Source organism: Amblyomma mixtum, chromosome 3, assembly GCF_055824585.1.
Source record: "Amblyomma mixtum isolate Tamu chromosome 3, ASM5582458v1, whole genome shotgun sequence".
NCBI classification, from domain to species: domain Eukaryota; kingdom Metazoa; phylum Arthropoda; class Arachnida; order Ixodida; family Ixodidae; genus Amblyomma; species Amblyomma mixtum.
The window spans coordinates 48,699,665-48,769,417 of NC_143014.1; the positions used below are offsets into that span (position 1 = coordinate 48,699,665).

Consider the following 69,753-nt stretch of genomic DNA (forward strand, 5'->3'; position numbering starts at 1 on the left):
CAGCAGCACTGAGAACGCCCGGGGCACCGTCAGAAATTGTCGGCTGAGCGTGCCTCCACACACACACACACACACACACACACACACACACACACACACACACACACACACACACACACACACACACACACACACACACACACTCACACACACACACACACACACACACACACACACACACACACAACATACACACACGCACGCACGCAAGCACGCACACACACACACACAGTTACTAGAACCAACTCAGTTTCACAGCTCCCCATACCGCCCAGCGGAGGAGAGTGTCCCAAGCGGCGGTCACGAGAACTAACGGCGGTGTAGTCGAGCCTTGCTCCCTGCCGGGCGCGTCGTCGGCTACAGGCAGCGCTGAAGCGAGGAGCGGCCGGCACTTATGAGGTTTTGGCGAGCTGCGTTTGCGCTCTACATGGCTGCAGTAAAATAATACTTCAATTGCGGCAGCTTTTCCTTCGAAGTTGCGTGTTATCTTGGAGAACACGTTTGTGTGATGCGAAATTAGGCTTTTAATATTGTGAAAAAAGTCCAAAAATGCTGGCAACACGCTCGCGAGCCTTGTTTCTTGCTTTGCTCAATGGCTTGTGTTTTCTAGCGCGTACCCGAGTGCATAGTTCCTATAATGTAAAGAGGTCAGACAAAGTTTCAGTGCGTGGGTGCACTCTACTTTAGGAGGGAACGTAGTGAATATTCGAATATCCACTGCGTTGTCGGTAACGCTGCGGACTCCAGACTGTCACTTTGTGCAGCGCAGCTGGGCATTTCGGAATGCACTTTTGCGATCTCAGAATTCTCTAAGTTACCTCGTGGCACTGCTGTCGCGACACACTGGGCACCGCGATCCATTGGAGGCTTTCTCTTCGGCGTAGTGCATTTTGCCTTTGAAATATGCGCCTGGAATAAAGGAAACAGCTTCGGAAGAGAGCCTGGTGCCAGCATCCATTTCCCTGTCTCCAAAAGCACTTCCGTACCTTGCACTACATGGGGATAGTCCTTTAGAAGGTCTTCTTCTTCGAAATGGAGATCACAAACTTTGCATTTCGAAGTCAGTTTGCGATCCTTTCTGTGAAGTGCACGCTACCATCCTTTAAACTCGATGTGCTCTTTTGGCGGCCCGAAGCAATGACGGTCCGTTGAGTCATCGTTGCGATACCCGCTATTGCACCCCGGTGAAAAGCAGGTCGGCATGAACAAGTCCGATGTCAAAAAAATACAAACAAAAATTAACTAAGAAGCAGACGACACAAAGCGGCTGTCGCAAGCGCGCTTTACAAAGGGCGCAGCAGGGCCAGCAACCAGCGTCTCCGCTTCGGCCAACGTTTCTAGATAAAGACAGTTGGAAAACATGCTCCGGGTATGCGGCCCCTTTCTGTCGCCGATTTCATCTCAAAGAGATACGAGCGCCATCTTTCGGCTGGTAGGAGTACCGCGTTTGTTCTTCCATGGCCTCCGTGCCTCCGTAACCAGCTCAAGCATCGGTACTTTAACACCGCGCTTGATCTCAGAGGCCACGATTTCTCTTCACCGCCGCGGCGCCCATTGGCTCCGCTTGGTCACAGTTTGCTGCGCGAATGATTACTGTTAGCTCGCGCCTCGCATCGTCTGCGCAGGGGGCGGCTGCTTCTAGCCGCGCTCATCTACGAATTGCGAAGTCCGCGTGCGCTCTACGTCTGGGGTACGTCAGGGCAGGATGCTCGAGGTTGAGCCTCTGGCTGTAAATATCGGGAAAAACTGGAAGCCCTTCTTTCCGCGGTTTAGAGAAACATGACGTACCGCTTGCCTCCTCGTGGTTTATGTTGATAATATTATATAAAAACGTTGAGCTGGGAGTAGCAGACGACGCGCTCATCCTAAAGCGACCGCAGCGCCACCGCCTAGACGGTGATCGCGTGGGGCCGCTCTGCTCTCTGGCTCGCCGGCGCAGTTTGCCAACTGTCTTTACTAGAAACGTTGGCTTCGGCGGACGCGGTTACTGCGACGCGCGTCCTTTCAAGGGCGTAGCAGGACCAGCAACCAGCGTCTCCGCTTCGGCGGACGCGGTTACTGCGACGCGCGTCTTTTCTATCTCTGTTGCTGTGACGTTAATATGTAAATAGTTTTATTACCATTGTACCTCTTCCCCTGTCCTTTCTACAATCCTCTCACCTCTTTCCTTTCACTCTTACACACTGCCTGCTATCCTTTATTTCTGTTGAACCAGCTGAGGTGCTTTCAGCAGCGATGGCAGATGCCGGAGCTAGCAACAATCTTTTTCCTTTCATTTACCATGTATTGCTTTCAACTCTCTTCTGTCTGCACGTGGCAGCGGTGGTGGCTCAGCTGTATATCGGTGGCCCGAAGAAATGACTGTCCGTCGTGTCATCGTTGCGATACCCGCTATTGCACCCCGGTGCAAAACAGGTCAGCATGAAGAGGCCCGATGTTACAACATACAAACAAAAAATTCAGGCGCCGCTTTGAGGATCTAAAGTGCGCGAGACGAAAGCCTTTCCACGCAACTTTGGCCGCACGGCTGTTGGCACACACGAGGCGGCAGAACCAACGTTATTTTGCGAGGAGGCAATGGGGTGACTTGGTTTGGCTAGCCATGACTAATTGGGTCATGACCCATGCCTTACTAGTCATGATTGGTTACTAACTAGTCATGATTGGTTAATGACTAACTAGCCATGACTAGTTAATTGATGGCTGGTTAATGACTAGCTAGTCATGACTAATTAGTTGATGACTAACTAGTCATGATTCGTTAATGATGAACTAGTCATGTCTGGTTAATGACTATCTAGTCGTGACTAACCAGCAATGACAAACCAGTCATGACTAGTCATGACTAAGCAGTCATTAAGCAATAATAACTAGTCATGTCTGCTTAATGACTGACTACTCATGACTAACCATTCATTGACCAATATAACTAGTCATGACTACTTAATGACTAATTTATCATGACTGCTTAATGACTAACCAGTCATGACTAATCAGTAATTAGTCATGGTTAGTAATGACTAACCAGTCATGACTAACCATGAGTGGTTAGTGGCTAGCTAGTCATGACTTACTAGTCATGATTGGTTATTGACTTACTAGTCATGATTGATTATTGACTAACTTGTCATGATTAGTTAATGACTAACTAGTCATGATTGGTTAATGACTAACTAGCCATGATTGGTTAATGACTAACTAGCCATGAATAGTTAATTGATGACTGGTTAATGACTAGCTAATTTGACTTAGTTAATGACTAACTAGACATGATTGGTTAATGACTAACTAGCCATAACTAGTTAATTGATGACTGGTCAATGAACTAGGTAGTCATCATTAATTGGTTGATGACTAACTAGTCATGATCGGTTAATGACTAATTAGTCATGGCTATTTAAGTCATGACTAATTTGTTGATGACTAACTAGTCATGATTGCTTAATGACTAAATAGTCATGACTAGTTAATTGATCACTAGTTAATGACTAGCTAGTTTGACTTATTAGTTGATGACTAACTAGTCATCATTGGTTAATGATGAACTAGACATGTCTGGTTAATGACTAGCTAGTCACGACTAACCAATCATGACTAACTACTGATGAGTGATTAATGACTAACGAATGACTAACCAGTCATGACTGGTTAATCATCACTAGTTAGTCATTAAACAATCATGACTAACTAGCCATGAGTTAATGACTGGTTCAAATGCCAAATGAGTAGTTAATGACTTCAAATGCCAAAGGCCCTGGTTCGATGCTCAGCCTCGACACAGCTTTTTAAGTAGTGACGCCGAAACACGGACACATCTGCCGACACGGCTGCAAACGACAGTATGAGGCATTAAAGGCTTTCGCCTTAAAATTAACTGAGAAGCGGACAACACAAAGCGGCTGTCGCGAGTGCACCTTAAAAAGGGCGCAGCAGGGCAGCGAGCCGCACAGAGCGGCGACGAGGGTACGAGGGAGCAAGACTCGATCGCAGCGCCACTAGTTCGCGCGACCGCCACTTGGGACAGCTCTCTGGGCACCGCTGTGAAAGTGACTTGGTTCTAGTAACGTTGCGCACACACACATACGCCGCCGCGGTGGCTCAGTGGTTATGGTGCTCGGCTGCTGACCCGAAAGACGCGGGTTCGATCCCGGCCGCGGCGGTTGAATTTCTTTGGAGGAGAAATTCCAGATGCCCGTGCGCTGAGCGATATCATTGCACGTTAAAGAACCCCAGGTGGTCGAAATTTCCGGAGCCCTTCACTACGGCGTCCCTCATAGCCTGAGTTGCTTAGGGACGGTAAACACACACACACGAGCGCACACACGATCACGCATACACACACACGCAGGTGGAACCAATGGTTAAAACAACCTGGTTTTGCTGCTGCTGGCCGCAAGACCAGTTGCGATAGCCGCCATAGAAGGAGGAGTCACAGTAGCGACGCGGAGCGTAAGTAATAATACCCCTGTCAAGCGGGCAAGTTAAGTGCACTTACGGAAAGTGTACTTTGCTGTAAGTACACTTTGCCGCATCTAAACGACGCAAGTGGAGTGTCACTCGCGGAAAGTGCGCTCCACCAGGAGTGCGTTCACGGACCATACTTTGCTGGCCGAGTGCGTAGCCTCGACGCCAGCGGTTCCAATGGTACAAAATTTATAATGCATAAAAAGTAATTACAACTTTATTTTACGTGTTATAAACTGTTTTCAGAAAAAAGTTCGTTGGTTATAGCTACAACCGAAGCAACAAAACAAGTAAACGTGATCAGATGCAACATCGCTGCCCGCCGCCATCTTGTTTGTTGTCGAAATTCTGGATAGCCTTGGCTGGTCTTGGCTTTTCTGCTATTTAAATTTTTTTTTCATCGTTAAAAACTGTTGAGCCTTGCTTTATTTCCACTATCACGTTAAGCAATCAAATATTATTAGTCCTTTTTCTTTTCCATCGGCCTGTTCAGAAATTCCGCTCATTTTCTGTAGCAATTATTTTTTTACTATGAGTGCACTTTGCTTTCCCGTTTAGCACCGCTTAGCCCAAAGTGTCACTCGGGATGCCAAAGCGCACTCCCCGTAAGTGCACTTAACTTGCCCGCTTGACAGGGGTATAGAGAGAAATAGGTAGAAACTAATTTAATAAAAATAAACACGTCTTTCCATGAGGGCATAAATATTTAGTTTCTATTTTCACTTCAGGGGAGCACATTCCAGTGTGCCAGTAAGAGTCAAATCCCCAGCAGCTTGAAAGTGAAGTATTTCCTGGTAATATGGGAATATCACCATCAAATACTTCTGAACACAAGCACCTGGTCATGAATTAAAAGCTGACAAAGTGAACATTTTGCTTTGTTAGTGTTTCGCAGAAGAGCCACCGTCCTATGCAGCTGCACGGAGCTGTTTTTTAATATCAGTCTAACAATAGGTTTCAACTTCATCTACACGCACTCGGCGAAACCACACTGTATTGACAAAAATGCCTCTTTTACCCTCTTTCATTGAGAGCACGGTGTTAAGTGCTATTGTCCCAGCAAAAGTGACAGTCACTGAGACAAACCAGCGCTAAACAGCTCTGCACCCGGGTAGTCTATGAGCGCATTTTCGAATCCATGCATACTGCTTCGAACTAAAAACAGCTCCGAATGCGCATCATGCGTTGAATATACTTCAAAAATTTTACAAAAAAATTATTGTGGCAAAAGAAGCAATATTACGTTTATTTGAAAAATAGCATATTGTTGCCAGACACTCGTGAAAAACACTGTGGCCAGATTTCGAAAGTAAATTAGTAATTTATTTCAAAACAATATTCTTTAAGAACCACATATTACTTCACGGCAATAAAAATGATGACTTAAAATTGGCAACGCGTACGTTATAATTTTGAGTTTATGTAATACGCACATTGTGTCTAGATTTTCGAGCTTTAAAAGTGCATAGTGGCCAGACTTCTATGCTAAATGACTTTTTTTTAACACCTTTTACGAGTAAATTATTACTTAACGTCATTTAAAATGATGACGCAAATTTGGCGACGCGTAGATTATGATTCTATATGTGTGTGTGTGTGTGTGTGTGTGAGGCACATTGTGTGCAGATTTTCGAAGTTAGAAGAGTGGTGGCCAGAGTTATATGCTGACAAAGAAAAACAACTTTTTCTTTTTTGAAACAAGGTTTGCGTTATAGTATACGACGTGTTTTTATATGTGTGGTAAAAAGTTATGATTTCCTTGAAAGGTTCAATTTGCTTTACAATCTCCAAAATCGACTGCAGTCGACATCGATGCCTGGGCAGGTAAAGCTTCGAATAAAACTAATGTTAGTATAATGTAAAACCATAGCGATAAAAGAACGTTGCATTATTTCTAAGGTTTGACGTATCTCGGAATATTTCTGTGTTTGGCACCTAGTGAGGTTTTCCTATTAGCAGAACTTTTCTGTTTCATGAGACGGTATTCAAGTAGAACTTTTTGCTGGGATAGATGGTCCATTCTGACGTAAGTTCGGCAGCGCGAATGAAGGTGCCCGAAGGCGTCCCTTCTTCGTTTCTACTTCGAGCTTCTTCATTCGCCCTGCTTTACTTATGCCTTAGAGATTGTGATTGCCATAGAGCGCATGTACAGTCCCGAATTGTCACGAGAAAACTCTAAATGTCACCCATCCGCCGTGATCAATTATGGCACCCTTCACGGTAGGCTGTTTAATCTTGGAGTCGATGCTGTCCGTTTCAAGGGGAATTTTTATGTAGCACGTATTAATTGTGCTCTGTTGTATTTCGTGTCGCTTTGTAGCCCCAGGCTGCAACGTCTTATTAACTGCGTGGTTAAACGTTTCAAAGTTTAAATGTTTACTGAAGGTCAGGAAAAGTTATTCCAGCGTTTATTTCCAACGTTTATAAAACAACAACAAACGAACATATAGAACAACACACTGACAAAAAAAAGGAACGTGGTAGTTAATCTTTGGTTACACTCTTCCCCTGTATTAATAAATAAAATAGATGAACCCGGAGGTCACTGTGGGCCTGTGGCGCAACGGATAACGCGTCTGACTTCGGATCAGAAGATTCCAGGTTCGAGTCCTGGCAGGCTCTTTTTTAATTTTTCCCTTCTTGGCCACCATATTGCGAACGGTTTAACATACAAGATATATCGTTCCTGCGGCAACCAAAATGTAACCTAGATGGCCAGGTGGTCGAAGTTATTCCGGAACCCTCCACAACTGCACCTCTTTTTTTCCTTTACGGCGTGGTTGGGTTGTCCAACGAGAAGTGAGACAATTCCTGCGCCATTTCCTTTCCTCAAAAACCAATCTTTCCACTGTGTGCAACGCGACAGCGGCCAACATACCATCTTATTTGTGTGGGCACGTGAACCATCATTGCTGCTTTGGAAGTATTGCTGTCTTACAGTATTTCTGTCGGACACGAACCCTTGACAGTGAATACCCGGCCTTCGCCGTGGCTATACCATACTGCAGACTCATCCTGGAGAGAGAGAGAGAGATTACTTTTATTTTTCAGCTCAAGTCCGAGCCTTCCTCATCCTGGAATCCAAGCAGGATTGGGAAAGGAAACACAAACCAAAACAGAAACAAAAGGCAAATAATGAAATTTATGCAGTCACACATTTCAAAGAGGCAATAAAATCCACTGCATCTTTACAGACAACGACACTCTCGGGCGTTCAAAACGCTACGGCTTCCAGTTACTTCTCGGCCACGCGGTAGCCACTGTTGCATTGCAGGTCACACTGGACGCGACTGTGTTGCGCATCAAAGCGGCACGCGCGAGCAGGCAACGCATCAGAACACTGAAGAGCATAGAGGTACTTGACGTACTTGAGTGACGTACTTGAGTGTAAACATTCACGCTTTTAAACCCAAAAACCCTACTGAGGGGCATGATGTGGGCAGCCTTCGTGGAGAATGCAGCAGCACTGAGAACGCCCGGGGCACCGTCAGAAATTGTCGGCTGAGCGTGCCTCCACACACACACACACACACACACACACACACACACACACACACACACACACACACACACACACACACACACACACACACACACACACACACACACACACACACACACACACACACACTCACACACACACACACACACACACACACACACACACACAACATACACACACGCACGCACGCAAGCACGCACACACACACACACAGTTACTAGAACCAACTCAGTTTCACAGCTCCCCATACCGCCCAGCGGAGGAGAGTGTCCCAAGCGGCGGTCACGAGAACTAACGGCGGTGTAGTCGAGCCTTGCTCCCTGCCGGGCGCGTCGTCGGCTACAGGCAGCGCTGAAGCGAGGAGCGGCCGGCACTTATGAGGTTTTGGCGAGCTGCGTTTGCGCTCTACATGGCTGCAGTAAAATAATACTTCAATTGCGGCAGCTTTTCCTTCGAAGTTGCGTGTTATCTTGGAGAACACGTTTGTGTGATGCGAAATTAGGCTTTTAATATTGTGAAAAAAGTCCAAAAATGCTGGCAACACGCTCGCGAGCCTTGTTTCTTGCTTTGCTCAATGGCTTGTGTTTTCTAGCGCGTACCCGAGTGCATAGTTCCTATAATGTAAAGAGGTCAGACAAAGTTTCAGTGCGTGGGTGCACTCTACTTTAGGAGGGAACGTAGTGAATATTCGAATATCCACTGCGTTGTCGGTAACGCTGCGGACTCCAGACTGTCACTTTGTGCAGCGCAGCTGGGCATTTCGGAATGCACTTTTGCGATCTCAGAATTCTCTAAGTTACCTCGTGGCACTGCTGTCGCGACACACTGGGCACCGCGATCCATTGGAGGCTTTCTCTTCGGCGTAGTGCATTTTGCCTTTGAAATATGCGCCTGGAATAAAGGAAACAGCTTCGGAAGAGAGCCTGGTGCCAGCATCCATTTCCCTGTCTCCAAAAGCACTTCCGTACCTTGCACTACATGGGGATAGTCCTTTAGAAGGTCTTCTTCTTCGAAATGGAGATCACAAACTTTGCATTTCGAAGTCAGTTTGCGATCCTTTCTGTGAAGTGCACGCTACCATCCTTTAAACTCGATGTGCTCTTTTGGCGGCCCGAAGCAATGACGGTCCGTTGAGTCATCGTTGCGATACCCGCTATTGCACCCCGGTGAAAAGCAGGTCGGCATGAACAAGTCCGATGTCAAAAAAATACAAACAAAAATTAACTAAGAAGCAGACGACACAAAGCGGCTGTCGCAAGCGCGCTTTACAAAGGGCGCAGCAGGGCCAGCAACCAGCGTCTCCGCTTCGGCCAACGTTTCTAGATAAAGACAGTTGGAAAACATGCTCCGGGTATGCGGCCCCTTTCTGTCGCCGATTTCATCTCAAAGAGATACGAGCGCCATCTTTCGGCTGGTAGGAGTACCGCGTTTGTTCTTCCATGGCCTCCGTGCCTCCGTAACCAGCTCAAGCATCGGTACTTTAACACCGCGCTTGATTTCAGAGGCCACGATTTCTCTTCACCGCCGCGGCGCCCATTGGCTCCGCTTGGTCACAGTTTGCTGCGCGAATGATTACTGTTAGCTCGCGCCTCGCATCGTCTGCGCAGGGGGCGGCTGCTTCTAGCCGCGCTCATCTACGAATTGCGAAGTCCGCGTGCGCTCTACGTCTGGGGTACGTCAGGGCAGGATGCTCGAGGTTGAGCCTCTGGCTGTAAATATCGGGAAAAACTGGAAGCCCTTCTTTCCGCGGTTTAGAGAAACATGACGTACCGCTTGCCTCCTCGTGGTTTATGTTGATAATATTATATAAAAACGTTGAGCTGGGAGTAGCAGACGACGCGCTCATCCTAAAGCGACCGCAGCGCCACCGCCTAGACGGTGATCGCGTGGGGCCGCTCTGCTCTCTGGCTCGCCGGCGCAGTTTGCCAACTGTCTTTACTAGAAACGTTGGCTTCGGCGGACGCGGTTACTGCGACGCGCGTCCTTTCAAGGGCGTAGCAGGACCAGCAACCAGCGTCTCCGCTTCGGCGGACGCGGTTACTGCGACGCGCGTCTTTTCTATCTCTGTTGCTGTGACGTTAATATGTAAATAGTTTTATTACCATTGTACCTCTTCCCCTGTCCTTTCTACAATCCTCTCACCTCTTTCCTTTCACTCTTACACACTGCCTGCTATCCTTTATTTCTGTTGAACCAGCTGAGGTGCTTTCAGCAGCGATGGCAGATGCCGGAGCTAGCAACAATCTTTTTCCTTTCATTTACCATGTATTGCTTTCAACTCTCTTCTGTCTGCACGTGGCAGCGGTGGTGGCTCAGCTGTATATCGGTGGCCCGAAGAAATGACTGTCCGTCGTGTCATCGTTGCGATACCCGCTATTGCACCCCGGTGCAAAACAGGTCAGCATGAAGAGGCCCGATGTTACAACATACAAACAAAAAATTCAGGCGCCGCTTTGAGGATCTAAAGTGCGCGAGACGAAAGCCTTTCCACGCAACTTTGGCCGCACGGCTGTTGGCACACACGAGGCGGCAGAACCAACGTTATTTTGCGAGGAGGCAATGGGGTGACTTGGTTTGGCTAGCCATGACTAATTGGGTCATGACCCATGCCTTACTAGTCATGATTGGTTACTAACTAGTCATGATTGGTTAATGACTAACTAGCCATGACTAGTTAATTGATGGCTGGTTAATGACTAGCTAGTCATGACTAATTAGTTGATGACTAACTAGTCATGATTCGTTAATGATGAACTAGTCATGTCTGGTTAATGACTATCTAGTCGTGACTAACCAGCAATGACAAACCAGTCATGACTAGTCATGACTAAGCAGTCATTAAGCAATAATAACTAGTCATGTCTGCTTAATGACTGTCTACTCATGACTAACCATTCATTGACCAATATAACTAGTCATGACTACTTAATGACTAATTTATCATGACTGCTTAATGACTAACCAGTCATGACTAATCAGTAATTAGTCATGGTTAGTAATGACTAACCAGTCATGACTAACCATGAGTGGTTAGTGGCTAGCTAGTCATGACTTACTAGTCATGATTGGTTATTGACTTACTAGTCATGATTGATTATTGACTAACTTGTCATGATTAGTTAATGACTAACTAGTCATGATTGGTTAATGACTAACTAGCCATGATTGGTTAATGACTAACTAGCCATGAATAGTTAATTGATGACTGGTTAATGACTAGCTAATTTGACTTAGTTAATGACTAACTAGACATGATTGGTTAATGACTAACTAGCCATGACTAGTTAATTGCTGACTGGTCAATGAACTAGGTAGTCATCATTAATTGGTTGATGACTAACTAGTCATGATCGGTTAATGACTAATTAGTCATGGCTATTTAAGTCATGACTAATTTGTTGATGACTAACTAGTCATGATTGCTTAATGACTAAATAGTCATGACTAGTTAATTGATCACTAGTTAATGACTAGCTAGTTTGACTTATTAGTTGATGACTAACTAGTCATCATTGGTTAATGATGAACTAGACATGTCTGGTTAATGACTAGCTAGTCACGACTAACCAATCATGACTAACTACTGATGAGTGATTAATGACTAACGAATGACTAACCAGTCATGACTGGTTAACCATCACTAGTTAGTCATTAAACAATCATGACTAACTAGCCATGAGTTAATGACTGGTTCAAATGCCAAATGAGTAGTTAATGACTTCAAATGCCAAAGGCCCTGGTTCGATGCTCAGCCTCGACACAGCTTTTTAAGTAGTGACGCCGAAACACGGACACATCTGCCGACACGGCTGCAAACGACAGTATGAGGCATTAAAGGCTTTCGCCTTAAAATTAACTGAGAAGCGGACAACACAAAGCGGCTGTCGCGAGTGCACCTTAAAAAGGGCGCAGCAGGGCAGCGAGCCGCACAGAGCGGCGACGAGGGTACGAGGGAGCAAGACTCGATCGCAGCGCCACTAGTTCGCGCGACCGCCACTTGGGACAGCTCTCTGGGCACCGCTGTGAAAGTGACTTGGTTCTAGTAACGTTGCGCACACACACATACGCCGCCGCGGTGGCTCAGTGGTTATGGTGCTCGGCTGCTGACCCGAAAGACGCGGGTTCGATCCCGGCCGCGGCGGTTGAATTTCTTTGGAGGAGAAATTCCAGATGCCCGTGCGCTGAGCGATATCATTGCACGTTAAAGAACCCCAGGTGGTCGAAATTTCCGGAGCCCTTCACTACGGCGTCCCTCATAGCCTGAGTTGCTTAGGGACGGTAAACACACACACACGAGCGCACACACGATCACGCATACACACACACGCAGGTGGAACCAATGGTTAAAACAACCTGGTTTTGCTGCTGCTGGCCGCAAGACCAGTTGCGATAGCCGCCATAGAAGGAGGAGTCACAGTAGCGACGCGGAGCGTAAGTAATAATACCCCTGTCAAGCGGGCAAGTTAAGTGCACTTACGGAAAGTGTACTTTGCTGTAAGTACACTTTGCCGCATCTAAACGACGCAAGTGGAGTGTCACTCGCGGAAAGTGCGCTCCACCAGGAGTGCGTTCACGGACCATACTTTGCTGGCCGAGTGCGTAGCCTCGACGCCAGCGGTTCCAATGGTACAAAATTTATAATGCATAAAAAGTAATTACAACTTTATTTTACGTGTTATAAACTGTTTTCAGAAAAAAGTTTGTTGGTTATAGCTACAACCGAAGCAACAAAACAAGTAAACGTGATCAGATGCAACATCGCTGCCCGCCGCCATCTTGTTTGTTGTCGAAATTCTGGATAGCCTTGGCTGGTCTTGGCTTTTCTGCTATTTAAATTTTTTTTTCATCGTTAAAAACTGTTGAGCCTTGCTTTATTTCCACTATCACGTTAAGCAATCAAATATTATTAGTCCTTTTTCTTTTCCATCGGCCTGTTCAGAAATTCCGCTCATTTTCTGTAGCAATTATTTTTTTACTATGAGTGCACTTTGCTTTCCCGTTTAGCACCGCTTAGCCCAAAGTGTCACTCGGGATGCCAAAGCGCACTCCCCGTAAGTGCACTTAACTTGCCCGCTTGACAGGGGTATAGAGAGAAATAGGTAGAAACTAATTTAATAAAAATAAACACGTCTTTCCATGAGGGCATAAATATTTAGTTTCTATTTTCACTTCACGGGGAGCACATTCCAGTGTGCCAGTAAGAGTCAAATCCCCAGCAGCTTGAAAGTGAAGTATTTCCTGGTAATATGGGAATATCACCATCAAATACTTCTGAACACAAGCACCTGGTCATGAATTAAAAGCTGACAAAGTGAACATTTTGCTTTGTTAGTGTTTCGCAGAAGAGCCACCGTCCTATGCAGCTGCACGGAGCTGTTTTTTAATATCAGTCTAACAATAGGTTTCAACTTCATCTACACGCACTCGGCGAAACCACACTGTATTGACAAAAATGCCTCTTTTACCCTCTTTCATTGAGAGCACGGTGTTAAGTGCTATTGTCCCAGCAAAAGTGACAGTCACTGAGACAAACCAGCGCTAAACAGCTCTGCACCCGGGTAGTCTATGAGCGCATTTTCGAATCCATGCATACTGCTTCGAACTAAAAACAGCTCCGAATGCGCATCATGCGTTGAATATACTTCAAAAATTTTACAAAAAAATTATTGTGGCAAAAGAAGCAATATTACGTTTATTTGAAAAATAGCATATTGTTGCCAGACACTCGTGAAAAACACTGTGGCCAGATTTCGAAAGTAAATTAGTAATTTATTTCAAAACAATATTCTTTAAGAACCACATATTACTTCACGGCAATAAAAATGATGACTTAAAATTGGCAACGCGTACGTTATAATTTTGAGTTTATGTAATACGCACATTGTGTCTAGATTTTCGAGCTTTAAAAGTGCATAGTGGCCAGACTTCTATGCTAAATGACTTTTTTTTAACACCTTTTACGAGTAAATTATTACTTAACGTCATTTAAAATGATGACGCAAATTTGGCGACGCGTAGATTATGATTCTATATGTGTGTGTGTGTGTGTGTGAGGCACATTGTGTGCAGATTTTCGAAGTTAGAAGAGTGGTGGCCAGAGTTATATGCTGACAAAGAAAAACAACTTTTTCTTTTTTGAAACAAGGTTTGCGTTATAGTATACGACGTGTTTTTATATGTGTGGTAAAAAGTTATGATTTCCTTGAAAGGTTCAATTTGCTTTACAGTCTCCAAAATCGACTGCAGTCGACATCGATGGCTGGGCAGGTAAAGCTTCGAATAAAACTAATGTTAGTATAATGTAAAACCATAGCGATAAAGGAACGTTGCATTATTTCTAAGGTTTGACGTATCTCGGAATATTTCTGTTTGGCACGTATTGAGGTTTTCCTATTAGCAGAACTTTTCTGTTTCATGAGACGGTATTCAAGTAGAACTTTTTGCTGGGATAGATGGTCCATTCTGACTTAAGTTCGGCAGCGCGAATGAAGGTGCCCGAAGGCGTCCCTTCTTCGTTTCTCCTTCGAGCTTCTTCATTCGCCCTGCTTTACTTATGCCTTAGAGATTGTGATTGCCATAGAGCGCATGTACAGTCCCGAATTGTCACGAGAAAACTCTAAATGTCACCCATCCGCCGTGATCAATTATGGCACCCTTCACGGTAGGCTGTTTAATCTTGGAGTCGATGCTGTCCGTTTCAAGGGGAATTTTTAAGTAGCACGTATTAATTGTGCTCTGTTGTATTTCGTGTCGCTTTGTAGCCCCAGGCTGCAACGTCTTATTAACTGCGTGGTTAAACGTTTCAAAGTTTAAATGTTTACTGAAGGTCAGGAAAAGTTATTCCAGCGTTTATTTCCAACGTTTATAAAACAACAACAAACGAACATATAGAACAACACACTGACAAAAAAAAGGAACGTGGTAGTTAATCTTTGGTTACACTCTTCCCCTGTATTAATAAATAAAATAGATGAACCCGGAGGTCTCTGTGGGCCTGTGGCGCAACGGATGACGCGTCTGACTTCGGATCAGAAGATTCCAGGTTCGAGTCCTGGCAGGCTCTTTTTTAATTTTTCCCTTCTTGGCCACCATATTGCGAACGGTTTAACATACAAGATATATCGTTCCTGCGACAACCAAAATGTAACCTAGATGGCCAGGTGGTCGAAGTTATTCCGGAACCCTCCACAACTGCACCTCTTTTTTCCTTTACGGCGTGGTTGGGTTGTCCAACGAGAAGTGAGACAATTCCTGCGCCATTTCCTTTCCTCAAAAATCAATCTTTCCACTGTGTGCAACGCGACAGCGGCCAACATACCATCTTATTTGTGTGGGCACGTGAACCATCATTGCTGCTTTAGAAGTATTGCTGTCTTAGAGTATTTCTGTCGGACACGAACCCTTGACAGTGAATACCCGGCCTTCGCCGTGGCTATACCATACTGCAGACTGATCCTGGAGAGAGAGAGAGAGATGACTTTTATTTTTCAGCTCAAGTCCGAGCCTTCCTCATCCTGGAATCCAAGCAGGATTGGGAAAGGAAACACAAACCAAAACAGAAACAAAAGGCAAATAATGAAATTTATGCAGTCACACTTTTCAAAGAGGCAATAAAATCCGCTGCATCTTCACAGACAACGACACTCTCTGGCGTTCAAAACGCTACGGCTTCCAGTTACTTCTCGGCCACGCGGTAGCCACTGTTGCATTCCAGGTCACACTGGACACGACTGTGTTGCGCATCAAAGCGGCACGCGCGAGCAGGCAACGCGTCAGAACACTGAAGAGCATAGAGGTACTTGACGTACTTGAGTGACGTACTTGAGTGTAAACATTCACGCTTTTAAACCCAAAAATCCTACTGAGGGGCATGATGTGGGCAGCCTTCGTGGAGAATGCAGCAGCACTGAGAACGCCCGGGGCACCGTCAGAAATTTTCGGCTGAGCGTGCCTCCACACACACACACACACACACACACACACACACACACACACACACACACACACACACACTCACACACACACACACACACACACACACACACACACACACGCACACGCACACACACACACACAACATACACGCACGCACGCACGCACGCACACACACACACACAGTTACTAGAACCAACTCAGTTTCACAGCTCCCCATACCGCCCAGCGGAGGAGAGTGTCCCAAGCGGCGGTCACGAGAACTAACGGCGGTGTAGTCGAGCCTTGCTCCCTGCCGGGCGCGTCGTCGGCTACAGGCAGCGCTGAAGCGAGGAGCGGCCGGCACTTATGAGGTTTTGGCGAGCTGCGTTTGCGCTCTACATGGCTGCAGTAAAATAATACTTCAATTGCGGCAGCTTTTCCTTCGAAGTTCCGTGTTATCTTGGAGAACACGTTTGTGTGATGCGAAATTAGGCTTTTAATATTGTGAAAAAAGTCCAAAAATGCTGGCAACACGCTCGCGAGACTTGTTTCTTGCTTTGCTCAATGGCTTGTGTTTTCTAGCGCGTACCCGAGTGCATATTTCCTATAAGGTAAAGAGGTCAGACAAAGTTTCAGTGCGTGGGTGCACTCTACTTTAGGAGGGAACGTAGTGAATATTCGAATATCCACTGCGTTGTCGGTAACGCTGCGGACTCCAGACTGTCACTTTGTGCAGCGCAGCTGGGCATTTCGGAATGCACTTTTGCGATCTCGGAATTCTCTAAGTTACCTCGTGGCACTGCCGTCGCGACACACTGGGCACCGCGATCCATTGGAGGCTTTCTCTTCGGCGTAGTGCATTTTGCCTTTGAAATATGCGCCTGGAATAAAGGAAACAGCTTCGGAAGAGAGCCTGGTCCCAGCATCCATTTCCCTGTCTCCAAAAGCACTTCCGTACCTTGCACTACATGGGGATAGTCCTTTAGAAGGTCTTCTTCTTCGAAATGGAGATCACAAACTTTGCATTTCGAAGTCAGTTTGCGATCCTTTCTGTGAAGTGCACGCTCCCATCTTTTAAACTCGATGTGGTCTTTTGGCGGCCCGAAGCAATGACGGTCCGTTGAGTCATCGTTGCGATACCCGCTATTGCACCCCGGTGAAAAGCAGGTCGGCATGAACAAGTCCGATGTCAAAAAAATACAAACAAAAATTAACTAAGAAGCAGACGACACAAAGCGGCTGTCGCAAGCGCGCTTTACAAAGGGCGCAGCAGGGCCAGCAACCAGCGTCTCCGCTTCGGCCAACGTTTCTAGATAAAGACAGTTGGAAAACATGCTCCGGGTATGCGGCCCCTTTCTGTCGCCGATTTCATCTCAAAGAGATACGAGCGCCATCTTTCGGCTGGTAGGAGTACCGCGTTTGTTCTTCCATGGCCTCCGTGCCTCCGTAACCAGCTCAAGCATCGGTACTTTAACACCGCGCTTGATCTCAGAGGCCACGATTTCTCTTCACCGCCGCGGCGCCCATTGGCTCCGCTTGGTCACAGTTTGCTGCGCGAATGATTATTGTTAGCTCGCGCCTCGCATCGTCTGCGCAGGGGGCGGCTGCTTCTAGCCGCGCTCATCTACGAATTGCGAAGTCCGCGTGCGCTCTACGTCTGGGGTACGTCAGGGCAGGATGCTCGAGGTTGAGCCTCTGGCTGTAAATATCGGGAAAAACTGGAAGCCCTTCTTTCCGCGGTTTAGAGAAACATGACGTACCGCTTGCCTCCTCGTGGTTTATGTTGATAATATTATATAAAAACGTTGAGCTGGGAGTAGCAGACGACGCGCTCATCCTAAAGCGACCGCAGCGCCACCGCCTAGACGGTGATCGCGTGGGGCCGCTCTGCTCCCTGGCTCGCCGGCGCAGTTGGCCAACTGTCTTTACTAGAAACGTTGGCTTCGGCGGACGCGGTTACTGCGACGCGCGTCTTTTCTATCTCTGTTGCTGTTACGTTAATATGTAAATAGTTTTATTACCATTGTACCTCTTCCCCTGTCCTTTCTACAATCCTCTCACCTCTTTCATTTCACTCTTACACACTGCCTGCTATCCTTTATTTCTGTTGAACCAGCTGAGGTGCTTTCAGCAGCGATGGCAGATGCCGGAGCTAGCAACAATCTTTTTCCTTTCATTTACCATGTATTGCTTTCAACTCTCTTCTGTCTGCACGTGGCAGCGGTGGTGGCTCAGCTGTATATCGGTGGCCCGAAGAAATGACTGTCCGTCGTGTCATCGTTGCGATACCCGCTATTGCACCCCGGTGCAAAACAGGTCAGCATGAAGAGGCCCGATGTTACAACATACAAACAAAAAATTCAGGCGCCGCTTTGAGGATCTAAAGTGCGCGAGACGAAAGCCTTTCCACGCAACTTTGGCCGCACGGCTGTTGGCACACACGAGGCGGCAGAACCAACGTTATTTTGCGAGGAGGCAATGGGGTGACTTGGTTTGGCTAGCCATGACTAATTGGGTCATGACCCACGCCTTACTAGTCATGATTGGTCACTAACTAGTCATGATTGGTTAATGACTAACTAGCCATGACTAGTTAATTGATGGCTGGTTAATGACTAGCTAGTCATGACTAATTCGTTGATGACTAACTAGTCATGATTCGTTAATGATGAACTAGTCATGTCTGGTTAATGACTAGCTAGTCGTGACTAACCAGCAATGACAAACCAGTCATGACTAGTCATGACTAAGCAGTCATTAAGCAATAATAACTAGTCATGTCTGCTTAATGACTGACTACTCATGACTAACCATTCATTGACCAATATAACTAGTCATGACTACTTAATGACAAATTTATCATGACTGCTTAATGACTAACCAGTCATGACTAATCAGTAATTAGTCATGGTTAGTAATGACTAACCAGTCATGACTAACCATGAGTGGTTAGTGGCTAGCTAGTCATGACTTACTAGTCATGATTGGTTATTGACTTACTAGTCATGATTGATTATTGACTAACTTGTCATGATTAGTTAATGACTAACTAGTCATGATTGGTTAATGACTAACTAGCCATGATTGGTTAATGACTAACTAGCCATGAATAGTTAATTGATGACTGGTGAATGACTAGCTAGTCATGACTAATTAGTTGATGACTAACTAGTCATGATTGGTTAATGACTAATAGGTCAGGACTATTTAGGTCATGACTAATTAGTTGATGACTAACTAGTCATGATTGCATAATGACTAACTAGTCATGACTAGTTAATTGATGACTGGTTAATGACTAGCTAATTTGACTTATTAGTTAATGACTAACTAGACATGATTGGTTAATGACTAACTAGTCATGACTAGTTAATTGATGACTGGTCAATGAACTAGGTAGTCATCACTAATTGGTTGATAACTAGTCATGATCGGTTAATGACTAATTAGTCATGGCTATTTAAGTCATGACTAATTTGTTGATGACTAACTAGTCATGATTGCTTAATGACTAAATAGTCATGACTAGTTAATTGATCACTAGTTAATGACTAGCTAGTTTGACTTATTAGTTGATGACTAACTAGTCATCATTGGTTAATGAAGAACTAGACATGTCTGGTTAATGACTAGCTAGTCACGACTAACCAATCATGACTAACTACTGATGAGTGATTAATGACTAACGAATGACTAACCAGTCACGACTGGTTAATCATCACTAGTTAGTCATTAAACAATCATGACTAACTAGCCATGAGTTAATGACTGGTTCAAATGCCAAATGAGTAGTTAATGACTTCAAATGCCAAAGGCCCTGGTTCGATGCTCAGCCTCGACACAGCTTTTTAAGTAGTGACGCCGAAACACGGACACATCTGCCGACACGGCTGCATACGACAGTATGAGGCATTAAACGCTTTCGCCTTAAAATTAACTGAGAAGCGGACAACACAAAGCGGCTGTCGCGAGTGCACCTTAAAAAGGGCGCAGCAGGGCAGCGAGCCGCACAGAGCGGAGACGAGGGTACGAGGGAGCAAGACTCGATCGCAGCGCCACTAGTTCGCGCGACCGCCACTTGGGACAGCTCTCTGGGCACCGCTGTGAAACTGACTTGGTTCTAGTAACGTTGCACACACACACATACGCCGCCGCGGTGGCTCAGTGGTTATGGTGCTCGGCTGCTGACCCGAAAGACGCGGGTTCGATCCCGGCCGCGGTGGTTGAATTTCTTTGGAGGAGAAATTCTAGATGCCCGTGCGCTGAGCGATATCATTGCACGTTAAAGAACCCCAGGTGGTCGAAATTTCCGGAGCCCTTCACTACGGCGTCCCTCATAGCCTGAGTTGCTTAGGGACGGTAAACACACACACACGAGCGCACACACGATCACGCACACACACACACGCAGGTGGAACCAATGGTTAAAACAACCTGGTTTTGCTGCTGCTGGCCGCAAGACCAGTTGCGATAGCCGCCATAGAAGGAGGAGTCACAGTAGCGACGCGGAGCGTAAGTAATACCCCTGTCAAGCGGTCAAGTTAAGTGCACTTACGGAAAGTGTACTTTGCTGTAAGTACACTTTGCCGCATCTAAACGACGCAAGTGGAGTGTCACTCGCGGAAAGTGCGCTCCACCAGGAGTGCGTTCACGGACCATACTTTGCTGGCCGAGTGCGTAGCCTCGACGCCAGCGGTTCCAATGGTACAAAATTTATACTGCATAAAAAGTACTTACAACTTTATTTTACGTGTTATAAACTGTTTTCAGAAAAAAGTTCGTTGGTTATAGCTACAACCGAAGCAACAAAACAAGTAAACGTGATCAGATGCAACATCGCTGCCCGCCGCCATCTTGTTTGTTGTCGAAATTCTGGATAGCCTTGGCTGGTCTTGGCTTTTCTGCTATTTAAATTTTTTTTCATCGTTAAAAACTGTTGAGCCTTGCTTTATTTCCAATATCACGTTAAGCAATCAAATATTATTAGTCCTTTTTGTTTTCCATCGGCCTGTTCAGAAATTCCGCTCATTTTCTGTAGCAATTAATTTTTTACTATGAGTGCACTTTGCTTTCCCGTTTAGCACCGCGTAGCCCAAAGTGTCACTCGGGATGCCAAAGCGCACTCCCCGTAAGTGCACTTAACTTGCCCGCTTGACAGGGGTATAGAGAGAAATAGGTAGAAACTAATTTAATAAAAATAAACACGTCTTTCCATGAGGGCATAAATATTTAGTTTCTATTTTCACTTCAGGGGAGCACATTCCAGTGTGCCAGTAAGAGTCAAATCCCCAGCAGCTTGAAAGTGAAGTATTTCCTGGTAATATGGGAATATCACCATCAAATACTTCTGAACACAAGTTTCTGGTCATGAAATAAAAGCTGACAAAGTGAACATTTTGCTTTGTTAGTGTTTCGCAGAAGAGCCACCGTCTATGCAGCTGCACGGAGCTGTTATTTAATATGTCTAACAATAGGTTTCAACTTCATCTACACGCACTCGGCGAAACCACACTGTATTGAGAAAAATGCCTCTTTTCCCCTCTTTCATTGAGAGCACGGTGTTAAGTGCTATTGTCCCAGCAAAACTGACAGTCACTGAGACAAACCAGCGCTAAACAGCTCAGCACCCGGGTAGTCTATGAGCGCATTTTCGAATCCATGCATACTGCTTCCAACTAAAAACAGCTCCGAATGCGCATCATGCGTTGAATATACTTCATAAATTTTACAAAAAAAATTATTGTGGCAATAGAAGCAATATTATGTTTATTTGAAAAATAGCATATTGTTGCCAGACTCTCGTGAAAAACACTGTGGCCAGATTTCGAAAGTAAATTGGTAATTTACTTCAAAACAATATTCTTTAAGAACCAAATATTACTTCACGGCAATAAAAATGATGACTTAAAATTGGCAACGCGTACGTTATAATTTTGAGTTTATGTAATGCGCACATTGTGTCTAGATTTTCGAGCTTTAAAAGTGCATAGTGGCCAGACTTCTATGCTAAATGACTTTTTTTTAACACCTTTTAGGAGTCCATTATTACTTAACGTCATTTAAAATGATGACGCAAATTTGGCGACGCGTAGATTATGATTCTATATAGGTGTGTGTGTGTGAGGCACATTGTGTGCAGATTTTCGAAGTTAGAAGAGTGGTGGCCAGAGTTATATGCTGACAAAGAAAAACAACTTTTTCTTTTTTGAAACAAGTTTTGCGTTATAGTATACGACGTTTTTTTATATGTGTGGTAAAAAGTTATGATTTCCTTGAAAGGTTCAATTTGCTTTACAGTCTCCAAAATCGACTGCAGTCGACATCGATGGCTGGGCAGGTAAAGCTTCGAATAAAACTATTGTTAGTATAATGTAAAACCATAGCGATGAAGGAACGTTGCATTATTTCTAAGGTTTGACGTATCTCGGAATATTTCTGTTTGGCACGTAGTGAGGTTTTCCTATTAGCAGAACTTTTCTGTTTCATGAGACGGTATTCAAGTAGAACTTTTTGCTGGGATAGATGGTCCATTCTGACGTAAGTTCGGCAGCGCGAATGAAGGTGCCGGAAGGCGTCGTCCCTTCTTCGTTTCTACTTCGAGCTTCTTCATTCGCCCTGCTTTACTTATGCCTTAGAGATTGTGATTGCCATAGAGCGCATGTACAGTCCCGAATTGTCACGAGAAAACTCTAAATGTCACCCATCCGCCGTGATCAATTATGGCACCCTTCACGGTAGGCTGTTTAATCTTGGAGTCGATGCTGTCCGTTTCAAGGGGAATTTTTAAGTAGTACGTATTAATTGTGCTCTGTTGTATTTCGTGTCGCTTTGTAGCCCCAGGCTGCAACGTCTTATTAACTGCGTGGTTAAACGTTTCAAAGTTTAAATGTTTACTGAAGGTCAGGAAAAGTTATTCCAGCGTTTATTTCCAACGTTTATAAAACAACAACAAACGAACATATAGAACAACACACTCACAAAAAAAAAGGAACGTGGTAGTTAATCTTTGGTTACACTCTTCCCCTGTATTAATAAATAAAATAGATGAACCCGGAGGTCTCTGTGGGCCTGTGACGCAACGGATAACGCGTCTGACTTCGGATCAGAAGATTCCAGGTTCGAGTCCTGGCAGGCTCTTTTTTAATTTTTCCCTTCTTGGCCACCATATTGCGAACGGTTTAACATACAAGATATATCGTTCCTGCGACAACCAAAATGTAACCTAGATGGCCAGGTGGTCGAAGTTATTCCGGAACCCTCCACAACTGCACCTCTTTTTTCCTTTACGGCGTGGTTGGGGTGTCCAACGAGAAGTGAGACAATTCCTGCGCCATTTCCTTTCCTCAAAAACCAATCTTTCCACTGTGTGCAACGCGACAGCGGCCAACATACCATCTTATTTGTGTGGGCACGTGAACCATCATTGCTGATTTGGAAGTATTGCTGTCTTAGAGTATTTCTGTCGGACACGAACCCTTGACAGTGAATACCCGGCCTTCGCCGTGGCTATACCATACTGCAGACTCATCCTGGAGAGAGAGAGATTGAGATGACTTTTATTTTTCAGCTCAAGTCCGAGCCTTCCTCATCCTGGAATCCAAGCAGGATTGGGAAAGGAAACACAAACCAAAACAGAAACAAAAGGCAAATAATGAAATTTATGCAGTCACACTTTTCAAAGAGGCAATACAATCCGCTGCATCTTTACAGACAACGACACTCTGTGGCGTTCAAAACGCTACGGCTTCCAGTTACTTCTCGGCCACGCGGTAGCCACTGTTGCATTGCAGGTCACACTGGACGCGACTGTGTTGCGCATCAAAGCGGCACGCGCGAGCAGGCAACGCGTCAGAACACTGAAGAGCATAGAGGTACTTGACGTACTTGAGTGACGTACTTGAGTATAAACATTCACGCTTTTAAACCCAAAAACCCTACTGAGGGGCATGATGTGGGCTGCCTTCGTGGAGAATGCAGCAGTACTGAGAACGCCCGGGGCACCGTCAGAAATCGTCGGCTGAGCGTGCCTCCACAGACACACACACACACACTCACACACACACACACACACACACACACACACACACACACACACACACACACACACACACACACACACACACACACACACACACACACACACACACAGTTACTAGAACCAACTCAGTTTCACAGCTCCCCATACCGCCCAGCAGAGGAGAGTGTCCCAAGCGGCGGTCACTGGAACTAACGGCGGTGTAGTCGAGTCTTGCTCCCTGCCGGGCGCGTCGTCTGCTACAGGCAGCGCAGAAGCGAGGAGCGGCCGGCACATATGAGGTTTTGGCGAGCTGCGTTTGCGCTCTACATGGCTGCAGTAAAATAATACTTCAATTGCGGCAGCTTTTCCTTCGAAGCTGCTTGTTATCTTGGAGAACACGTTTGTGTGATGCGAAATTAGGCTTTTAATATTGTGAAACAAGTCCAAAAATGCTGGCAACACGCTCGCGAGCATTGTTTTTTGCTTTGCTCAATGGCTTGTGTTTTCTAGCGCGTACCCCAGTGCATAGTTCCTATAATGTAAAGAGGTCAGACAAAGTTTCAGTGCGTGGGTGCACTATACTTTAGGAGGGAACGTAGTGAATATTCGAATATCCACTGCGTTGTCGGTAATGCTGCGGACTCCAGACTGTCACTTTGTGCAGCGCAGCTGGCCATTTCGGAATGCACTTTTGTGATCTCGCAATCTTCTAAGTTACCTCGTGGCACTGCTGTCGCGACACACTGGGCACCGCGATCCATTGGAGGCTTTCTCTTCGGCGTAGTGCATTTTGGCTTTGAAATATGCGCCTGGAATAAAGGAAACAGCTTCGGAAGAGAGCCTTGTGCCAACGTCCATTTCCCTGTCTCCAAAAGCACTTCCGTACCTTGCACTACATGTGGATAGTGCTTTAGAAGGTCTTCTTCGAAATGGAGATCACAAACTTTGCATTTCGAAGTCTGTTTGCGATCCTTTCTGTGAAGTGCACGCTCCCATCTTTTAAACTCGATGTGGTCTTTCGGCGGCCCGAAGCAATGACGGTCCGTTGAGTCACCGTTGCGATACCCACTATTGCACCCCGGTGAAAAGCAGGTCGGCATGAACAGCTCCGATGTCACAAAACACAAACAAAAATTAACTAAGAAGCAGACGACACAAAGCGGCTGTCGCAAGCGCGCTTTACAAAGGGCGCAGCAGGGCCAGCAACCAACGTCTCCGCTGCGGCGGACGCGGTTACTGCGACGCGCGTCTTTTCAAGGGCGCAGCAGGTCCAGCAACCAGCGTCTCCGCTTCGGCCAACGTTTCTAGATAAAGACAGTTGGAAAACAAGCTCCGGGTATCGGCCCCTTTCTGTCGCCGATTTCATCTCAAAGAGATACGAGCGCCATCTGTCTGCTGGTAGGAGTACCGCGTTTGTCCTTCCATGGCCTCCGTGGCTCCGTAACCAGCTCAAGCATCGGTACTTTAACACTGCGCTTGATCGCAGAGGCCACGATTTCTCTTCACCGGCGCGGCGCCCATTGGCTCCGCTTGGTCACAGTTTGCTGCGCGAATGATTACTGTTAGCTCGCGCCTCGCATCGTCTGCGCAGGGGGCCGCTGCTTCTAGCCGCGCTCATCTACGAATTGCGAAGTCCGCGTGCGCTCTACGTCTGGGGTACGTCAGGGCAGGATGCTCGAGGTTGAGCTTCTGCCTGTAAATATCGGAAAAAACTGGAAGCCCTTCTTTCCGCGGTTTAGAGAAACATGACGTACCGCTTGCCTCCTCGTAGTTTATGTTGATAATATTATATAAAAACGTTGGGCTGGGAGTAGCAGACGACGCGCTCATCCTAAAGCGACCGCAGCGCCACCGCCTAGACGGTGATCGCGTGGGGCCGCTCTGCTCTCTGGCTCGCCGGCGCAGTTTGCCAACTGTCTTTACTAGAAACGTTGCCTTCGGCGGACGCGGTTACTGCGACGCGCGTCCTTTCAAGGGCGTAGCAGGGCCAGCAACCAGCGTCTCCGCTTCGGCGGACGCTGTTACTGCGACGCGCGTCTTTTCTATCTCTGTTGCTGTTACGTTAATATGTAAATAGTTTTATTACCATTGTACCTCTCCCCCTGTCCTTTCTACAATCCTCACACCTCTTTCATTTCTCTCCTACACACTGCCTGCTATCCTTTATTTCTGTTGAACCAGCTGAGGTGCTTTCAGCAGCGATGGCAGATGCCGGAGCTAGCAACAATCTTTTTCCTTTCATTTACCATGTATTGCTTTCAACTCTCTTCTGTCTGCACGTGGCAGCGGTGGTGGCTCAGCAGTATATCGGTGGCCCGAAGAAATGACTGTTCGTCGTGTCATCGTTGCGATACCCGCTATTGCACCCCGGTGCAAAACAGGTCAGCATGAAGAGGCCCGATGTTACAACATACAAACAAAAAATTCAGGCGCCGCTTTGAGGATCTAAAGTGCGCGAGACGAAAGCCTTTCCACGCAACTTTGGCCGCACGGCTGTTGGCACACACGAGGCGGCAGAACCAACGTTATTTTGCGAGGAGGCAATGGGGCGACTTGGTTTGGCTAGCCATGACTAATTGGGTCATGACCCATGCCTTACTTGTCATGATTGGTTACTAACTAGTCATGATGGGTTAATGACTAACTAGCCATGACTAGTTAATTGATGGCTGGTTAATGACTAGCTAGTCATGACTAATTAGTTGATGACTAACTAGTCATGATTCGTTAATGATGAACTAGTCGTGTCTGGTTAATGACTAGCTGGTCGTGACTAACCAGCAATGACAAACCAGTCATGACTAGTCATGACTAAGCAGTCATTAAGTAATAATAACTAGTCATGTCTGCTTAATGACTGACTACTCATGACTAACCATTCATTGACCAATCATAACTAGTCATGACTACTTAATGACTAATTTATCATGACTGCTTAATGACTAACCTGTCATGACTAATCAGTAATTAGTCATGGTTAGTAATGACTAACCAGTCATTACTAACCAGTCATGACTAACCATCAGTGGTTAGTGGCTAGCTAGTCATGACTTACTGGTCATGATTGGTTATTGACTTACTAGTCATGATTGGTTATTGACTTACTAGTCATGATTGATTATTGACTAACTTGTCATTATTAGTTAATGACTAACTAGCCATGATTGGTTAATGACTAACTAGCCATGACTAGTTAATTGATGACTGGTCAATGACTAGCTAGTCATGACTAATTAGTTGATGACTAACTAGTCATTGATTAATGACTAACTAGTCATGACTAGTTAATTGATGACTGGTTAATGACTAGCTAATTTGACTTATTAGTTAATGACTAACTAATTATGATTGGTTAATGACTAACTAGCCATGACTAGTTAATTGATGACTGGTCAATGAACTAGGTAGTCATCACTAATTGGTTGATGACTAACTAGTCATGATTGCTTAATGACTAACTAGTAACGACTAGTTAATTGATCACTAGTTAATGACTAGCTAGTTTGACTTATTAGTTGATGACTAACTAGTCATCATTGGTTAATGATGAACTAGACATGTCTGGTTAATGACTAGCTAATCACGACTAACCAATCATGGCTAACTACTGATGAGTGATTAATGACTAACGAATGACTAACCAGTCATGACTGGTTAATCATCACTAGTTAGTCATTAAACAATCATGACTAACTAGTCATGAGTTAATGACTGGTTCAAATGCCAAATGAGTAGTTAATGACTTCAAATACCAAAGGCCCTGGTTCGATGCTCAGCCTCGACACAGCTTTTTAAGTGGTGACGCCGAAACACAGACACATCTGCCGACACGGCTGCAAACGACAGTATGAGGCATTAAAGGGACACTGAGGAGAAATTGAAGTTGGCTTGTATCGACAGAATACCAGCTCCTGATTACAAAAACGCCACTCATACTGACAACAAAGCTCTTGTAACGTAGAAAAGAGCAAGAACCAAAATACAGGTATCGCCGCCACAGGCCAAACTCGCAAGTACAAGCGTCATGACGTCATATAACAAAACAGTGTTGCTAGAACCAATGGTTCTAGCAACGCTAGGACACGAGAAGCACAAATCACTGAGGCGCAGCCAATGCATGCGCAAATCTCCTTGACGTCGCCAGATGGCGCCACGTGCCGGGCAGCTACGCGCTCGCCTGAAGCATCGGGACCAATCAGCGCCTGCTCGCCGGCGTTAGGCGGGCTCCCGGTATTCCGCTAGCGGTATCAAGGTGCACGGTATGCTAAAGGTGTCTATTTGCGAGAACTTCGTTGACGACTTCGAGAACGAGATCCATCGTAACGCTCGCAAAACGCCGGTGCAAACGTAAGCGAAGCGACTGTAGCGACGGCCGCAATAGCCGATAGATGCCTTCAACGTGCGGCCGGCGGTAGCTTTCTTTTCGGCTGCTGCTAGGCCGCACTGCTGGCCCCCAGAAATCACGGAGTCTGCATCACGTCATGTCACGTCATGTTTCACGTCACTTAGTCCTCTGTCGTCATAGCCGAATCCCAAGTTTGAATCACAGTGGCGGGAAAAACCTTTTCAACTTCGAATCCAAATTTCTTAGAAATAAATGCATTTTTCGCTGCCGGTCAAGTGGCAACAAAGCCATGACATGCCGAACTATCGGATTTTGCTATAAAAAATATATTAATAGTGCTCTCCTCAGTGTCCCTTTAAAGGCTTTCGCCTTAAAATTAACTGAGAAGCGGACAACACAAAGCGGCTGTCGCGAGTGCACCTTAAAAAGGGCGCAGCAGGGCAGCGAGCCGCACAGAGCGGCGACGAGGGTACGAGGGAGCAAGACTCGATCGCAGCGCCACTAGTTCGCGCGACCGCCACTTGGGACAGCTCTCTGGGCACCGCTGTGAAACTGACTTGGTTCTAGTAACGTTGCACACACACACATACGCCGCCGCGGTGGCTCAGTGGTTATGGTGCTCGGCTGCTCACCCGAAAGACGCGGGTTCGATCCCGGCCGCGGCGGTTGAATTTCTTTGGAGGAGAAATTCTAGATGCCCGTGCGCTGAGCGATAGCATTGCACGTTAAAGAACCCCAGGTCGTCGAAATTTCCGGAGCCCTTCACTACGGCGTCCCTCATAGCCTGAGTTGCTTAGGGACGGTAAACACACACACACGAGCGCACACACGATCACGCACACACACACACGCAGGTGGAACCAATGGTTAAAACAACCTGGTTTTGCTGCTGCTGGCAGCAAGACCAGTTGCGATAGCCGCCATAGAAGGAGGAGTCACAGTAGCGAGGCGGAGCGTAAGTAATACCCCTGTCAAGCGGGCAAGTTAAGTGCACTTACGGAAAGTGTACTTTGCTGTAAGTACACTTTGCCGCATCTAAACGACGCAAGTGGAGTGTCACTCACGGAAAGTGCACTCCGCCAGGAGTGCGTTCACGGACCATACTTTGCTGGCCGAGTGCGTAGCCTCGACGCCAGCGGTTCCAATGGTACAAACTTTATAATGCATAAAAAGTACTTACAACTTTATTTTACGTGTTATAAACTGTTTTCAGAAAAAGTTCGTTGGTTATAGCTACAACCGAAGAAACAAAACAAGTAAACGTGATCAGATGCAACATCGCTGACCGCCGCCATCTTGTTTGTTGTCGAAATTCTGGATAGCCTTGGCTGGTCTTGGCTTTTCTGCTATTTAAATTTTTTTTTCATCGTTAAAAACTGTTGAGCCTCGCTCTATTTGCACTATCACGTTAAGCAATCAAATATTATTAGTCCTTTTTCTTTTCCATCGGCCTGTTCAGAAATTTCGCTCATTTTCTGTAGCAATTATTTTTTTACTATGAGTGCACTTTGCTTTCCCGTTTAGCACCGCGTAGCCCAAAGTGTCACTCGGGATGCCAAAGTGCACTCCCCGTAAGTGCACTTAACTTGCCCGCTTGACAGGGGTATAGAGAGAAATAGGTAGAAATTAATTTAATAAAAATAAACACGTCTTTTCATGAGGGCATAAATACGTAGTTTCTATTTTCACTTCAGGGGAGCACATTCCAGTGTGCCAGTAAGAGTCAAATCCCCAGCAGCTTGAAAGTGAAGTATTTCCTGGTAATATGGGAATATCACCATCAAATACTTCTGAACACAAGCTTCTGGTCATGAAATAAAAGCTGACAAAGTGAACATTTTGCTTTGTTAGTGTTTCGCAGAAGAGCCACCGTCCTATGCAGCTGCACGGAGCTGTTATTTAATATGTCTAACAATAGGTTTCAAATTCATCTACACGCACTCGGCGAAACCACACTGTATTGAGAAAAATGCCTCTTTTCCCCTCTTTCATTGAGAGCACGGTGTTAAGTACTATTGTCCCAGCAAAAGTGACAGTCACTGAGACAAACCAGCACTAAACAGCTCTGCACCCGGGTAGTCTATGAGCGCATTTTCGAATCCATGCATACTGCTTCCAACTAAAAACAGCTCCGAATGCGCATCATGCGTTGAATATACTTCAAAAATTTTACAAAAAAAATTATTGTGGCAAAAGAAGCAATATTACGTTTATTTGAAAAATAGCATATTGTTGCCAGACTCTCGTGAAAAACACTGTGGCCAGATTTCGAAAGTAAATTAGTAATTTATTTCAAAACAATATTCTTTAAGAACCAAATATTACTTCACGGCAATAAAAATGATGACTTAAAATTGGCAACGCGTACGTTATAATTTTGAGTTTATGCAATACGCACATTGTGTCTAGACTTTCGAGCTTTAAAAGTGCATAGTGGCCAGACTTCTATGCTAAATGACTTTTCTTAACACTTTTTAGGAGTCCATTATTACTTAACGTCATTTAAATTGATGACGCAAATTTGGCGACGCGTAGATTATGATTCTATGTGTGTGTGTGAGGCACATTGTGTGCAGATTTTCGAAGTTAGAATAGTGGTGGCCTGAGTTATATGCTGACAAAGAAAAACAACTTTTTCTTTTTTGAAACAAGGTTTCCGTTATAGTGTACGACGTGTTTTTATATGTGTGGAAAAGAGTTATGATTTCCTTGAAATGTTCAATTTGCTTTACAGTCTCCAAAATCGACTGCAGTCGACATCGATGGCTGGGCAGGTAAAGCTTCGAATAAAACTAATGTTAGTATAATGTAAAACCATAGCGATAAAGGAACGTTGCCATTATTTCTAAGATTTGACGTATCTCGGAATATTGCTGTGTTTGGCACATAGTGAGGTTTTCCTATTAGCAGAACTTTTCTGTTTCATGAGACGGTATTCGAGTGGAACTTTTTGCTGGGATAGATGGTCCATTCTGACGTAAGTTCGGCAGCGCGAATGAAGGTGCCCGAAGGCGTCCCTTCTTCGTTTCTACTTCGAGCTTCTTCATTCGCCCTGCTTTACTTATGCCTTAGAGATTGTGATTGCCATAGAGCGCATGTACAGTCCCGAATTGTCACGAGAAAACTCTAAATGTCACCCATCCGCCGTGATCAATTATGGCACCCTTCACGGTAGGCTGTTTAATCTTGGAGTCGATGCTGTCCGTTTCAAGGGGAATTTTTAAGTAGCACGTATTAATTGTGCTCTGTTGTATTTCGTGTCGCTTTGTACCCCAGGCTGCAACATCTTATTAACTGCGTGGTTAAACGTTTCAAAGTTTAAATGATTACTGAAGGTCAGGAAAAGTTATTCCAGCGTTTATTTCCAACGTTTATAAAACAACAACAAACGAACATATAGAACAACACACTGACAAAAAAAAGGAACGTGGTAGTTAATCTTTGGTTACACTCTTCCCCTGTATTAATAAATAAAATAGATGAACCCGGAGGTCTCTGTGGGCCTGTGACGCAACGGATAACGCGTCTGACTTCGGATCAGAAGATTCCAGGTTCGAGTCCTGGCAGGCTCTTTTTCAGTTTTTCCCTTCTTGGCCACCATATTGCGAACGGTTTAACATGCAAGATATATCATTCCTGCGACAACCAAAATGTAACCTAGATGGCCAGGTGGTCGAAGTTATTCCGGAACCCTCCACAACGGAACCTCTTTTTTCCCTTACGGCGTGGTTGGGGTGTCCAACGAGAAGTGAGACAATTCCTGCGCCATTTCCTTTCCTCAAAAACCAATCTTTCCACTGTGTGCAACGCGACAGCGGCCAACATACCATCTTATTTGTGTGGGCACGTGAACCATCATTGCTGCTTTGGAAGTATTGCTGTCTTAGAGTATTTCTGTCGGACACGAACCCTTGACTGTGAATACCCGGCCTTCGCCGTGGCTATACCATACTGCAGACTCGTCCTGGAGAGAGAGGGAGAGATGACTTTTATTTTTCAGCTCAAGTTCGAGCCTTCCTCATCCTGGAATCCAAGCAGGATTGGGAAAGGAAACACAAACCAAAACAGAAACGAAAGGCAAATAATGAAATTTATGCAGTCACACTTTTCAAAGAGGCAATAAAATCCGCTGCATCTTTACAGACAACGACACTCTGTGGCGTTCAAAACGTTACGGCTTCCAGTTACTTCTCGGCCGCGCGGTAGCCACTGTTGCATTGCAGGTCACACTGGACGCGACTGTGTTGCGCATCAAAGCGGCACGCGCGAGCAGGCAACGCGTCAGAACACTGAAGAGCATAGAGGTACTTGACGTACTTGAGTGACGTACTTCAGTGTAAACATTCACGCTTTTAAACCCAAAAACCATACTGAGGGGCATGATGTGGGCAGCCTTCGTGGAGAATGCAGGAGGTCTGAGAACGCCCGGGGCACCGTCAGAAATCGTCGGCTGAGCGTGCCTCCACACACACACACACACACACACACACACACACACACACACACACACACACACACACACATACACACATGCGCGCACACACACACACACACGCACACGCACACACACACAACACACACACACGCACGCACGCACGCACACACACACAACACACACACACACGCACGCGCACACACACAACACACACACACGCACGCACACACACACACAGTTACTAGAACCAACTCAGTTTCACAGCTCCCCATACCGCCCAGCGGAGGAGAGTGTCCCAAGCGGCGGTCACGAGAACTAACGGCGGTGTAGTCGAGTCTTGCTGCCTGCCGGGCGCGTCGTCTGCTACAGGCAGCGCAGAAGCGAGGAGCGGCCGGCACATATGAGGTTTTGGCGGGCTGCGTGTGCGCTCTACATGGCTGCAGTAAAATAATACTTCAATTGCGGCTGCTTTTCCTTCGAAGCTGCCTGTTATCTTGGAGAACACGTTTGTGTGATGCGAAATTAGGCTTTTAATACTGTGAAAAAAGTCCAAAAATGCTGGCAACACGCTCGCGAGCATTGTTTCTTGCTTTGCTCAATGGCTTGTTTTCTAGGCGTACCCCATTGCATAGTTCCTATAATGTAAAGAGGTCAGACAAAGTTTCAGTGCGTGGGTGCACTCTACTTTAGGACGGAACGTAGTGAATATTCGAATATCCACTGCGTTGTCGGTAATGCTGCGGACTCCAGACTGTCACTTTGTGCAGCGCAGCTGGCCATTTCGGAATGCACTTTTGCGATCTCGGAATTCTCTAAGTTACCTCGTGGCACTGCTGTCGCGACACACTGGGCACCGCGATCCATTGGAGGCTTTCTCTTCGGCGTAGTGCATTTTGGCTTTGAAATATGCTCCTGGAATAAAGGAGACAGCTTCGGAAGAGAGCCTGGTGCCAGCATCCATTTCCCTGTCTCCAAAAGCACTTCCGTACCTTGCACTACATGGGGATAGTGCTTTAGAAGGTCTTCTTCGAAATAAAGATCACAAACTTTGCATTTCGAAGTCAGTTTGCGATCCTTTCTGTGAAGTGCACGCTCCCATCTTTTAAACTCGATGTGGTCTTTTGGCGGCCGGAAGCAATGACGGTCCGTTGAGTCATCGTTGCGATACCCGCTATTGCACCCCGGTGAAAAGCAGGTCGGCATGAACAGGTCCGATGTCACAAAATACAAACAAAAAAATTACCGACGATTACGTTACTTCCTAATGCGAAATTTGAGGGCAGCAAAGAAGCTGTTTCACCTTTTCGATAGTGAGTCAACCCCAGCTGCGGAGTTGGTTTCAGGGACAACGCCGCCGATGCCGACACAAACAATATGATACCCTCGCTTCCGCAGCGCTAAGAACCAGGTCTAGCCGTGGGAAGGTGGTCACATATTCGTCGACGTGCCGGGGCCTACGTGAAATAACCGGCGCGTCGGCAACTGAAGAGCACCCTATCCGCCGCACAAGAACAGGGGCGGGGGGACCCTTTCATCCTCTTTCTGCATGGCGGCGACGGTGTTCTATGCAGTCACGTTATCTTGACTCTCTAGCGGCGTCAGCGGCATCCAGCGGTATCAGTCGGTCGTTATCAGTCGGTCGCTGCTAGCGCTGGGGGGATGAAAGGGGGGCGGAGCTGGTTACGAGGCCGACGACGACGCGAAACCCAGGAACGGACGCCAAAGAGCTGCGCTCTAAAATTAACTAAGAAGCAGACGACACAAAGCGGCTGTCGCAAGCGCGCTTTACAAAGGGCGCAGCAGGGCCTGCAACCAACGTCTCCGCTTCGGCCAACGTTTCTAGATAAAGACAGTTGGAAAACATGCTCTGGGTATGCGGCCCCTTTCTGTCGCCGATTTCATCTCAAAGAGATACGAGCGCCATCTTTCTGCTGGTAGGAGTACCGCGTTTGTTCTTCCATGGCCTCCGTGGCTCCGTAACCAGCTCAAGCATCGGTACTTTAACACTGCGCTTGATCTCAGAGGCCACGATTTCTCTTCACCGCCGCGGCGCCCATTGGCTCCGCTTGGTCACAGTTTGCTGCGCGAATGATTACTGTTAGCTCGCGCCTCGCATCGTCTGCGCAGGGGGCGGCTGCTTCTAGCCGCGCTCATCTACGAATTGGGAAGTCCGCGTGCGCTCTACGTCTGGGGTACGTCAGGGCAGGATGCTCGAGGTTGAGCTTCTGGCTGTAAATATCGGAAAAAACTGGAAGCCCTTCTTTCCGCGGTTTAGAGAAACATGACGTACCGCTTGCCTCCTCGTAGTTTATGTTGATAATATTATATAAAAACGTTGGGCTGGGAGTAGCAGACGACGCGCTTATCCTAAAGCGACCGCAGCGCCACCGCCTAGACGGTGATCGCGTGGGGCCGCTCTGCTCCCTGGCTCGCCGGCGCAGTTTGCCAACTGTCTTTACTAAAAACGTTGGCTTCGGCGGACGCGGTTACTGCGACGCGCGTCCTTTCAAGGGCGTAGCAGGGCCAGCAACCAGCGTCTCCGCTTCGGCAGACGCTGTTACTGCGACGCGCGTCTTTTCTATCTCTGTTGCTGTTACGTTAATATGTAAATAGTTTTATTACCATTGTACCTCTCCCCCTGTCCTTTCTACAATCCTCTCACCTCTTTCATTTCACTCCTACACACTGCCTGCTACCCTTAGAGAGAGAGAAAGGAATTTTAATGAGGGAAAGGTGGAGAGGTCGGCCGGTGGTAACATGGCCCTGGCCTGCTACCCTTTATTTCTGCTGAACCAGCTGAGGTGCTTTCAGCAGCGATGGCAGATGCCGGAGCTAGCAACAATCTTTTTCCTTTCATTTACCATGTATTGCTTTCAACTCTCTTCTGTCTGCACGTGGCAGCGGTGGTGGCTCAGCTGTATATCGGTGGCCCGAAGAAATGACTGTCCGTCGTGTCATCGTTGCGATACCCGCTATTGCACCCCGGTGCAAAACAGGTCAGCATGAAGAGGCCCGATGTTACAACATACAAACAAAAAATTCAGGCGCCGCTTTGAGGATCTAAAGTGCGCGAGAGGAAAGCCTTTCCACGCAACTTTGGCCGCACGGCTGTTGGCACACACGAGGCGGCAGAACCAACGTTATTTTGCGAGGAGGCTATGGGGTGACTTGGTTTGGCTAGCCATGACTAATTGGGTCATGACCCATGCCTTACTAGTCATGATTGGTTACTAACTAGTCATGATTCGTTAATGATGAACTAGTCATGTCTGGTTAATGACTAGCTAGTCGTGACTAACCAGCAATGACAAACCAGTCATGACTAGTCATGACTAAGCAGTCATTAAGCAATAATAACTAGTCATTTCCGCTTAATGACTGACTACTCATGACTAACCATTCATTGACCAATCATAACAAGTCATGACTACTTAATGACTAATTTATCAAGACTGCTTAATGACTAACCAGTCATGACTAATCAGTAATTAGTCATGGTTAGTAATGACTAACCAGTCATGACTAACCATGAGTGGTTAGTGGCTAGCTAGTCATGACTTACTAGTCATGATTGGTTATTGACTTACTAGTCATGATTGATTATTGACTAACTTGTCATGATTAGGTAATGACTAACTAGTCATGATTGGTTAATGGCTAACTAGCCATGATTGGTTAATGACTAACTAGCCATGACTAGTTAATTGATGACTGGTCAATGACTAGCTAGTCATGACTAATTAGTTGATGACTAACTAGTCATGATTGATTAATGACTAATAGGTCAGGACCATTTAGGTCATGACTAATTAGTTGATGACTAACTAGTCATGATTGGTTAATGACTAACTAGTCATGACTAGTTAATTGATGACTGGTTAATGACTAGCTAATTTGACTTATTAGTCAATGACTAACTAGTCATGATTGGTTAATGACTAACTAGCCATGACTAGTTAATTGATGACTGGTCAATGAACTAGGTAGTCATCACTAATTGGTTGATGACTAACTAGTCATGATCGGTTAATGACTAATTAGTCATGGCTGTTTAAGTCATGACTAATTAGTTGATGACTAACCAGTCATGATTGCTTAATGACTAACTAGTCATGACTAGTTAATTGATCACTAGTTAATGACTAGCTAGTTTGACTTATTAGTTGATGACTAACTAGTCATCATTGGTTAATGATGAACTAGACATGTCTGGTTAATGACTAGCTAATCACGACTAACCAATCATGGCTAACTACTGATGAGTGATTAATGACTAACGAATGACTAACCAGTCATGACTGGTTAATCATCACTAGTTAGTCATTAAACAATCATGACTAACTAGTCATGAGTTAATGACTGGTTCAAATGCCAAATGAGTAGTTAATGACTTCAAATGCCAAAGGCCCTGGTTCGATGCTCAGCCTCGACACAGCTTTTTAAGTAGTGACGCCGAAACACGGACACATCTGCCGACACGGCTGCAAACGACAGTATGAGGCATTAAAGGCTTTCGCCTTAAAATTAACTGAGAAGCGGACAACACAAAGCGGCTGTCTCGAGTGCACCTTAAAAAGGGCGCAGCAGGGCAGCAAGCCGCACAGAGCGGCGACGAGGGTACGAGGGAGCAAGACTCGATCGCAGCGCCACTAGTTCGCGCGACCGCCACTTGGGACAGCTCTCTGGGCACCGCTTTGAAACTGACTTGGTTCTAGTAACGTTGCACACACACACATACGCCGCCGCGGTGGCTCAGTGGTTATGGTGCTCGGCTGCTGACCCGAAAGACGCGGGTTCGATCCCGGCCGCGGCGGTTGAATTTCTTTGGAGGAGAAATTCTAGATGCCCGTGCGCTGAGCGATATCATTGCACGTTAAAGAACCCCAGGTGGTCGAAATTTCCGGAGCCCTTCACTACGGCGTCCCTCATAGCCTGAGTTGCTTTGGGACGGTAAACACACACACACGAGCGCACACACGATCACGCACACACACACACGCAGGTGGAACCAATGGTTAAAACAACCTGGCTTTGCTGCTGCTGGCCGCAAGACCAGTTGCGATAGCCGCCATAGAAGGAGGAGTACCAGTAGCGACGCGCAGCGTAAGTAATACCCCTGTCAAGCGGGCAAGTTAAGTGCACTTACGGAAAGTGTACTTTGCTGTAAGTACACTTTGCCGCATCTAAACGACGCAAGTGGAGTGTCACTCGCGGAAAGTGCGCTCCGCCAGGAGTGCGTTCACGGACCATACTTTGCTGGCCGAGTGCGTAGCCTCGACGCCAGCGGTTCCAATGGTACAAAATTTATACTGCATAAAAAGTACTTACAACTTTATTTTACGTGTTATAAACTGTTTTCAGAAAAAAGTTCGTTGGTTATAGCTACAACCGAAGCAACAAAACAAGTAAACGTGATCAGATGCAACATCGCTGCCCGCCGCCATCTTGTTTGTTGTCGAAATTCTGGATAGCCTTGGCTGGTCTTGGCTTTTCTGCCATTTAAAATTTTTTCATCGTTAAAAACTGTTGAGCCTCGCTTTATTTGCACTATCACGTTAAGCAATCAAATATTATTAGTCCTTTTTCTTTTCCATCGGCCTGTTCAGAAATTCCGCTCATTTTCTGTAGCAATTAATTTTTTACTATGATTGCACTTTGCTTTCCCGTTTAGCAGCGCGTAGCCCAAAGTGTCACTCGGGATGCCAAAGCGCACTCCCCGTAAGTGCACTTAACTTGCCCGCTTGACAGGGGTATAGAGAGAAATAGGTAGAAATTAATTTAATAAAAATAAACACGTCTTTCCATGAGGGCATAAATATTTAGTTTCTATTTTCACTTCAGGGGAGCACATTCCAGTGTGCCGGTAAGAGTCAAATCCCCAGCAGCTTGAAACTGAAGTATTTCCTGGTAATATGGGAATATCACCATCAAATACTTCTGAACACAAGTTTCTGGTCATGAAATAAAAGCTGACAAAGTGAACATTTTGCTTTGTTAGTGTTTCGCAGAAGAGCCACCGTCCTATGCAGCTGCACGGAGCTGTTATTTAATATGTCTAACAATAGGTTTCAACTTCATCTACACGCACTCGGCGAAACCACACTGTATTGAGAAAAATGCCTCTTTTCCCCTCTTTCATTGAGAGCACGGTGTTAAGTGCTATTGTCCCAGCAAAAGTGACAGTCACTGAGACAAACCAGCGCTAAACAGCTCTGCACCCGGGTAGTCTATGAGCGCATTTTCGAATCCATGCATACTGCTTCCAACTAAAAACAGCTCCGAATGCGCATCATGCGTTGAATATACTTCATAAATTTTACAAAAAAAATTATTGTGGCAAAAGAAGCAATATTATGTTTATTTGAAAAATAGCATATTGTTGCCAGACTCTCGTGAAAAACACTGTGGCCAGATTTCGAAAGTAAATTAGTAATTTACTTCAAAACAATATTCTTTAAGAACCAAATATTACTTCACGGCAATAAAAATGATGACTTAAAATTGGCAACGCGTACGTTATAATTTTGAGTTTATGTAATACGCACATTGTGTCTAGATTTTCGAGCTTTAAAAGTGCATAGTGGCCAGACTTCTATGCTAAATGACTTTTTTTTAACACCTTTTAGGAGTCCATTATTACTTAACGTCATTTAAAATGATGACGCAAATTTGGCGACGCGTAGATTATGATTCTATATAGGTGTGTGTGTGTGAGGCACATTGTGTGCAGATTTTCGAAGTTAGAAGAGTGGTGGCCAGAGTTATATGCTGACAAAGAAAACAACTTTTTCTTTTTTGAAACAAGTATTGCGTTATAGTATACGACGTGTTTTTATATGTGTGGTAAAAAGTTATGATTTCCTTGAAAGGTTCAATTTGCTTTACAGTCTCTAAAATCGACTGCAGTCGACATCGATGGCTGGGCAGGTAAAGCTTCGAATAAAACTAATGTTAGTATAATGTAAAACCACAGCGATAAAGGAACGTTGCATTATTTCTAAGGTTTGACGTATCTCGGAATATTTCTGTTTGGCACGTAGTGAGGTTTTCCTATTAGCAGAACTTTTCTGTTTCATGAGACGGTATTCAAGTAGAACTTTTTGCTGGGATAGATGGTCCATTCTGACGTAAGTTCGGCAGCGCGAATGAAGGTGCCGGAAGGCGTCCCTTCTTCGTTTCTACTTCGAGCTTCTTCATTCGCCCTGCTTTACTTATGCCTTAGAGATTGTGATTGCCATAGAGCGCATGTACAGTCCCGAATTGTCACGAGAAAACTCTAAATGTCACCCATCCGCCGTCATCAATTATGGCACCCTTCACGGTAGGCTGTTTAATCTTGGAGTCGATGCTGTCCGTTTCAAGGGGAATTTTTAAGTAGTACGTATTAATTGTGCTCTGTTGTATTTCGTGTCGCTTTGTAGCCCCAGGCTGCAACGTCTTATTAACTGCGTGGTTAAACGTTTCAAAGTTTAAATGTTTACTGAAGGTCAGGAAAAGTTATTCCAGCGTTTATTTCCAACGTTTATAAAACAACAACAAACGAACATATAGAACAACACACTGACAAAAAAAAAGGAACGTGGTAGTTAATCTTTGGTTACACTCTTCCCCTGTATTAATAAATAAAATAGATGAACCCGGAGGTCTCTGTGGGCCTGTGACGCAACGGATAACGCGTCTGACTTCGGATCAGAAGATTCCAGGTTCGAGTCCTGGCAGGCTCTTTTTTAATTTTGCCCTTCTTGGCCACCATATTGCGAACGGTTTAACATACAAGATATATCGTTCCTGCGACAACCAAAATGTAACCTAGATGGCCAGGTGGTCGAAGTTATTCCGGAACACTCCACAACTGCACCTCTTTTTTCCTTTACGGCGTGGTTGGGGTGTCCAACGAGAAGTGAGACAATTCCTGCGCCATTTCCTTTCCTCAAAAACCAATCTTTCCACTGTGTGCAACGCGACAGCGGCCAACATACCATCTTATTTGTGTGGGCACGTGAACCATCATTGCTGCTTTGGAAGTATTGCTGTCTTAGAGTATTTCTGTCGGACACGAACCCTTGACAGTGAATACCCGGCCTTCGCCGTGGCTATACCATACTGCAGACTCATCCTGGAGAGAGAGAGATTGAGATGACTTTTATTTTTCAGCTCAAGTCCGAGCCTTCCTCATCCTGGAATCCAAGCAGGATTGGGAAAGGAAACACAAACCAAAACAGAAACAAAAGGCAAATAATGAAATTTATGCAGTCACACTTTTCAAAGAGGCAATAAAATCCGCTGCATCTTTACAGACAACGACACTCTGTGGCGTTCAAAACGCTACGGCTTCCAGTTACTTTTCGGCCGCGCGGTAGCCACTGTTGCATTGCAGGTCACACTGGACGCGACTGTGTTGCGCATCAAAGCGGCACGCGCGAGCAGGCAACGCGTCAGAACACTGAAGAGCATAGAGGTACTTGACGTACTTGAGTGACGTACTTGAGTGTAAACATTCACGCTTTTAAACCCAAAAACCCTACTGAGGGGCATGATGTGGGCAGCCTTCGTGGAGAATGCAGCAGCACTGAGAACGCCCGGGGCACCGTCAGAAATCGTCGGCTGAGCGTGCCGCCACACACACACACACACACACACACACACACACACACACACACACACACACACACACACACACACACACACACACACACACACACACACACACACACACACACACGCACACACACACACACACACACACACACACAACACACACGCACGCACGCACACACACACACAGTTACTAGAACCAACTCAGTTTCACAGCTCCCCATACCGCCCAGCGGAGGAGAGTGTCCCAAGCGGCAGTCACGAGAACTAACGGCGGTGTAGTCGAGCCTTGCTCCCTGCCGGGCGCGTCGTCGGCTACAGGCAGCGCTGAAGCGAGGAGCGGCCGGCACTTATGAGGTTTTGGCGAGCTGCGTTTGCACTCTACATGGCTGCAGTAAAATAATACTTCAATTGCGGCAGCTTTTCCTTCGAAGCTGCGTGTTATCTTGGAGAACACGTTTGTGTGATGCGAAATTAGGCTTTTAATATTGTGAAAAAAGTCCAAAAATTCTGGAAACACGCTCGCGAGCATTGTTTCTTGCTTTGCTCAATGGCTTGTGTTTTCTAGCGCGTACCCGAGTGCCTAGTTCCTATAATGTAAAGAGGTCAGACAAAGTTTCAGTGCGTGGGTGCACTCTACTTTAGGAGGGAACATAGTGAATATTCGAATATCCACTGCGTTGTCGGTAATGCTGCGGACTCCAGACTGTCACTTTGGCAGCGCAGCTGGGCATTTCGGAATGCACTTTTGCGATCTCGGAATTCTCTAAGTTACCTCGTGGCACTGCTGTTGCGACACACTGGGCACCGCGATCCATTGGAGGCTCTCTCTTCGGCGTAGTGCATTTTGGCTTTGAAATATCCGCCTGGAATAAAGGAAACAGCTTCGGAAGAGAGCCTGGTGCCAGCATCCATTTCCCTGTCTCCAAAAGCACTTCCGTACCTTGCACTACATGGGGATAGTCCTTTAGAAGGTTTTCTTCTTCGAAATGGAGATCACAAACTTTGCATTTCGAAGTCAGTTTGCGATCCTTTCTGTGAAGTGCACGCTTCCATCTTTTAAACTCGATGTGGTCTTTTGGCGGCCCGAAGCAATGACGGTCCGTTGAGTCATCGTTGCGATACCCGCTATTGCACCCCGGTGAAAAGCAGGTCGGCATGAACAGGTCCGATGTCACAAAATACAAACAAAAATACAAAAATTAACTAAGAAGCAGACGACACAAAGCGGCTGTCGCAAGCGCGCTTTACAAAGGGCGCAGCAGGGCAGCAACCAGCGTCTCCGCTTCGGCCAACGTTTCTAGATAAAGACAGTTGGAAAACCTGCTCCTGGTATGCGGCCCCTTTCTGTCGCCGATTTCATCTCAAAGAGATACGAGCGCCATCTTTCGGCTGGTAGGAGTACCGCGTTTGTTCTTCCATGGCCTCCGTGCCTCCGTAACCAGCTCAAGCATCGGTACTTTAACACCGCGCTTGATCTCAGAGGCCACGATTTCTCTTCACCGCCGCGGCGCCCATTGGCTCCGCTTGGTCACAGTTTGCTGCGCGAATGATTACTGTTAGCTCGCGCCTCGCATCGTCTGCGCAGGGGGCGGCTGCTTCTAGCCGCGCTCATCTACGAATTGCGAAGTCCGCGTGCGCTCTACGTCTGGGGTACGTCAGGGCAGGATGCTCGAGGTTGAGCCTCTGGCTGTAAATATCGGAAAAAACTGGAAGCCCTTCTTTCCGCGGTTTAGAGAAACATGACGTACAGCTTGCCTCCTCGTAGTTTATGTTGATAATATTATATAAAAACGTTGAGCTGGGAGTAGCAGACGACGCGCTCATCCTAAAGCGACCGCAGCGCCACCGCCTAGACGGTGATCGCGTGGGGCCGCTCTGCTCCCTGGCTCGCCGGCGCAGTTTGCCAACTGTCTTTACTAGAAACGTTGGCTTCGGCGGACGCGGTTACTGCGACGCGCGTCTTTTCTATCTCTGTTGCTGTTACGTTAATATGTAAATAGTTTTATTACCATTGTACCTCTCCCCCTGTCCTTTCTACAATCCTCTCACCTCTTTCATTTCACTCCTACACACTGCCTGCTATCCTTTATTTCTGTTGAACCATCTGAGGTGCTTTCAGCAGCGATGGCAGATGCCGGAGCTAGCAACAATCTTTTTCCTTTCATTTACCATGTATTGCTTTCAACTCTCTTCTGTCTGCACGTGGCAGCGGTGGTGGCTCAGCTGTATATCGGTGGCCCGAAGAAATGACTGTCCGTCGTGTCATCGTTGCGATACCCGCTATTGCACCCCGGTGCAAGACAGGTCAGCATGAAGAGGCCCGATGTTACAACATACAAACAAAAAATTCAGGCGCCGCTTTGAGGATCTAAAGTGCGCGAGACGAAAGCCTTTCCACGCAACTTTGGCCGCACGGCTGTTGGCACACACGAGGCGGCAGAACCAACGTGATTTTGCGAGGAGGCAATGGGGTGACTTGGTTTGGCTAGCCATGACTAATTGGGTCATGACCCATGCCTTACTGGTCATGATTGGTTACTAACTAGTCATGATTGGTTAATGACTAACTGGCCATGACTAGTTAATTGATGGCTGGTTAATGACTAGCTAGTCATGACTAAATAGTTGATGACTAACTAGTCATGATTCGTTAATGATGAACTAGTCATGTCTGGTTAATGACTAGCTAGTCGTGACTAGCCAGCAATGACAAACCAGTCATGACTAGTCATGACTAAGCAGTCATTAAGCAATAATAACTAGTCATGTCTGCTTAATGACTGACTACTCATGACTAACCATTCATTGACCAATCATAACTAGTCATGACTACTTAATGACTAATTTATCATGACTGCTTAGTGACTAACCAGTCATGACTAATCAGTAATTAGTCATGGTTAGTAATGACTAACCAGTCATGACTAACCATGAGTGGTTAGTGGCTAGCTAGTCATGACTTACTAGTCATGATTGGTTATTGACTTACTAGTCATGATTGATTATTGACTAACTTGTCATGATTAGTTAATGACTAACTAGTCATGATTGGTTAATGACTAACTAGCCATGATTGGTTAATGACTAACTAGCCATGAATAGTTAATTGATGACTGGTCAATGACTAGCTAGTCATGACTAATTAGTTGATGACTAACTAGTCATGATTGGTTAATGACTAATAGGTCAGGACTATTTAGGTCATGACTAATTAGTTGATGACTAACTAGTCATGATTGGTTAATGACTAACTAGTCATGACTAGTTAATTGATGACTGGTTAATGACTAGCTAATTTGACTTATTAGTTAATGACTAACTAGTTATGATTGGTTAATGACTAACTAGCCATGACTAGTTAATTGATGACTGGTCAATGAACTAGGTAGTCATCACTAATTGGTTGATGACTAACTAGTCATGATCAGTTAATGACTAAATAGTCATGGCTATTTAAGTCATGACTAATTAGTTGATGACTAACCAGTCATGATTGCTTAATGACGAACTAGTCATGACTAGTTAATTGATCACTAGTTAATGACTAGCTAGTTTGACTTATTAGTTGATGACTAACTAGTCATCATTGGTTAATGATGAACTAGACATGTCTGGTTAATGACTAGCTAGTCACGACTAACCAATCATGACTAACTACTGATGAGTGATTAATGACTAACGAATGACTAACCAGTCATGACTGGTTAATCATCACTAGTTAGTCATTAAACAATCATGACTAACTAGTCATGAGTTAATGACTTGTTCAAATGCCAAATGAATAGTTAATGACTTCAAATGCCAAGGGCCCTGGTTCGATGCTTAGCCTCGACACAGCTTTTTAAGTAGTGACGCCGAAACACGGACACATCTGCCGACACGGCTGCAAACGACAGTATGAGGCATTAAAGGCTTTCGCCTTAAAATTAACTGAGAAGCGGACAACACAAAGCGGTTGTCGCGAGTGCACCTTAAAAAGGGCGCAGCAGGGCAGCGAGCCGCACAGAGCGGCGACGAGGGTACGAGGGAGCAAGACTCGATCGCAGCGCCACTAGTTCGCGCGACCGCCACTTGGGACAGCTCTCTGGGCACCGCTGTGAAACTGACTTGGTTCTAGTAACGTTGCACACACACACATACGCCGCCGCTGTGGCTCAGTGGTTATGGTGCTCGGCTGCTGACCCGAAAGACGCGGGTTCGATCCCGGCCGCGGCGGTTGAATTTCTTTGGAGGAGAAATTCTAGATGCCCGTGCGCTGAGCGATATCATTGCACGTTAAAGGGCCCCAGGTGGTCGAAATTTCCGGAGCCCTTCACTACGGCGTCCCTCATAGCCTGAGTTGCTTAGGGACGGTAAAACACACACACGAGCGCACACACGATCACGCACACACACACACGCAGGTGGAACCAATGGTTAAAACAACCTGGTTTTGCTGCTGCTGGCCGAGGGACCAGTTTGCGATAGCCGCCATAGAAGGAGGAGTCACAGTAGCGACGCGGAGCGTAAGTAAGAAAGAAATAGGTAGAAATTAATTTAATAAAAATAAACACGTCTTTCCATGAGGGCATAAATATTTAGTTTCTATTTTCACTTCAGGGGAGCACATTCCAGTGTGCCAGTAAGAGTCAAATCCCCAGCAGCTTGAAAGTGAAGTATTTCCTGGTAATATGGGAATATCACCATCAAATACTTCTGAACACAAGCTTCTGGTCATGAAATAAAAGCTGACAAAGTGAACCTTTTGCTTTGTTAGTGTTTCGCAGAAGAGCCACCGTCCTATGCAGCTGCACGGAGCTGTTTTTTAATATCAGTCTAACAATAGGTTCGAACTTCATCTACACGCACTCGGCGAAACCACACTGTATTGAGAAAAATGCCTCTTTTCCCCTCTTTCATTGAGAGCACGGTGTTAAGTGCTATTGTCCCAGCAAAAGTGACAGTCACTGAGACAAACCAGCGCTAAACAGCTCTGCACCCGGGTAGTCTATGAGCGCATTTTCGAATCCATGCATACTGCTTCCAACTAAAAACAGCTCCGAATGCGCATCATGCGTTGAATATACTTCAAAAATTTTACAAAAAAATTATTGTGGCAAAAGAAGCAATATTATGTTTATTTGAAAAATAGCATATTGTTGCCAGACTCTCGTGAAAAACACTGTGGCCAGATTTCGAAAGTAAATTAGTAATTTATTTCAAAACAATATTCTTTAAGAACCAAATATTACTTCAGGGCAATAGAAATGATGACTTAAAATTGGCAACGCGTACGTTATAATTTTGAGTTTATGCAATACGCACATTGTGTCTAGATTTTCGAGCTTTAAAAGTGCATAGTGGCCAGACTTCTATGCTAAATGACTTTTTTTTAACACCTTTTACGAGTCCATTATTACTTAACAACATTTAAAATGATGACGCAAATTTGGCGACGCGTAGATTATGATTCTATATGTGTGTTTGTGTGTGAGGCACATTGTGTGCAGATTTTCGAAGTTAGAAGAGTGGTGGCCAGAGTTATATGCTGACAAAGAAAAACAACTTTTTCTTTTTTGAAACAAGGTTTGCGGTATAGTATACGACGTGTTTTTATGTGTGGTAAAAAGTTATGATTTCCTTGAAAGGTTCAATTTGCTTTACAGTCTCCAAAATCGACTGCAGTCGACATCGATGGCTGGGCAGGTAAAGCTTCGAATAAAACTAATGTTAGTATAATGTAAAACCATAGCGATAAAGGAACGTTGCATTATTTCTAAGGTTTGACGTATCTCGGAATATTTCTGTTTGGCACGTAGTGAGGTTTTCCTATTAGCAGAACTTTTCTGTTTCATGAGAGGGTATTCAAGTAGAACTTTTTGCTGGGATAGATGGTCCATTGTGACGTAAGTTCGGCAGCGCGAATGAAGGTGCCCGAAGGCGTCCCTTCTTCGTTTCTACTTCGGGCTTCTTCATTCGCCCTGCTTTACTTATGCCTTAGAGATTGTGATTGCCATAGAGCGCATGTACAGTCCCGAATTGTCACGAGAAAACTCTAAATGTCACCCATCCGCCGTGATCAATTATGGCACCCTTCACGGTAGGCTGTTTAATCTTGGAGTCGATGCTGTCCGTTTCAAGGGGAATTTTTATGTAGCACGTATTAATGGTGCTCTGTTGTATTTCGTGTCGCTTTGTAGCCCCAGGCTGCAACGTCTTATTAACTGCGTGGTTAAACGTTTCAAAGTTTAAATGTTTACTGAAGGTCAGGAAAAGTTATTCCAGCGTTTATTTCCAACGTTTATAAAACAACAACAAACGAACATATAGAACAACACACTGACACAAAAAAGGAACGTGGTAGTTAATCTTTGGTTACACTCTTCCCCTGTATTAATAAATAAAATAGATGAACCAGGAGGTCTCTGTAACAACCAGAAACAATAGACCACGTTTTTTTGCACTGTTGGGAGGGGGTATACTTTTGGGACATTTTGCAACGGACTTTAAAAAAGGAATTTCCGCTCGACGCTCATGGTATTCGGTACTTGCCTGTAGAGAGTGAGGATGGGACACCATTCGACCTCATTATGCTAATGGGCCTCCATTGTATTTGGCGCTCCAGAATGGCAGGATATCATTGCGATCCTGCAGCACGGCCAGCACGGATCTATTTTCGGGAGTGCATGCATAGGTATATTGAAGTTCAGAAACTTGCTCCTGAAGCTCCCGAGTGGCTCGAAAGAGTCGAGCCTTTGGTGACGCTTAAGGAGTTTTAATATGACGAAGCCACGCACCCCCGGGCGGATAGTGTTGTTAAGTATTGCTCATTGCGCTCTGTAAGTGTATTTGTGTACTGTGGTTCTTGCCGAAGTCAGGCAATAAATAAAAAAAAGGGCCTGTGGCGCAACGGATAACGCCTCTGACTTCGGATCAAAAGATTCCAGGTTCGAGTCCTGGCAGGCTCTTTTTTAATTTTTCCCTTCTTGGCCACCATATTGCGAACGGTTTAACATACAAGATATATCGTTCCTGCGACAACCAAAATGTAACCTAGATGGCCAGGTGGTCGAAGTTATTCCGGAACCCTCCACAACGGCACCTCTTTTGTCCCTTACGGCGTGGTTGGGGTGTCCAACGAGAAGTGAGACAATTCCTGCGCCATTTCCTTTCCTCAAAAACCAATCTTTCCACTGTGTGCAACGCGACAGCGGCCAACATACCATCTTATTTGTGTGGGCACGTGAACCATCATTGCTGCTTTGGAAGTATTGCTGTCTTAGAGTATTTCTGTCGGACACGAACCCTTGACAGTGAATACCCGGCCTTCGCCGTGGCTATACCATACTGCAGACTCATCCTGGAGAGAGAGAGAGAGATGACTTTTATTTTTCAGCTCAAGTCCGAGCCTTCCTCATCCTGGAATCCAAGCAGGATTGGGAAAGGAAACACAAACCAAAACAGAAACAAAAGGCAAATAATGAAATTTATGCAGTCACACTTTTCAAAGAGGCAATAAAATACGCTGCATCCTTACAGACAACGACACTCTGTGGCGTTCAAAACGCTACGGCTTCCAGTTACTTTTCGGCCACGCGGTAGCCACTGTTGCATTGCAGGTCACACTGGACGCGACTGTGTTGCGCATCAAAGCGGCACGCGCGAGCAGGCAACGCGTCAGAACACTAAAGAGCATAGAGGTACTTGACGTACTTGAGTGACGTACTTGAGTGTAAACATTCACGCTTTTAAACCCAAAAACCCTACTGAGGGGCATGATGTGGGCAGCCTTCGTGGAGAATGCAGCAGCACTGAGAACGCCCGGGGCACCGTCAGAAATCGTCGGCTGAGCGTGCCTCCACACACACACACACACACACACACACACACACACACACACACGCACACGCACACGCACACGCACACACACACACACACACACACACACACAGTTACTAGAACCAACTCAGTTTCACAGCTCCCCATACCGCCCAGCGGAGGAGAGTGTCCCAAGCGCCGGTCACGAGAACTAACGGCAGTGTAGTCCAGTCTTGCTCCCTGCCGGGCGCGTCGTCTTCTACAGGCAGCGCAGAAGCGAGGAGCGGCCGGCACATATGAGGTTTTGGCGAGCTGCGTTTGCGCTCTATATGGCTGCAGTAAAATATTACTTCAATTGCGGCAGCTTTTCCTTCGAAGCTGCGTATTATCTTGGAGAACACGTTTGTGTGATGCGAAATTAGGCTTTTAATATCGTGAAAAAAGTCCAAAAATGCTGGCAACACGCTCTCCAGCATTGTTTCTTGCTTTGCTCAATGGCTTGTGTTTTCTAGCGCGTACCCCAGTGCATAGTTCCTATAATGTAAAGAGGTCAGACAAAGTTTCAGTGCGTGGGTGCACTCTACTTTAGGAGGGAACGTAGTGAATATTCGAATATCCACTGCGTTGTCGGTAATGCTGCGGACTCCAGACTGTCACTTTGTGCAGCGCAGCTGGCCATTTCGGAATGCACTTTTGCGATCTCGGAATCTTCTAAGTTACCTCGTGGCACTGCTGTCGCGACACACTGGGCACCGCGACCCATTGGAGGTCTTCTCTTCGGCGTAGTGCATTTTGGCTTTGAAATATGCGCCTGGAATAAAGGAAACAGCTTCGGAAGAGAGCCTGGTGCCAGCATCCATTTCCCTGTCTCCAAAAGCACTTCCGTACCTTGCACTACATGGGGATAGTGCTTTAGAAGGTCTTCTTCTTCGAAATGGAGATCACAAACTTTGCATTTCGAGGTCTGTTTGCGATCCTTTCTGTGAAGTGCACGCTCCCATCTTTTAAACTCGATGTGGTCTTTTGGCGGCCCGAAGCAATGACGGTCCGTTGAGTCATCGTTGCAATACCCGCTATTGCACCCCGGTGAAAAGCAGGTCGGCATGAACAGGTCCGATGTCACAAAATACAAACAAAAATTAAGTAAGAAGCAGACGACACAAAGCGGCTGTCGCTAGCGCGCTTTACAAAGGGCGCAGCAGGCCAGCAACCAACGTCTCCGCTTCGGCGGACGCGGTTACTGCGACGCGCGTATTTTCAAGGGCGCAGCAGGTCCAGGAACCAGCGTCTCCGCTTCGGCCAACGTTTCTAGATAAAGACAGTTGGAAAACATGCTCCGGGTATGCGGCCCCTTTCTGTCGCCGATTTCATCTCAAAGAGATACGATCGCCATCTTTCGGCTGGTAGGAGTACCACGTTTGTTCTTCCATGGCCTCCGTGCCTCCGTAACCAGCTCAAGCATCGGTACATTAACACTGCGCTTGATCTCAGAGGCCACGATTTCTCTTCACCGCCGCGGCGCCCATTGGCACCGCTTGGTCACAGTTTGCTGCGCGAATGATTAGTGTTAGCTCGCGCCTCGCATCGTCTGCGCAGGGGGCGGCTGCTTCTAGCCGCGCTCATCTACGAATTGGGAAGTCCGCGTGCGCTCTACGTCTGGGGTACGTCAGGGCAGGATGCTCGAGGTTGAGCTTCTGGCTGTAAATATCGGAAAAAACTGGAAGCCCTTCTTTCCGCGGTTTAGAGAAACATGACGTACCGCTTGCCTCCTCGTAGTTTATGTTGATAATATTATATAAAAACGTTGGGCTGGGAGTAGCAGACGACGCGCTCATCCTAAAGCGACCGCAGCGCCACCGCCTAGACGGTGATCGCGTGGGGCCGCTCTGCTCCCTGGCTCGCCGGCGCAGTTTGCCAACTGTCTTCACTAGAAACGTTGGCTTCGGCGGACGCGGTTACTGCGACGCGCGTCCTTTCAAGGGCGTAGCAGGGCCAGCAACCAGCGTCTCCGCTTCGGCGGACGCTGTTACTGCGACGCGCGACTTTTCTATCTCTGTTGCTGTTACGTTAATATGTAAATAGTTTTATTACCATTGTACCTCATCCCTTGTCCTTTCTACAATCCTCTCACCTCTTTCATTTCTCTCCTACACACTGCCTGCTATCCTTTATTTCTGCTGAACCAGCTGAGGTGCTTTCAGCAGCGATGGCAGATGCCGGAGCTAGCAACAATCTTTTTCCTTTCATTTACCATGTATTGCTTTCAACTCTCTTCTGTCTGCACGTGGCAGCGGTGGTGGCTCAGCTGTATATCGGTGGCCCGAAGAAATGACTGTCCGTCGTGTCATCGTTGCGATACCCGCTATTGCACCCCGGTGCAAAACAGGTCAGCATGAAGAGGCCCGATGTTACAACATACAAACAAAAAATTCAGGCGCCGCTTTGAGGATCTAAAGTGCGCGAGACGAAAGCCTTTCCACGCAACTTTGGCCGCACGGCTGTTGGCACACACGAGGCGGCAGAACCAACGTTATTTTGCGAGGAGGCTATGGGGTGACTTGGTTTGGCTAGCCATGACTAATTGGGTCATGACCCATGCCTTACTAGTCATGATTGGTTACTAACTAGTCATGATTAGTTAATGACTAACTAGCCATGACTAGTTAATTGATGGCTGGTTAATGACTAGATAGTCATGACTAATTAGTTGATGACTAACTAGTCATGATTCGTTAATGATGAACTAGTCATGTCTGGTCAATGACTAGCTAGTCGTGACTAACCAGCAATGACAAACCAGTCATGACTAGTCATGACTAAGCAGTCATTAAGCAATAATAACTAGTCATGTCTGCTTAATGACTGACTACTCATGACTAACCATTCATTGACCAATCATAACTAGTCATGACTACTTAATGACTAATTTATCATGACTGCTTAATGACTAACCAGTCATGACTAATCAGTAATTAGTCATGGTTAGTAATGACTAACCAGTCACAACTAACCATGAGTGGTTAGTGGCTAGCTAGTCATGACTTACTAGTCATGATGGGTTATTGACTTACTAGTCATGATTGATTATTGACTAACTTGTCATGATTAGTTAATGACTAACTAGTCATGATTGGTTAATGACTAACTAGCCATGATTGGTTAATGACTAACTAGCCATGAATAGTTAATTGATGACTGGTCAATGAGTAGCTAGTCATGACTAATTAGTTGATGACTAACTAGTCATGATTGGTTAATGACTAATAGGTCAGGACTATTTAGGTCATGACTAATTAGTTGGTGACTAACAAGTCATGATTGGTTAATGACTAACTAGTCATGACTAGTTAATTGATGACTGGTTAATGACTAGCTAGTTTGACTTATTAGTTGATGACTAACTAGTCATCATTGGTTAATGGTGAACTAGACATGTCTGGTTAATGACTAGCTAGTCACGACTAACCAATCATGACTAACTACTGATGAGTGATTAATGACTAACGAATGACTAACCAGTCATGACTGGTTATCATCACTAGTTAGTCATTAAACAATCATGACTAAATAGTCATCAGTTAATGACTGGTTCAAATGCCAAATGAGTAGTTAATGACTTCAAATGCCAAAGGCCCTGGTTCGATGCTCAGCCTCGACACAGCTTTTTAAGTAGTGACGCCGAAACACGGACACATCTGCCGACACGGCTGCAAACGACAGTATGAGGCATTAAAGGCTTTCGCCTTAAAATTAACTGAGAAGCGGACAACACAAAGGGGCTGTCGCGAGTGCACCTTAAAAAGGGCGCAGCAGGGCAGCGAGCCGCACAGAGCGGCGACGAGGGTACGAGGGAGCAAGACTCGATCGCAGCGCCACTAGTTCGCGCGACCGCCACTTGGGACAGCTCTCTGGGCACCGCTGTGAAACTGACTTGGTTCTAGTAACGTTGCACACACACACATACGCCGCCGCGGTGGCTCAGTGGTTATGGTGCTCGGCTGCTGCCCCGAAAGACGCGGGTTCGATCCCGGCCGCGGCAGTTGAATTTCTTTGGAGGAGAAAATCTAGATGCCCGTGCGCTGAGCGATATCATTGCACGTTAAAGAACCACAGGTGGTCGAAATTTCCGGAGCCCTTCACTACGTCGTCCCTCATAGCCTGAGTTGCTTAGGGACGGTAAACACACACACACGAGCGCACACACGATCACGCGCACACACACACGCAGGTGGAACCAATGGTTAAAACAACCTGGTTTTGCTGCTGCTGGCCGAGGGACCAGTTGCGATAGCCGCCATAGAAGCAGGAGTCACAGTAGCGACGCGGAGCGTAAGTACCCCTGTCAAGCGGGCAAGTTATGTGCACTTACGGAAAGTGTACTTTGCTGTACGTACACTTTGCCGCATCTAAACGACGCAAGTGGAGTGTCACTCGCGGAAAGTGCGCTCCGCCAGGAGTGCGTTCACGGACCATACTTTGCTGGCCGAGTGCGTAGCCTAGACGCCAGCGGTTCCAATGGTACAAAATTTATAATCCATAAATGTACTTACAACTTTATTTTACGTGTTATAAACTGTTTTCAGAAAAAAGTTCGTTGGTTATAGCTGCAACCGAAGCAACAAAACAAGTAAACGTGATCAGATGCAACATCGCTGCCCGCCGCCATCTTGTTTGTTGTCGAAATTCTGGATAGCCTTGGCTGGTCTTGGCTTTTCTGCTATTTAAATTTTTTTTTCATCGTTAAAAACTGTTGAGCCTCGCTTTATTTGCACTATCACGTTAAGCAATCAAATATTATTAGTCCTTTTTCTTTTCCATCGGCCTGTTCAGAAATTCCGCTCATTTTCTGTAGCAATTATTTTTTTACTATGAGTGCACTTTGCTTTCCCGTTTAGCACCGCGTAGCCCAAAGTGTCACTCGGGATGCCAAAGCGCACTCCCCGTAAGTGCACTTAACTTGCCCGCTTGACAGGGGTATAGAGAGAAATAGGTAGAAATTAATTTAATAAAAATAAACACGTCTTTCCATGAGGGCATAAAAATTAAGTTTCTATTTTCACTTCAGCCGAGCACATTCCAGTGTGCCAGTAAGAGTCAAATCCCCAGCAGCTTGAAAGTGAAGTATTTCCTGGTAATATGGGAATATCACCATCAAATACTTCTGAACACAAGCTTCTGGTCATGAAATAAAAGCTGACAAAGTGAACATTTTGCTTTGTTAGTGTTTCGCAGAAGAGCCACCGTCCTATGCAGCTGCACGGAGCTGTTTTTTAATATCAGTCTAACAATAGGTTTCAACTTCATCTACACGCACTCGGCCAAACCACACTGTATTGAGAAAAATGCCTCTTTTCCCCTCTTTCATTGAGAGCACGGTGTTAAGTGCTATTGTCCCAGCAAAAGTGACAGTCACTGAGACAAACCAGCGCTAAACAGCTCTGCACCCGGGTAGTCTATGAGCGCATTTTCGAATCCATGCATACTGCTTCCACCTAAAAACAGCTCCGAATGCGCATCATGCGTTGAATATACTTCAAAAATTTTACAAAAAAAATTATTGTGGCAAAAGAAGCAATATTACGTTTATTTGAAAAATAGCATATTGTTGCCAGACTCTCGTGAAAAACACTGTGGCCAGATTTCGAAAGTAAATTAGTAATTTATTTCAAAACAATATTCTTTAAGAACCAAATATTACTTCACGGCAATAAAAATGATGACTTAAAATTGGCAACGCGTACGTTATAATTTTGAGTTTATGCAATACGCACATTGTGTCGATTTTCGAGCTTTAAAAGTGCATGGTGGCCAGACTTCTATGCTAAATGACTTTTTTTTAACACCTTTTAGGAGTCCATTATTACTTAACGTCATTTAAAATGATGACGCAAATTTGGCGACGCGTAGATTATGATTCTATATGTGTGTGTGTGTGTGTGTGAGGCACATTGTGTGCAGATTTTCGAAGTTAGAAGAGTGGTGGCCAGAGTTATATGCTGACAAAGAAAAACAACTTTTTCTTTTTTGAAACAAGGTTTGCGTTATAGTATACGACGTGTTTTTATATGTGTGGTAAAAAGTTATGATTTCCTTGAAAGGTTCAATTTGCTTTACAGTCTCCAAAATCGACTGCAGTCGACATCGATGGCTGGGCAGGTAAAGCTTCGAATAAAACTAATGTTAGTATAATGTAAAAACATAGCGATAAAGGAACGTTGCATTATTTCTAAGGTTTGACGTATCTCGGAATATTTCTGTTTGGCACGTAGTGAGGTTTTCCTATTAGCAGAACTTTTCTGTTTCATGACATGGTATTCAAGTAGAACTTTTTGCTCGGATAGATGGTCCATTCTGACGTAAGTTCGGCAGCGCGAATGAAGGTGCCCGAAGGCGTCCCTTCTTCGTTTCTACTTCGGGCTTCTTCATTCGCCCTGCTTTACTTATGCCTTAGAGATTGTGATTGCCATAGAGCGCATGCACAGTCCCGAATTGTCACGAGAAAACTCTAAATGTCACCCATCCGCCGTGATCAATTATGGCACCCTTCACGGTAGGCTGTTTAATCTTGGAGTCGATGCTGTCCGTTTCAAGGGGAATTTTTAAGTAGCACGTATTAATTGTGCTCTGTTGTATTTCATGTCGCTTTGTAGCCCCAGGCTGCAACATCTTATTAACTGCGTGGTTAAACGTTTCAAAGTTTAAATGTTTACTGAAGGTCAGGAAAAGTTATTCCAGCGTTTATTTCAACGTTTATAAAACAACAACAAACGAACATATAGAACAAACGAACATATAGAACAACACACTGACAAAAAAAAGGAACGTGGTAGTTAATCTTTGGTTACACTCTTCCCCTGTATTAATAAATAAAATAGATGAACCCGGAGGTCTCTGTGGGCCTGTGGCGCAACGGATAACGCGTCTGACTTCGGATGAGAAGATTCCAGGTTCGAGTCCTGGCAGGCCCTATTTCAATTTTTCCCTTCTTGGCCACCATATTGCGAATGGTCTAACATACAAGATATATCGTTCCTGCGACAACCAAACTGTAACCTAGATGGCCAGGTGGTCGAAGTTATTCCGGAACCCTCCAGAACGGCACCTCTTTTTTCCCTTACGGCGTGGTTGGGGTGTCCAACGAGAAGTGAGACAAGTCCTGCGCCATTTCCTTTCCTCAAAAACCAATCTTTCCACTGTGTGCAACGCGACAGCGGCCAACATACCATCTTATTTGTGTGGGCACGTGAACCATCATTGCTGCTTTGGAAGTATTGCTGTCTTAGAGTATTTCTGTCGGACACGAACCCTTGACAGTGAATACCCGGCCATCGCCGTGGCTATACCATACTGCAGACTCATCCTGGAGAGAGAGGGAGAGATGACTTTTATTTTTCAGCTCAAGTTCGAGCCTTCCTCATCCTGGAATCCAAGCAGGATTGGGAAAGGAAACACAAACCAAAACAGAAACAAAAGGCAAATAATGAAATTTATGCAGTCACACTTTTCAAAGAGGCAATAAAATCCGCTGCATCTTTATAGACAACGACACTCTGTGGCGTTCAAAACGCTACGGCTTCCAGTTACTTCTCGGCCACGCGGTAGCCACTGTCGCATTGCAGGTCACACTGGACGCGACTGTGTTGCGCATCAAAGCGGCACGCGCGAGCAGGCAACGCGTCAGAACACTGAAGAGCATAGAGGTACTTGACGTACTTGAGTGACGTACTTCAGTGTAAACATTCACGCTTTTAAACCCAAAAACCCTACTGAGGGGCATGATGTGGGCAGCCTTCGTGGAGAATGCAGCAGCACTGAGAACGCCCGGGGCACCGTCAGAAATCGTCGGCTGAGCGTGCCTCCACACACACACAAACACACACACACACACACACACACACACACACACCCTCACACTCACACACACACACAGACGCACACACACACAACACGCACGCACGCACGCACACACACACACACAGTTACTAGAACCAACTCAGTTTCACAGCTCCCCATACCGCCCAGCGGAGGAGAGTGTCCCAAGCGGCGGTCACGAGAACTAACGGCGGTGTAGTCGAGCCTTGCTCCCTGCCGGGCGCGTCGTCGGCTACAGGCAGCGCTGAAGCGAGGAGCGGCCGGCACTTATGAGGTTTTGGCGAGCTGCGTTTGCGCTCTACATGGCTGCAGTAAAATAATACTTCAATTGCGGCAGCTTTTCCTTCGAAGTTGCGTGTTATCTTGGAGAACACGTTTGTGTGATGCGAAATTAGGCTTTTAATATTGTGAAAAAAGTGCAAAAATGCTGGCAACACGCTCGCGAGCCTTGTTTCTTGCTTTGCTCAATGGCTTGTGTTTTCTAGCGCGTACCCGAGTGCATAGTTCCTATAATGTAAAGAGGTCAGACAAAGTTTCAGTGCGTGGGTGCACTCTACTTTAGGAGGGAACGTAGTGAATATTCGAATATCCACTGCGTTGTCGGTAATGCTGCGGACTCCAGACTGTCACTTTGTGCAGCGCAGCTGGGCATTTCGGAATGCACTTTTGCGATCTCGGAATTCTCTAAGTTACCTCGTGGCACTGCTGTCGCGACACACTGGGCACCGCGATCCATTGGAGGCTTTCTCTTCGGCGTAGTGCATTTTGGCTTTGAAATATGCGCCTGGAATAAAGGAAACAGCTTCGGAAGAGAGCCTGGTGCCAGCATCCATTTCCCTGTCTCCAAAACCACTTCCGTACCTTGCACTACATGGGGATAGTCCTTTAGAAGGTCTTCTTCTTCGAAATGGGGATCACAAACTTTGCATTTCGAGGTCAGTTTGCGATCCTTTCTGTGAAGTGCACGCTCCCATCTTTTAAACTCGATGTGGTCTTTTGGCGGCCCGAAGCAATGACGGTCCATTGAGTCATCGTTGCGATACCCGCTATTGCACCCCGGTGAAAAGCAGGTCGGCATGAACAGGTCCGATGTCACAAAATACAAACAAAAATTAACTAAGAAGCAGACGACACAAAGCGGCTGTCGCAAGCGCGCTTTACAAAGGGCGCAGCAGGGCCAGCAACCAGCGTCTCCGCTTCGGCCAACGTTTCTAGATAAAGAGAGTTGGAAAACATGCTCCGGGTATGCGGCCCCTTTCTGTCGCCGATTTCATCTCAAAAAGATACGAGCGCCATCTTTCGGCTGGTAGGAGTACCTCGTTTGTTCTTCCATGGCCTCCCTGCCTCCGTAACCAGCTCAAGCATCGGTACTTTAACACCGCGCTTGATCTCAGAGGCCACGATTTCTCTTCACCGCCGCGGCGCCCATTGGCTCCGCTTGGTCACAGTTTGCTGCGCGAATGATAACTGTTAGCTCGCGCCTGGCATCGTCTGCGCAGGGGGCGGCTGCTTCTAGCCGCGCTCATCTACGAATTGCGAAGTCCGCGTGCGCTCTACGTCTGGGGTACGTCAGGGCAGGATGCTCGAGGTTGAGCCTCTGGCTGTAAATATCGGAAAAAACTGGAAGCCCTTCTTTCCGCAGTTTAGAGAAACATGACGTACCGCTTGCCTCCTCGTAGTTTATGTTGATAACATTATATAAAAACGTTGAGCTGGGAGTAGCAGACGACGCGCTCATCCTAAAGCGACCGCAGCGCCACCGCCTAGACGGTGATCGCGTGGGGCCGCTCTGCTCCCTGGCTCGCCGGCGCAGTTTGCCAACTGTCTTTACTAGAAACGTTGGCTTCGGCGGACGCGGTTACTGCGACGCGCGTCTTTTCTATCTTTGTTGCTGTTACGTTAATATGTAAATAGTTTTATTACCATTGTACCTCTTCCCCTGTCCTTTCTACAATCCTCTCACCTCTTTCATTTCACTCCTACACACTGCCTGCTATCCTTTATTTCTGTTGAACCAGCTGAGGTGCTTTCAGCAACGATGGCAGATGCCGGAGCTAGCAACAATCTTTTTCCTTTCATTTACCATGTATTGCTTTCAACTCTCTTCTGTCTGCACGTGGCAGCGGTGGTGGCTCAGCTGTATATCGGTGGCCCGAAAAAATGACTGTCCGTCGTGTCATCGTTGCGATACCCGCTATTGCACCCCGGTGCAAAACAGGTCAGCATGAAGAGGCCCGATGTTACAACATACAAACAAAAAATTCAGGCGCCGCTTTGAGGATCTAAAGTGCGCGAGACGAAAGCCTTTCCACGCAACTTTGGCCGCACGGCTGTTGGCACACACGAGGCGGCAGAACCAACGTTATTTTGCGAGGAGGCAATGGGGTGGCTTGGTTTGGCTAGCCATGACTAATTGGGTCATGACCCATGCCTTACTAGTCATGATTGGTTACTAACTAGTCATGATTGGTTAATGACTAACTAGCCATGACTAGTTAATTGATGGCTGGTTAATGACTAGCTAGTCATGAATAATTAGTTGATGACTAACTAGTCATGATTCGTTAATGAACTAGTCATGTCTGGTTAACGACTAGCTAGTCGTGACTAACCAGCAATGACAAACCAGTCATGACTAGTCATGACTAAGCAGTCATCAAGCAATAATAACTAGTCATGTCTGCTTAATGACTGACTACTCATGACTAACCATTATTGACCAATCATAACTAGTCATGACTACTTAATGACTAATTTATCATGAATGCTTAATGACTAACCAGTCATGACTAATCAGTAATTAGTCATGGTTAGTAATGACTAACCAGTCATGACTAACCATGAGTGGTTAGTGGCTAGCTAGTCATGACTTACTAGTCATGATTGGTTATTGACTTACTAGTCATGATTGATTATTGACTAACTTGTCATGATTAGTTAATGACTAACTAGTCATGATTGGTTAATGACTAACTAGCCATGATTGGTTAATGACTAACTAGCCATGAATAGTTAATTGATGACTGGTCAATGACTAGCTAGTCATGACTAATTAGTTGATGACTAACTAGTCATGATTGGTTAATGACTAATAGGTCAGGACTATTTAGGTCATGAATAATTAGTTAATGACTAACTAGTCATGACTAGTTAATTGATGACTGGTTAATGACTAGCTAATTTGACTTATTAGTTAATGACTAACTAGTCATGATTGGTTAATGACTAACTAGCCATGACTAGTTAATTGATGACTGGTCAATGAACTAGGTAGTCATCACTAATTGGTTGATGACTAACTAGTCATGATCGGTTAATGACTAATTAGTCATGGCTATTTAAGTCATGACTAATTTGTTGATGACTAACTAGTCATGATTGCTTAATGACTAACTAGTCATGACTAGTTAATTGATCACTAGTTAATGACTAGCTTGTTTGACTTATTAGTTGATGACTAACTAGTCATCATTGGTTAATGATGAACTAGACATGTCTGGTTAATGACTAGCTAGTCACGACTAACCAATCATGACTAACTACTGATGAGTGATTAATGACTAACGAATGACTAACCAGTCATGACTGGTTAATCATCACTAGTTAGTCATTAAACAATCATGACTAACTAGTCATGAGTTAATGACTGGTTCAAATGCCAAATGAGTAGTTAATGACTTCAAATGCCAAAGGCCCTGGTTCGATGCTCAGCCTCGACACAGCTTTTTAAGTAGTGACGCCGAAACACGGACACATCTGCCGACACGGCTGCAAACGACAGTATGAGGCATTAAAGGCTTTCGCCTTAAAATTAACTGAGAAGCGGACAACACAAAGCGGCTGTCGCGAGTGCACCTTAAAAAGGGCGCAGCAGGGCAGCGAGCCGCACAGAGCGGCGACGAGGGTACGAGGGAGCAAGACTCGATCGCAGCGCCACTAGTTCGCGCGACCGCCACTTGGGAGAGCACTCTGGGCACCGCTGTGAAACTGACTTGGTTCTAGTAACGTTGCACACACACACATACGCCGCCGCGGTGGCTCAGTGGTTATGGTGCTCGGCTGCTGACCCGAAAGACGCGGGTTCGATCCCGGCCGCGGCGGTTGAATTTCTTTGGAGGAGAAATTCTAGATGCCCGTGCGCTGAGCGATATCATTGCACGTTAAAGAACCCCAGGTGGTCGAAATTTCCGGAGCCCTTCACTACGGCGTCCCTCATAGCCTGAGTTGCTTAGGGACGGTAAACACATACACACGAGCGCACACACGATCACGCACACACACACACGCAGGTGGAACCAATGGTTAAAACAACCTGGTTTTGCTGCTGCTGGCCGCAAGACCAGTTGCGATAGCCGCCATAGAAGGAGGAGTGACAGTAGCGACGCGGAGCGTAAGTAATACCCCTGTCAAGCGGGCAAGTTAAGTGCACTTACGGAAAGTGTACCTTGCTGTAAGTACACTTTGCCGCATCTAAACGACGCTAGTGGAGTGTCACTCGCGGAAAGTGCGCTCCACCAGGAGTGCGTTCACGGACCATACCAAGGGAGTGACACTCTCATAGAGCCAATGGGGACGTTTTTTTGAGAAGGCGATGGTGGCGGCACCTGGGAGAGGCGGTAAACGCATCAAAAATCCAATATGGCGGCGCGCGTTTAGGCGGCTGGTTGTGGCCGGTTGCTCGCGCTACAGTGCACTGTACTCGCGCGTTCCTGGTGCTGGCGGCCGCTCGCTCGATCCAAGCTTTGTAAATACTGGTGATTAACTGATCCCGCGCTGCATTTACGCTTGATTTCCTAAGTACTTACGGAATCTACTCACTCGCGTTTGTATTTCGATGTGTCTGTTGATGTCGAATGGTGCATGAAGGCGAGCGGTGCGACTGCCTAGCAGCTGCGCTCGCTCGAGAACGAAAAGCGTAAATGGTTTTGTACAAAGAACAATTTATTAAAAGAACATCAGCAGTGACAATCGATGTTCAAGAATGATTTTAGGCATAAGTGACATTGATGTATCATTTCAACAGGCGTCCTAAAAATCAAAATAAAAAAAACGCTATTATGTAAACCTAGAAGAGATGAGCGCACAGAGAATATATAGGGGATAAAAAAAGGTATCAAGGTAGGTACAATAATAAAATGCCACATGACTGAATATAGGTTTGTACGTGACTTTGTAAGAGATTTAGGTAAATTAAATAGCAGCCAAGTAAAACATCTGACATGTATTGAAACGCATCAGTCTGTGGCTATGAATAAACACACGCAGAGAAAGGCAGCGAAAATTTTCAACCTTTGACTCGTGTAGAAGAAATCACAGTGTGTTGGGCTAGGGACAACATAATATGCTGCAGTGCTAGTTCTCAGCATAAAGACTCCAAGAAAAGCTCACTGTGTGACTCGACATGACGCCAATGACGCTGCTGCAGTGCGAATGTCGCCGACGTCGCCGTTTTCGCTTGCGCGGCTGACCGGGCGTCGTCTGCTTGTCGTCTGCTGCCGCGTTACCCGCGTCATCTTCGCAACTAATTTCTTTGATATCTTATTTTTAATACCTATGGCTGGTTGTAATTTAGTTCATAAGCATGATTTTATTCTTGATAGTGGTCGAAAAATTTCACCTTTATTAGGCTTAACTGCAGCCGCGGTTACCGCCGATACCAGGATCGCTGCAAACGTTTCGACCGTGGCGCCACCCTCGGCGCGGACGCGCAACTTGCAACATGCCACAGCCCTGACCATACTTTGCTGGCAGGGTGCGTAGCCTCGACGCCAGCGGTTCCAATGGTACAAAATTTATAATGCATAAAAAGTACTTACAACTTTATTTTACGCGTTATAAACTGTTTTCAGAAAAAAGTTCGTTGGTTATAGCTACAACCGAAGCAACAAAACAAGTAAACGTGAAGAGATGCAACATCGCTGCCCGCCGCCATCTTGTTTGTTGTCGAAATTCTGGATAGCCTTGGCTGGTCTTGGCTTTTCTGCTATTTAAATTTTTTTTTCATCGTTAAAAACTGTTGAGCCTCGCTTTATTTGCACTATCACGTTAAGCAATCAAATATTATTAGTCCTTTTTCTTTTCCATCGGCCTGTTCAGAAATTCCGCTCATTTTCTGTAGCAATTATTTTTTTACTATGAGTGCACTTTGCTTTCCCGTTTAGCACCGCGTAGCCCAAAGTGTCACTCGGGATGCCAAAGCGCACTCCCCGTAAGTGCACTTAACTTGCCCGCTTGACAGGGGTATAGAGAGAAATAGGTAGAAATTAATTTAATAAAAATAAACACGTCTTTCTATGAGGGCATGAATATTTAGTTTCTATTTTCACTTCAGGGGAGCACATTCCATTGTGCCAGTAAAAGTCAAATCCCCAGCAGCTTGAAAGTGAAGTATTTCCTGGTAATATGGGAATATCACCATCAAATACTTCTGAACACAAGCTTCTGGTCATGAAATAAAAGCTGACAAAGTGAACATTTTGCTTTGTTAGTGTTTCGCAGAAGACCCACCGTCCTATGCAGCTGCACGGAGCTGTTTTTTAATATCAGTCTAACAATAGGTTTCAACTTCATCTACACGCACTCGGCGAAACCACACTGTATTGAGAAAAATGCCTCTTTTCCCCTCTTTCATTGAGAGCACGGTGTTAAGTGCTATTGTCCCAGCAAAAGTGACAGTCACTGAGACAAACCAGCGCTAAACAGCTCTGCACCCGGGTGGTCTATGAGCGCATTTTCGAATCCATGCATACTGCTTCCAACTAAAAACAGCTCCGAATGCGCATCATGCGTTGAATATACTTCAAAAATTTTACAAAAAAATTATTGTGGCAAAAGAAGCAATATTACGTTTATTTGAAAAATAGCATATTGTTGCCAGACTCTCGTGAAAAACACTGTGGCCAGATTTCGAAAGTAAATTAGTAATTTATTTCAAAACAATATTCTTTAAGAACCACATATTACTTCACGGCAATAAAAATGATGACTTAAAATTGGCAACGCGTACGTTATAATTTTGAGTTTATGTAATACGCACATTGTGTCTAGATTTTCGAGCTTTAAAAGTGCATAGTGGCCAGACTTCTATGCTAAATGACTTTTTTTTAACACCTTTTACGAGTCCATTATTACTTAACGTCATTTAAAATGATGACGCAAAGTTGGCGACGCGTAGATTATGATTCTATATGTGTGTGTGTGTGTGTGAGGCACATTGTGTGCAGATTTTCGAAGTTAGAAGAGTGGTGGCCAGAGTTATATGCTGACAAAGAAAAACAACTTTTTCTTTTTTGAAACAAGGTTTGCGTTATAGTATACGACGTGTTTTTATATGTGTGGTAAAAAGTTATGATTTCCTTGAAAGGTTCAATTTGCTTTACAGTCTCCAAAATCGACTGCAGTCGACATCGATGGCTGGGCAGGTAAAGCTTCGAATAAAACTATTGTTAGTATAATGTAAAACCATAGCGATAAAAGAACGTTGCATTATTTCTAAGGTTTGACGTATCTCGGAATATTTCTGTTAGGCACGTAGTGAGGTTTTCCTATTAGCAGAACTTTTCTGTTTCATGAGACGGTATTCAAGTAGAACTTTTTGCTGGGATAGATGGTCCATTCTGACGTAAGTTCGGCAGCGCGAATGAAGGTGCCCGAAGGCGTCCCTTCTTCGTTTCTCCTTCGAGCTTCTTCATTCGCCCTGCTTTACTTATGCCTTAGAGATTGTGATTGCCATAGAGCGCATGTACAGTCCCCAATTGTCACGAGAAAACTCTAAATGTCACCCATCCGCCGTGATCAATTATGGCACCCTTCACGGTAGGCTGTTTAATCTTGGAGTCGATGCTGTCCGTTTCAAGGGGAATTTTTAAGTAGCACGTATTAATTGTGCTCTGTTGCATTTCGTGTCGCTTTGTAGCCCCAGGCTGCAACGTCTTATTAACTGCGTGGTTAAACGTTTCAAAGTTTAAATGTTTACTGAAGGTCAGGAAAAGTTATTCCAGCGTTTATTTCCAACGTTTATAAAACAACAACAAACGAACATATAGAACAACACACTGACAAAAAAAAGGAACGTGGTAGTTAATCTTTGGTTACACTCTTCCCCTGTATTAATAAATAAAATAGATGAACCCGGAGGTCTCTGTGGGCCTGTGGCGCAACGGATAACGCGTCTGACTTCGGATCAGAAGATTCCAGGTTCGAGTCCTGGCAGGCTCTTTTTTAATTTTTCCCTTCTTGGCCACCATATTGCGAACGGTTTAACATACAAGATATATCGTTCCTGCGACAACCAAAATGTAACCTAGATGGCCAGGTGGTCGAAGTTATTCCGGAACCCTCCACAACGGCACCTCTTTTTTCCCTTACGGCGTGGTTGGGGTGTCCAACGAGAAGTGAGACAATTCCTGCGCCATTTCCTTTCCTCAAAAACCAATCTTACCACTGTGTGCAACGCGACAGCGGCCAACATACCATCTTATTTGTGTGGGCACGTGAACCATCATTGCTGCTTTGGAAGTATTGCTGTCTTAGAGTATTTCTGTCGGACACGAACCCTTGACAGTGAATACCCGGCCCTCGCCGTGGCTATACCATACTGCAGACTCATCCTGGAGAGAGAGAGAGAGAGATGACTTTTATTTTTCAGCTCAAGTCCGAGCCTTCCTCATCCTGGAATCCAAGCAGGATTGGGAAAGGAAACACAAACCAAAACAGAAACAAAAGGCAAATAATGAAATTTATGCAGTCACACTTTTCAAAGAGGCAATAAAATCCGCTGCATCTTTACAGACAACGACACTCTGTGGCGTTCAAAATGCTACGGCTTCCAGTTACTTTTGGGCCACGCGGTAGCCACTGTTGCATTGCAGGTCACACTGGACGCGACTGTGTTGCGCATCAAAGCGGCACGCGCGAGCAGGCAACGCGTCAGAACACTGAAGAGCATAGAGGTACTTGACGTACTTGAGTGACGTACTTGAGGGTAAACATTCACGCTTTTAAACCCAAAAACCCTACTGAGGGGCATGATGTGGGCAGCCTTCGTGGAGAATGCAGCAGCACTGAGAACGCCCGGGGCACCGTCAGAAATCGTCGGCTGAGCGTGCCTCCACACACACACACACACACACACACACACACACACACACACACACACACACACGCGCGCGCGCGCGCGCACGCACACGCACACGCACACACACACACACACACACACACAGTTACTAGAACCAACTCAGTTTCACAGCTCCCCATACCGCCCAGCGGAGGAGAGTGTCCCAAGCGGCGGTCACGAGAACTAACGGCGGTGTAGTCGAGCCTTGCTCCCTGCCGGGCGCGTCGTCGGCTACAGGCAGCGCTGAAGCGAGGAGCGGCCGGCACTTATGAGGTTTTGGCGAGCTGCGTTTGCGCTCTACATGGCTGCAGTAAAATAATACTTCAATTGCGGCAGCTTTTCCTTCGAAGTTGCGTGTTATCTTGGAGAACACGTTTGTGTGATGCGAAATTAGGCTTTTAATATTGTGAAAAAAGTCCAAAAATGCTGGCAACACGCTCGCGAGCCTTGTTTCTTGCTTTGCTCAATGGCTTGTGTTTTCTAGCCCGTACCCGAGTGCATAGTTCCTATAATGTAAAGAGGTCAGACAAAGTTTCAGTGCGTGGGTGCACTCTACTTTAGGAGGGAACTTAGTGAATATTCGAATATCCACTGCGTTGCCGGCATGGAGGAAAAAAAACTAGGAGAGAGTGCGCTCAACCTCTGCAAGCCATCCTCCTCTGACGCCGCTGCCGAGGGCCCTTTTGCGCACTGACTCATGGGAAATAGGCCCTCCTCCACAGTTACCAGACTTCCAGCCAGCGGTGCTTTTTAGTGAACGTCCGTGCTCCGATGTAGCGTAGAAGCGCAGCGCCTGTGTTGCAGCTTTGGCGGAATGCGTACCGAGCTCGAGGTTGTCTGAAGGCTCCGCGTCTCAACACTTCTGTTGATTACACTCTCGAGTTTTTGGGAGCACTGTAGAAAACTGGAGGTAAACTTTTCATCAAAGGGTGCGGCCGCGACCTCGTCACTGTTCAACTGTGTTTCATATAGAGAATAGAGAGCAATTCCTCTCGTCGTTATACACACATACGGAGCGTTTATTTCAGCGCATGCTATAAGCGGAGAACTCGAGATTAGGCGAAAAAAACGAGCCTCTAAAAAAGGGCGCAGTGGCTTCCAGAGCGCCCACGGCGCACGGACGTGTTTAACGAGCGCTCCGGCTCACTGCGCAAGATTCTATTTCTCGGGCAGGCGGACTTCGGCCCGCCCATGGGCAATCCGTTCTCCGCTATTCTCGAGGCACAAGTCGCGCCGAGTACGCTCGCGTACATACGCGATTCTGACGTGAAATGCAGCAGTGAAGTATTTCTCTCTCTCGCTGTCGAGAGAGAGTGCCGGCGGCTTTACGTCTGCCCCTGCGCGGGGTCTCCCGGCCACTGCGTACAATCACTTACAAAAAGAAGTAAACTGTTACATAGCCGCGCGCAAGTAGCGTCCTGTTTCGGACTAATCCCGCGCGCGGCACACTGCACTAGCGGCCGAGGTGGGGCGCCCGGCCGCGTATACCGTCCGAGGTAGCACCCACGGAGCGTTCGTGTCACGCGTGCACTATCTGACGAAGAGCAAGCGGGAAGTCAAGTCCGCCTGCTAATGAACGCACAGAGGCTCACCATTGTTATGTCACGGGTGCGCGCATTGCCACGCGGCCACAGGAGCGCTTCGAGACTGTCCGGGATGATTCCCACCGCCCTGTAGGCCGCGAGCATCTCGCGACGCGGCACTGCAGAAGCGGCACAGCGAAGGAGCATGTGCTTCAATGTCTCCACTGCGCCGCAGTCAGCGCACGCGTCGCTCGCTCGGGGATGGTGGCCGCTGCAGCGAGCGAGCAGTTTGCGCTCACCACGGAGCCGTCAATGAACACAAGCAGATGGTAGCGCAGTTGCTCGTAGAGCGAGAGAGCGAAACCGAAACCGAAATCCGGCTAAGAGCTACCGCTGCCTTGTCACGTGAGGGCCTATTTCCCATGATTCTTTCCATTATATTTTTTATGACTAGGCTTCAAGATTGTGACGTCATGCTCCCTCCTAGTTTTTCTTCCTCCATGGTTGTCGGTAACGCTGCGGACTCCAGACTGTCACTTTGTGCAGCGCAGCTGGGCATTTCGGAATGCACTTTTCCGATCTCGGAATTCTCTAAGTTACCTCGTGGCACTGCTGTCGCGACACACTGGGCACCGCGATCCATTGGAGGCTTTCTCTTCGGCGTAGTGCATTTTGCCTTTGAAATATGCGCCTGGAATAAAGGAAACAGCTTCGGAAGAGAGCCTGGTGCCAGCATCCATTTCCCTGTCTCCAAAAGCACTTCCGTACCTTGCACTACATGGGGATAGTCCTTTAGAAGGTCTTCTTCTTCGAAATGGAGATCACAAACTTTGCATTTCGAAGTCAGTTTGCGATCCTTTCTGTGAAGTGCACGCTCCCATCTTTTAAACTCGATGTGGTCTTTTGGCGGCCGGAAGCAATGACGGTCCGTTGAGTCATCGTTGCGATACCCGCTATTGCACCCCGGTGAAAAGCAGGTCGGCATGAACAAGTCCGATGTCAAAAAATACAAACAAAAATTAACTAAGAAGCAGACGACACAAAGCGGCTGTCGCAAGCGCGCTTTACAAAGGGCGCAGCAGGGCCAGCAACCAGCGTCTCCGCTTCGGCCAACGTTTCTAGATAAAGACAGTTGGAAAACATGCTCCGGGTATGCGGCCCCTTTCTGTCGCCGATTTCATCTCAAAGAGATACGAGCGCCATCTTTCGGCTGGTAGGAGTACCGCGTTTGTTCTTCCATGGCCTCCGTGCCTCCGTAACCCGCTCAAGCATCGGTACTTTAACACCGCGCTTGATCTCAGAGGCCACGATTTCTCTTCACCGCCGCGGCGCCCATTGGCTCCGCTTGGTCACAGTTTGCTGCGCGAATGATTACTGTTAGCTCGCGCCTCGCATCGTCTGCGCAGGGGGCGGCTGCTTCTAGCCGCGCTCATCTACGAATTGCGAAGTCCGCGTGCGCTCTACGTCTGGGGTACGTCAGGGCAGGATGCTCGAGGTTGAGCCTCTGGCTGTAAATATCGGGAAAAACTGGTAGCCCTTCTTTCCGCGGTTTAGAGAAACATGACGTACCGCTTGCCTCCTCGTAGTTTATGTTGATAATATTATATAAAAACGTTGAGCTGGGAGTAGCAGACGACGCGCTCATCCTAAAGCGACCGCAGCGCCACCGCCTAGACGGTGATCGCGTGGGGCCGCTCTGCTCCCTGGCTCGCCGGCGCAGTTTGCCAACTGTCTTTACTAGAAACGTTGGCTTCGGCGGACGCGGTTACTGCGACGCGCGTCTTTTCTATCTCTGTTGCTGTTACGTTAATATGTAAATAGTTTTATTACCATTGTACCTCTTCCCCTGTCCTTTCTACAATCCTCTCACCTCTTTCATTTCACTCCTACACACTGCCTGCTATCCTTTATTTCTGTTGAACCAGCTGAGGTGCTTTCAGCAGCGATGGCAGATGCCGGAGCTAGCAACAATCTTTTTCCTTTCATTTACCATGTATTGCTTTCAGCTCTCTTCTGTCTGCACGTGGCAGCGGTGGTGGCTCAGCTGTATATCGGTGGCCCGAAGAAATGACTGTCCGTCGTGTCATCGTTGCGATACCCGCTATTGCACCCCGGTGCAAAACAGGTCAGCATGAAGAGGCCCGATGTTACAACATACAAACAAAAAATTC

The 69,753-nt window shown here is 46.2% G+C and overlaps 7 non-coding genes across 7 annotated transcripts; all 7 read left to right on the forward strand.

Moving 5' to 3' along the window:
* The first annotated feature begins 7,013 nt into the window (after positions 1-7,013).
* On the forward strand, positions 7,014-7,086 carry TRNAR-UCG (transfer RNA arginine (anticodon UCG)). The gene has a single exon. It is a non-coding gene; the product is annotated as a tRNA-Arg (tRNA).
* Positions 7,087-14,956: 7,870 nt separating this feature from the next.
* TRNAR-UCG (transfer RNA arginine (anticodon UCG)) lies at positions 14,957-15,029 on the forward strand. The gene has a single exon. It is a non-coding gene; the product is annotated as a tRNA-Arg (tRNA).
* A 7,915-nt stretch (positions 15,030-22,944) lies between these two features.
* On the forward strand, positions 22,945-23,017 carry TRNAR-UCG (transfer RNA arginine (anticodon UCG)). Its single transcript has one exon. It is a non-coding gene; the product is annotated as a tRNA-Arg (tRNA).
* Positions 23,018-31,741: 8,724 nt separating this feature from the next.
* Positions 31,742-31,814, forward strand: TRNAR-UCG (transfer RNA arginine (anticodon UCG)). Its single transcript has one exon. It is a non-coding gene; the product is annotated as a tRNA-Arg (tRNA).
* An 8,514-nt stretch (positions 31,815-40,328) lies between these two features.
* TRNAR-UCG (transfer RNA arginine (anticodon UCG)) lies at positions 40,329-40,401 on the forward strand. The gene has a single exon. It is a non-coding gene; the product is annotated as a tRNA-Arg (tRNA).
* A 15,566-nt stretch (positions 40,402-55,967) lies between these two features.
* Positions 55,968-56,040, forward strand: TRNAR-UCG (transfer RNA arginine (anticodon UCG)). Its single transcript has one exon. It is a non-coding gene; the product is annotated as a tRNA-Arg (tRNA).
* Positions 56,041-65,088: 9,048 nt separating this feature from the next.
* Positions 65,089-65,161, forward strand: TRNAR-UCG (transfer RNA arginine (anticodon UCG)). The gene has a single exon. It is a non-coding gene; the product is annotated as a tRNA-Arg (tRNA).
* The last annotated feature ends 4,592 nt before the right edge of the window (positions 65,162-69,753 follow it).